Source organism: Cucurbita maxima, unplaced genomic scaffold, assembly GCF_002738345.1.
Source record: "Cucurbita maxima cultivar Rimu unplaced genomic scaffold, Cmax_1.0 Cma_Scf00001, whole genome shotgun sequence".
Lineage (NCBI taxonomy): Eukaryota > Viridiplantae > Streptophyta > Magnoliopsida > Cucurbitales > Cucurbitaceae > Cucurbita > Cucurbita maxima.
Window position 1 is genome coordinate 4067675 of NW_019272017.1, and position 66686 is coordinate 4134360.

The 66686-nt window shown below is 35.4% G+C and overlaps 12 protein-coding genes across 18 annotated transcripts; 5 read left to right on the forward strand and 7 right to left on the reverse strand.

The window, feature by feature from the left end:
- Nucleotides 1-269: 269 nt before the first annotated feature.
- On the reverse strand, nt 270-6038 carry LOC111479026 (apoptotic chromatin condensation inducer in the nucleus-like). Of its 2 annotated transcripts, none has more exons than XM_023123482.1 (5): nt 5552-6038; nt 3930-5365; nt 1497-1697; nt 1269-1420; nt 270-1135 (listed from the first exon to the last, which is right to left on the reverse strand). In XM_023123482.1, exons 2-5 carry the CDS (start codon nt 5290-5292, stop codon nt 671-673), a joined length of 2181 nt encoding a protein of 726 aa, XP_022979250.1. In that variant the 5' UTR covers nt 5293-5365; nt 5552-6038; the 3' UTR covers nt 270-670. The 2 variants fall into 2 exon arrangements, with proteins under 2 accessions (XP_022979250.1, XP_022979241.1); XM_023123473.1 differs by having other exon boundaries at nt 3930-5322; nt 5552-6037.
- Nucleotides 6039-6727: 689 nt separating this feature from the next.
- Nucleotides 6728-8864, forward strand: LOC111481850 (DNA-directed RNA polymerases II, IV and V subunit 8B-like). Of its 5 annotated transcripts, none has more exons than XM_023127428.1 (5): nt 6728-6866; nt 6965-7070; nt 7240-7397; nt 8390-8484; nt 8622-8864. In XM_023127428.1, the coding sequence occupies exons 2-5, from the start codon at nt 6998-7000 to the stop codon at nt 8734-8736; spliced, it is 441 nt and encodes a 146-aa protein (XP_022983196.1). In that variant the 5' UTR covers nt 6728-6866; nt 6965-6997; the 3' UTR covers nt 8737-8864. The 5 variants fall into 5 exon arrangements, with proteins under 5 accessions (XP_022983196.1, XP_022983203.1, XP_022983212.1 ...); XM_023127435.1 differs by having other exon boundaries at nt 6746-6866; nt 6938-7070; XM_023127444.1 differs by having other exon boundaries at nt 6746-6866; nt 6945-7070.
- A 260-nt stretch (nt 8865-9124) lies between these two features.
- On the forward strand, nt 9125-9892 carry LOC111481777 (heavy metal-associated isoprenylated plant protein 23-like). The gene has a single exon (XM_023127372.1). The coding sequence runs from the start codon at nt 9280-9282 to the stop codon at nt 9745-9747; it is 468 nt and encodes a 155-aa protein (XP_022983140.1). The 5' UTR covers nt 9125-9279; the 3' UTR covers nt 9748-9892.
- A 1924-nt stretch (nt 9893-11816) lies between these two features.
- Nucleotides 11817-15141, forward strand: LOC111480013 (bifunctional aspartate aminotransferase and glutamate/aspartate-prephenate aminotransferase). 2 transcript variants are annotated; one of them, XM_023124976.1, is made up of 11 exons: nt 11823-11999; nt 12136-12222; nt 12443-12662; nt 12778-12871; nt 12971-13074; nt 13314-13562; nt 13636-13749; nt 13864-13947; nt 14275-14445; nt 14560-14673; nt 14793-15141. In XM_023124976.1, exons 3-11 carry the CDS (start codon nt 12477-12479, stop codon nt 14931-14933), a joined length of 1257 nt encoding a protein of 418 aa, XP_022980744.1. In that variant the 5' UTR covers nt 11823-11999; nt 12136-12222; nt 12443-12476; the 3' UTR covers nt 14934-15141. The 2 variants fall into 2 exon arrangements, with proteins under 2 accessions (XP_022980735.1, XP_022980744.1); XM_023124967.1 differs by having other exon boundaries at nt 11817-12222.
- A 2477-nt stretch (nt 15142-17618) lies between these two features.
- LOC111479750 (inositol-3-phosphate synthase) lies at nt 17619-20463 on the forward strand. Its single transcript, XM_023124595.1, has 10 exons — nt 17619-18153; nt 18234-18302; nt 18389-18524; nt 18613-18860; nt 18951-19177; nt 19279-19394; nt 19490-19666; nt 19784-19972; nt 20052-20114; nt 20199-20463. The coding sequence occupies exons 1-10, from the start codon at nt 17966-17968 to the stop codon at nt 20316-20318; spliced, it is 1533 nt and encodes a 510-aa protein (XP_022980363.1). The 5' UTR covers nt 17619-17965; the 3' UTR covers nt 20319-20463.
- Nucleotides 20464-21015: 552 nt separating this feature from the next.
- On the reverse strand, nt 21016-21700 carry LOC111481996 (protein MARD1-like). The gene is made up of 2 exons (XM_023127625.1): nt 21342-21700; nt 21016-21261 (listed from the first exon to the last, which is right to left on the reverse strand). Exons 1-2 carry the CDS (start codon nt 21620-21622, stop codon nt 21159-21161), a joined length of 384 nt encoding a protein of 127 aa, XP_022983393.1. The 5' UTR covers nt 21623-21700; the 3' UTR covers nt 21016-21158.
- A 466-nt stretch (nt 21701-22166) lies between these two features.
- LOC111481409 (3-hydroxyacyl-[acyl-carrier-protein] dehydratase FabZ-like) lies at nt 22167-25174 on the reverse strand. The gene is made up of 4 exons (XM_023126805.1): nt 24826-25174; nt 24692-24752; nt 24453-24597; nt 22167-22613 (listed from the first exon to the last, which is right to left on the reverse strand). Exons 1-4 carry the CDS (start codon nt 25037-25039, stop codon nt 22359-22361), a joined length of 675 nt encoding a protein of 224 aa, XP_022982573.1. The 5' UTR covers nt 25040-25174; the 3' UTR covers nt 22167-22358.
- A 5511-nt stretch (nt 25175-30685) lies between these two features.
- On the reverse strand, nt 30686-31885 carry LOC111486631 (rho GTPase-activating protein gacO-like). The gene has a single exon (XM_023133815.1). The coding sequence runs from the start codon at nt 31883-31885 to the stop codon at nt 30686-30688; it is 1200 nt and encodes a 399-aa protein (XP_022989583.1).
- Nucleotides 31886-37615: 5730 nt separating this feature from the next.
- On the forward strand, nt 37616-38785 carry LOC111481099 (succinate dehydrogenase [ubiquinone] iron-sulfur subunit 3, mitochondrial). Its single transcript, XM_023126436.1, has 3 exons — nt 37616-37939; nt 38009-38247; nt 38326-38785. The coding sequence occupies exons 1-3, from the start codon at nt 37694-37696 to the stop codon at nt 38705-38707; spliced, it is 867 nt and encodes a 288-aa protein (XP_022982204.1). The 5' UTR covers nt 37616-37693; the 3' UTR covers nt 38708-38785.
- LOC111479449 (inactive TPR repeat-containing thioredoxin TTL3-like) lies at nt 38758-41708 on the reverse strand. The gene is made up of 6 exons (XM_023124129.1): nt 40857-41708; nt 40265-40706; nt 39987-40182; nt 39706-39878; nt 39227-39560; nt 38758-39156 (listed from the first exon to the last, which is right to left on the reverse strand). Exons 1-6 carry the CDS (start codon nt 41371-41373, stop codon nt 39034-39036), a joined length of 1785 nt encoding a protein of 594 aa, XP_022979897.1. The 5' UTR covers nt 41374-41708; the 3' UTR covers nt 38758-39033.
- A 9457-nt stretch (nt 41709-51165) lies between these two features.
- Nucleotides 51166-53698, reverse strand: LOC111480555 (probable trehalose-phosphate phosphatase J). Its single transcript, XM_023125669.1, has 11 exons — nt 53188-53698; nt 52957-53097; nt 52782-52853; nt 52582-52677; nt 52412-52468; nt 52212-52313; nt 52026-52103; nt 51859-51928; nt 51705-51775; nt 51535-51627; nt 51166-51455 (listed from the first exon to the last, which is right to left on the reverse strand). The coding sequence occupies exons 1-11, from the start codon at nt 53470-53472 to the stop codon at nt 51384-51386; spliced, it is 1137 nt and encodes a 378-aa protein (XP_022981437.1). The 5' UTR covers nt 53473-53698; the 3' UTR covers nt 51166-51383.
- Nucleotides 53699-66103: 12405 nt separating this feature from the next.
- LOC111486643 lies at nt 66104-66511 on the reverse strand. Its single transcript, XM_023133841.1, has one exon. The coding sequence runs from the start codon at nt 66509-66511 to the stop codon at nt 66104-66106; it is 408 nt and encodes a 135-aa protein (XP_022989609.1).
- Nucleotides 66512-66686: the final 175 nt, after the last annotated feature.

Consider the following 66686-nt stretch of genomic DNA (forward strand, 5'->3'; position numbering starts at 1 on the left):
AAGAAGAATGATGACGAGACAAGGAGTTGGCATTTTAGATCATAACTTGAGCGTGGCTATAGGGACGTTCCCAATAAGATAAACAAGGACAAGGACAAGGGTTCGTGTCTATGGCACAAAACTAGCGTAAGCTACACATTTATGTATTTCTTTCTTCCTTTACTTAGTAAATAGACACTAAGGAAGAATATCCAAGAACAAACAACATACTATTTGATCAGATCCAAAGGCAATTAATCTGTCGATTTATAACACAGTCAAAAGCAAAGTAGCCGATCAGATCCAAAGAGGTTAGCTTCAGAAATTTGAGGGAGGCATCATATGGATTCTACAAATCTATCTCATCCTTGGGTCCTTTGTTCCGATAGGACAACATGACTACATAACAAAATACAAAGTAATCCAAATTTTGAAGTCAATCTTAATATCCTACAAATTAATATTCAAGAAAAAAAAAACTAGCCACCACTCGACAGATTCGATTGCAGACCCCCCCCCCCACCTAAATTTTCAGCTCAACAGAAAGAAATTCCCACTGCAAGCATTCAAGACATTCGAACATGCCAGTCTATGCCTTTTACCTTTGCAAAATCTAACTCGCTAACGAATCAACAGGGCAGCTGCAACAGTCAGCCAGAATACAACACCTAAACTCCGGCATTGTCTCAGCTTACTGTTTAATGTCCTTTCCCCTTCCTGCTGCAAGTTTTCCCTGCACCTGTTCATCGGATAAAGGTAAATAGTAGATGCGAGGAGTTGCTTTGGTTTTCCTGAAGAGGTCATCCAAGGTGACAATAGGAGTGTCAACTTTATCAGGAAGAGCAGGCGGGGGTGGGAGTGGAAGCTGCTCCCTTACTTGAGGAAGGTTGTTTGTGGGTGGGGGTGGTGGAAGAGAAGGTGGTGGAGCATGTTGCTGCCTTGGTAGACGAGGAGAAGGCTCAGGTTGCTTGGGTGGAGGCATGGTAGAGACCGGTGGAGCAACTGTTGCAGGTGTAGGGGTCTGTGGAGCTCCCACTCGAATTTTTACTTCTTGAGGATCAACAAACTCAGCTATAAGAAGGCGCCCACCATTTGGTGGCCATTGCAGATTGTAAACAGCATCTCTGGTCTTCATGGCTTCTTCCACCGATGAGTACTGCATCATGTCAGTCATTTACAAGCAATAAGTAAAAGACTCGATATTGGGTCCGATAATAAAATTTCAAAACTATGCAGCTCTAATAAGCACGAAGAATTAGATCCTGATAACTAGGAGCAAATAGTCTTACAGTTACATAGCAATGCGTCTTAATGTGATCCATCCAGAAACTGGTGATACTACCAGTCTTACTCAGAAGTTCTTGCACAGCTTTGAGGGTAAATGGACGCAGAAAACGATCGATTCTTAGTGAATTTGTGGGAGGTTTTGGTGATGGTAGAACTACAAAAGGCATAAACGAGACAAGTGAACCAGATGTTGCCCAGAACCAAGTTAAATCTAAAAAATTTTAACTCACCAACACGTTCCTTCGATGGATCTTCACTAGCTGTGGAGTCAGATCTGGAAAAGTTGCGTTTTGGAGCAGGTGATTGAAGAATGTCCTTTGAATTACTAGTCGATGTATGAACAGCATTTTGGGGCTCTGGAATTTTGAGGTTTTCAGCATTCCACCTACGATGTCTCTTTACGGACTCAGTATTTCCAGCCCCAACTTGATCTGCCAAACAATCTTATCAGACATAACAAAACAAAGTCATCTGATATACATTTGAAGAAAATTCAATGCATTATAGTGTTCTTCAATTGAATCAATAATAAATAAGAATTTCATGTCCCCCAATCAAACAGCACATCAAGTACTTAAGCCCCAACCCAATTTACGAACCCCTTAAAGAAAAAAACAAAATTACTGTTGAGCCAGACACAAATATTTGCGCAAAAGGGAGAAGGATCATTTTTTCTGTTAAACAGGGAAAACCTAGGAGGCACTGTGTGTCATACAACACAGACTTGGGAACTAAAAAATGTACGTTTAACTTTCAACTGATCTTAAACAGTCTATCACATCAGATGAAATACAAATTCAAAATGTTGTAACTTGATGAATAGTGGATAACTTCATGAAATTTTATCGTGGCTAACTTCCTTGTCTCCTTGCTAACCTGCCTAGGGTTACCCTTTTACCCTCCTACAATCATATCCTCAAGGTGCAAATGAAAATGGCTCCGTTGTAACCTATCTCTTTTTCAAGGAAAAAAAAAAACCCATTGGAATAAAAGAGAACACTACATACTAAAAGGGCATGTAAATGAATTATTAACACGAATAATTTAACACCCCCTCCATAAATCCATCTCTCTTTCTATAAACAGCCTCCTATCAGAGCTTACCTGCCAAGTAATTTGTCAAGACACCTTTCCCTCACTACAACTCATTGATTACAAGAATGACCAGAACTTATTTTCCTTTGTTCCTTGCATTAGACATATATCAAAGAACATTGGATTAGGCAAGTTAAATCATGATTTTGATGAATGAATTTACAGACAGAAGTTGGCTTGGAAGATTAAGGAGATTAGAATACCCAAAAAAAATCTTACTATTTGAATCCCCGGAGAATGAAGTTTGCAGCAACGAGTACACAAGATGACCAAAATTCATCTTACAAGGTTAACTAGGAAAATTTATATGCAATGCTTGTCCAGAAAAAAAAAGGAGGCTAATAGTAGGTCTATTCTTTGTCTCAATCGTTACAATAATGAGCAACTTTTTTGGATATATAAAACTGAGATACAGATATCCATTCTGGGCAGAACTTGGAGTTTGCTGAAGAGACTAAAATTAAACATAAAGGAGCATTTTAACATGGATAGAGAGAATTATTTGGATGACTATGGAGAATCGATCACCAAAACTCATATTGACTGATGCTTCATGAGATGTTCAGCAAAAGGTGCTGAGGAAGAGATATCTGTAGATGGACAGATATGGAGACAGAAACCAGTCCATTGAGCTGGAAATGAATGTATATCCCTGAGAGATTATTCTACTACTATAGTCAGAGAAAATACCAGTTCAAGTGAAAACAAGATTTCAGAGACATAAAACACCCCTTTACCGATTATATTTGAGAAAATACTAGGTCGTCTAAGGAATTCATACCAGAAGACCTTCATGAACAAAAGAGGTACAAATAAGAAAAAGGAAAAGAAATGATTTACACATATGTTTCCGACAATATTTTTTAAACCAGATTAACGATATACTGTACACTTTATTCATCACTACTACATTGCAGAAAAACTAACAAAAACAGCACAGTAATGACTCTTGACAACAAAAGTATTAGCGTATTATGATATTAGATACTCCCAACAAATAACCAATTTAGCTGCCTGATATTAGATACTCCAAACAAACACTGAAAGGCAGCACAAATCAAATTTTCCTCCGTCATTATCAAACAACATTTAGCTACCTAATTCTTGCAGAAAAACCAATGCAGAGACTGCAGCAAACTAAATATCAACTGAGAAAATCCAAAAACTAAAGAACCAGAAATATATAAATTCCATTGTTAGAAAGCTAGCAGTGTTCTTGACCAGAATTATTTCTTGAACAAATAATAAATGTCAATGGTTATAATAATAATTCATTATACCCAACTAAAGCAACATCCACTAAATTGGCATATGAATAAGTAGAAAACATTATAAACAAGCAAAGATTTAATTCAAAGCTCCTAAACATAAATTTATCTTAATGATGAAAAGTTCATGTACGACAGAGAATCTATAATGAAAATCACAATTCACAAAATGAGCTTATGTTATATGCCTAAATATTTAATTAGGCTGAGAAAACTTCATAATTTTATTTATTTCCTTTCAGTTCGGAGGATTGGGTCAGGCTTAGGGGAAAGGAGAGAGAGTGTGATAGTAATCATTACCAAGCATCTTTCTTTTTTCAGCAGGCAAAGATGAAACGTCACTCTCTATATCAAGATTCTTCTTGTCTGCAGTTGAGCCTCGCACTGCAATGTCTGCAAACTTTTCCTCTTTTGATATAGGGCCCTCAATTTTTACATTCTTCTCTCCCATTTCTTCAGGATTATTCCCTGAATCGGTTTTAATCTCCATAGCATCTTCTATTGAATCATCCCCAGAACTTCTATCTAAATTTAGCTTTTCAGATAACCCCACATCTACATCATCATGTTTTTCATGAAGATCAGTAATCATGTCCTTAATATCATGTTTCTCCTCAACATCTTCTTTCACAAAGGGCTGTACAACATCTTTCACAAAAGAATCTACAACATCTTTGTTCACAGGTGCCTCCAGAACATCTCTGTTTGCAGGTGACTCTTCAACATTCTTGTTCACAGGTGGCTCTTCAACATCCATTGGATGTGATTCGCCAGCATCTGGGACAACAATGCTGGATGATGGTTCCACCATCTCCTGCTTAACATCTAGTTCTAATTTTACATGGTCAGCAGATATATTTTCCTTTAGTTCAATCATTTCATTAATTGTCACAGAATCAGTAGAAATAGAATCAGTTCTTACTTGAGACCCTATAACAGGGCTGACCTCAGATACCTGGTTGTCTGGATCAGAAGAGTCGTGCCCGAGATTTGCATCTTGAGACTTCAAATTCTTATTCTTCACCTGGGCCTCCATATTCACATCAACAAGCTGGGGCTGTGTATCTTCAATTTCCATCTGAAGCTTTGAATCCTTACTATCCAGCTGGGACTTGGATTCCTCAACCTCCGACTGGGGCTTTGAATCCTCGTTATCCTTGGTTTCCATGTTTTGCAAGCCTTCAACACTTAACGCTCCTTCAGTTGCCACAGTTTCAGCTACGGTAACATTAGTTTCCAGAGTAGTAACATGGACAGCCGACCCCTCTTCCACCCTAGGTGAACCATTGAGGCTAACCCCATCTTGAAGTATCCCTTCGTCCACAGCTGCAGTACTGCCATTCTTCTCAACCTGAACTTCATCACCATCCACCTTCTCAATCATGGTAGCATCTTCACTTGTTTCTTTCGTTGTTTCAGAAACAATAGATGCATGCTCTTGGTTATTGTCACTATCTGTAACTGGAGGGGCATCATCAACACCATTGGTTTCCTCGGCATTTTCCCTTTCAATTCGAAGTGATTCATCCAACCGTTTGATCAAATCTTCCTTCAGACCTCTGATGGGCAATTTCCGTCTCTTAAGCTCGTCTTTCAACTCCGTTACCCTCCACTGATCAATCGGTCGATTTTCGAGAATTGGATATTTCGATTTGGAAGACATCTCGCTAAATCCAAAACCCCAATTTTAGACCTGAAATAATGGCAAAAGTCAGGAAGCAACTCCAATTTCAAACCTGAAAGAACGGCAAATGTCAGGAAGCAAAGTCAGCATCGAGAAAGAGTTCATAAAAAAAAACATGCAAGAGCTAAATAAACACACCCCTGAGGGATAAGAATCGGCGAAAAATACCCAATGACGCGAAAAAATGATTGAAGACTTGAACAAAAAAAAATGGAAAACAAACTTGAAAATGACTCACGGAAATAGCTTCACGCTGCGGATGGGAAAAGGAACAGGCCAGCAATTACTTTAGAGGAGGAAATGAAAGGAAAATTGTAACCCTAATTCCATAAAAGAAACCCCACCATTAGAGAATAAAAGGGAAAAAGCACAGCAACCATTCAAGGAAACCCAAAAAACTGCAATATATCAATCACAACTCCCAAAAAAAAAAAAATACAATAGTACAGAAGCAAACAGGTCCACGAAACCACAGCCTCAACTCGTCTCTGCAACCTGAAAACAAACGAAGACGAGAGAAGAAACAGAAGAAGAAAATGAAATTTGAAAAAGAAAAATGGAAATGTGTTGTTTTTAACACAAGTTCATCAGTAGAATCTTGGCGTAGAAGTGAAAACAGAGAGACGAGGAAGGGGTTGGTTGGGGTTGGGGACTTCTAGGGTTTTTTGCTTCTTCGATGTGAAATTGATATCCAAAGCATGGGAGAGACCTGTCCGATTGAAATCCAATATTTCGCTACCGAAATGTCGAAAATACCCCTCACCTCTGTGCCCAGTGAAAGAAACTAAGCGCCATTATTCCTTCCTGCTTCCTTTTCTGGTTCTTTTGGCCAAATTACTAAAAATGAAAATGTAACTTTTTTTATATTTTTTAAAAATATATTTATTTATTACGCACTCTTTTGCATACATTTCAAAACTTAAAAAAGAAAAAAGAAAAAACGTTAAATTTCGATAAAAATATCAATTTTTTTTTTTATATTTACTCTTTAATGGCTATTACATTATTTCATATCACCACCAATTTTTTTTATCCGTGCTAACCAATATGAAAATATCTATTAGTAGAGTACAATATGAGTATCAAAAGTATATGTGCATTATTCTATCATGTGTATCTCATATGATTGTACGATTATAATACTATTTAAGGATATCGTTTAAGTTTTTAATTATTCCTTAATTGTAATCTTATTGAAATATTACAATGGAACACATAGAATATGCAAACACAATGGTCGCATCCTCTGATATCACATTCCCATGAGACTATTAACACTGAGCAAACATATTTATTAGAGATATAATTCTAAAGTTCAAAATGTTCCTAGTCAAATTTTAGAGACAGAGTAACTTTTGTAAGATAATTAAATTAAAATATACGTTAAACCCTAAACCCTTTCATCTTACTAAACATTCTCACTCTCTCGAACTCCCCTTCTTCGTCTTTTCACACCGGCTCAGTGCCGCCGCCGTCGTCTTTGTTCTGCCCGTTCCGGAGCTGTTTGCCTCCTTGCGGTATCGCAGTGATTTTCTACTCTCTTGTTGTTATTGGTATTCTCCAAATCTCCATCTAATGTAATGTTGTGTCTCTGTTGAGTGAGTTTTTTCATTCCCAATTTTAGTTGGCAGCTTCTTTCCCTAGCTTTCAGATTTGCATTTGTAGGAGTAAATTCTCCATAAACATGGCGGAGGTTCTATTTGATGATATTTTCAAGGTCAAGTGCGTCAACCCAGATGGTAAAAAGTATGATAAAGGTACTTTCATGAAGCTCGTAACTGCTCTCTCATTCTTTTAATTCTCATTTTATGATCTTTTAACTGTCTATGAGTCCTTTTGTAGACAGTAACTTCTGCACCATCTTGACTTTGCTGTGAATGATGATTTGATATGATGTTTATTGGGTGCATAAAATTGTTCTTATAGTCTCTAGAATTGAAGCACGGAGTGAGAAGCTTTCCATGTATATGCTGCTGGATGTAAATACAGAGATATATCCAATTGATGAAGGTGACAAGATTCTGATGGTCCTGTCTCCTACGCTGAATTATGATGGAGCTCCTGTTACCAGCTATAGTGGTCAAGTAATATTTCTCCCCTCAATGTTTAATTGAATTTCATACAATGCTGGAGCTATCTGGTAGTCGTTTCATGTCTCTTCATTGTTTAAAAGAACACTCAGAAACACCTTGCTGCCAGATATCTGCATCCATATGTATCTTATAGATTCTAAAAGAAACGACCAATGATTTCACAATCTTTCTCTGATGCTGAAATTTTGGAGAAGGATTTTACAAGCGATTTGAAATAGCCCAAGCTCATCGCTAGCAGATTTGTCTTCTTTGGATTTTCCCTTTCGAGCTTCCCCTCAAGGTTTTTAAAACCTGTCTCCTAGGGAGAGGTCTCCACACCCTTATATGGAATGTTTTGTTCCCCTCTCCAACTGATGTGGGGTCTCACAATCCATCCCCCTTCGAGGCCCGACGTTCTTGCTGGCACTCGTTCAACTCTCCAATCTATGTAGGATTTCACAATCCACCTCCTTTCGAGGTCTAACGTCCTCGCTACCACACTGTCTGATGTCCACCCCCTTCGGGGCTCAGTGTCCTCACTAGCACACCGTCCGGTGTCCATCTCCCTTGGGGCTCAGTGTTCTCGCTGGCACGCCGCTCGGTATCTGACTTTGATACCATTTGTAATGGCCCAGACCCACCAATAGCAGAAATTTTACTCTTTGGGCTTCCCCTTTTGGGCTTCTCTTCAAGTTTTTAAAACGCGTCTGTTGGGGAGAAGTTTTAACGCTCTTACAAGGAATGCTCCGTTCTCCTCTACAACCGACGTGGGATCTCACCGTTTCTAGAAACTTTTCATAAAGTACAAAACAGAACCGTGATTATAAGCAAACAGCTTTATGTTCTAAAAACAAAATTATGCAAATGTTTCTTAGTATGAGAAGTGCCGAATAGGTACTAATATCAAGCACAAACCCGTAACTTCAGCTGTGAAGATTGTGAACATAATTGAAATCTGTAGGAGCAGGAGTAATATTTTTGAACTAAGCTTAAAGTTGTTGCAGGAAGGGAAGAAATCACTAGCAGATAAGTTCGAGTATATCATGCATGGGAAGCTGTACAAACTCGCAGATGAAGGCTCAGGATCAGACTTGAAAGTGTAAGTGAATTGCCATGATTTTGCTCACCCATTTCTGCTGCTGATTTTCCTAAAAGTTTAAGTGGAAGTACTTTATGCATGATTCTAACTCGATTCATAAAACATATTTTGATGTCGGAATTGGGTGTATTTTACAGAGAGGTTTATGCATCTTTTGGAGGACTTCAAATGATGTTGAAGGGAGATCCCCTCCACTGTGCCAAATTCAGGGTAGATCAGAACATGTTCTTGCTCCTCCGAAAGCTCACATGAACCTCAACAATCTCTCCTAATTATCAATTATAATTCTAGATAACTTATGAATTGATTGAAGGCTTTCTTTAATTTGTAAGCTTGTGTGAAGCAGTATTATTGATACGAAATGTTGTGAGCATTTATTACAATTCTTACTAAATATCAATGGCAAAATCAAATTGAGAAGCTACAAAAACAATGAAAGTTGAAGAATAGATAGTGGGGGACATGAAGAATTAGATTCCAAATAAATATAAAATGAGAGGTTTTTAGCACAAGAGCTTTGACGTACTCGTTGCAAATCATCTATGTTCATATTTTCAATGCGCTCCATCACTAAAAGAAAGAAAAAATGTTCCACTTCTACTTGTTGGACGAAAGTTGAACAATTTCCAAGTTAGTATCTGAAGGCAAAGAAGGCGACGAGAAAAGGCTTTTAAAATCTCACTTTAGCGAAAGCAGATTGTATGCTAAAGCTCTCCAATCACGAAGCTTCCTCTTCTTTTCCTGTTGTTATATAAATTGGATGAATGATAGTGTGTGGTGGCAGAGAGATTGAAAATGGGGGTTGGGGGTTCGTTGGAGTACGTATCCGAGCATTACTTGATGTGCATTAGCCATAAACGCAACAATAAGCACCACCAGTTGCAGACCGTTGAGCTTAAGGTGGCCATGGATTGCGATGGGTGCGAGCTTAAAGTGAAAAAAGCTCTGTCTTCCTTACGAGGAGTGAAATCGGTGAAGATAAACAGAAAGCAGCTGAAGGTGACAGTGACAGGGTATGTGGAAGCAAGCAAAGTGTTGAAGAAGGCAAAGTCGACAGGGAAAAAGGCAGAGATATGGCCATATGTACCCTACAATTTAGTGGCGCATCCCTACGCTGCTCCAGCTTATGATAAGAAGGCCCCTCCTGGGTACGTCAGAAATGTAGAGGACAATGCTGTGGCCTCCTCTGTTCTCAAGTTTGAAGACCCTTCCTTTGTCACCATGTTCAGTGATGATAACCCTAATGCTTGCTTCATCATGTAGCCAAAAAAAAAAAAACCAATCTTTTTCTGTTTTTATTTAGAGTTTAATAAAAATTTGAAGCAAAAAAAAGCAAAGCTTTCTTGTCTGTTACACTGGCTGGGTGAGAGGATACCGGCAGAATAAACTTTTGGCTTCTTTTGGTCTTTTTGAACTTTTTATATGTGTGTTTGTGTGTGTGTGTGTGTGTGTGTGTTTTCATCTTGCATTTTCTGACATTTTCTCAAAATCTAAGGCAGCGTAAAGTGTGTTCTTATGATGAAAATTTATATTATTTTAGGCTATGAAATTGATTGGTTGAATTATATTCTTTACTTGTCAAACCTCATATTTATGTGACACTTGGATTATGTTAAATTAATACTATGCTCTGAATACTATATATATGTCAATTAATAATATCCTTCACCCCCTTTACAATATTATTTATTTCAACGAAGAAATAAATTCCATCTTTCTTTTTTTAATATTTGAATTATTTTGTTATTTTTGAAACTTACCGTGGTGTTTGATAGACAATGTTCTTGGATTTATCGAGTTTAGTGAATGTAGGTTAACAAATATATATTTGAAATCTTATTTCAGATTCTCGGATCCAAATTGGAGAAATACTAAAGACATCAACTTTATGTATACTGGTCTGGAATAATGTGTGGTTTATAGACAAGAGTTTATAGCATATGGCAGATAAGATTGAATGTCTTATCTTCGTAACATTATTGATATACCCTAATTTGTTTATAGTTTTAAATGATTTGATTCAAATCATTATTGTGGAGATATATGAGTATAGTAAAGTATTATATACATTGAGTTTGTATAAGTATAAAATATTTAATCTCTATTTATAAATCCATTAACTAAGAAGATTAATATTTTATAAGATAATCACGTGCATTCAATTTTAATCTAGTGAGTTATAGACTCGTGTCTATGAAAATTTGTTATCTACGAGTGAATAAACTTGCTAATTTATGAATTTAACAAAATAAAAAGTCTGGAACATAAACTTCACCCCATGAAATTAGTTTATTCCCCTATAATTATGACAAGTAGATGACACTAGAAGAAATTTCGGATCTCTGGAAGCCTAAAAATGCATTGCTTAATCTTTCTTATCCTAATACCATTAAAATGTCAAGCTTATTTATACTTGCATCGTGATAAGTTATTATAGCTCGAAGTATGTTTCTAATGCCTCAAGATCGTGCTTATTTATTTTGATAGCATCCATGTGTTCAAAAAGGTATTATAGCTCGAAGTATGTTTTTAATGTCTCGAGATCATGCTTATTTATTTTGATAGCAACCCTGCGTTCAAAAAAGTAGGTTAAAGCGTTAAAAAATAAAAAAAATCAAGAATTTGAATTGAGATTAATGTAGAAAAAAATAATGATAAAATAAAATAACGATGTTGGTTAGAACATTTAAATAGTAATAGTTCTTACTTACCCACTCAAGAATATATATGTATACTTTTTGTTATGTCCCAAGCTTTAAACTATCTTTCTATTTTTTTTTAGTAATGAGTTTAACTCCAATGGAATTTAGAAAAATTAAAATTTAACCTAGATTAAAATACAATTATAATAATTTGACTTTTAATATAGTGGAGATTAAAAAAATACCAAATTGAGAAATCTAATGGAATCAGGTTAAATTTGATTATTTTAATTTAGTATTTGAGAAAACCGTCATGTTTTGTTTGTTGTCTATTTTTATATTTAAACAATTTTACAAATTGGACTAAATTATTTATAATTAACGTTAAAGTACACAAATGTCCCTTGAATTTTGAAGTAGATCTCAATTATGGAGGTAGATTTCGAAAATTTTAATTTTTACTATTTTTAAAAATATATTTTTACTCTTTGAAATTGTTTTTCATTAAAATAAAAGATAAAAATTGACCTGGTAGTATTATCTACTATCACAAAAAAAAAAAAAAAAAAAAAAAAAAAAAAAAAAAAAAAAAAAGAAATTGTTTATTTTATCCCATTATGTCCATTTTCATCGTATTTTAACCCTTAAAAAAAAAAAATATATATATATATATATATAAAAAAATGGATTTGAGAAATTGGGTTCGTTTTGACGTCTGAATTCAACTACGGCAACTAACCCAGCGCTACCTAACTCCGCCTTTGGATCGAAATTTCCGACAGCCGCCATTTCCACCAACTCCCCTTCTCCTCTACCAACTCATTTTTCTCCTCCTCCTCCTCCTCCTCCTTCATCTCTCATCGCGGCTTTTCGGTACTTAAATCTCTCTCTCCCCCCCTTCCTCTTTCCAGTCTTTCTTTTACTTGGTCCTTACAGAATCGGGACACCTCCGTCTTGGTATGGCTAATTCCTTGCACACTTTACCTAATCCTTCTCGTCTCGGATTCAGATACCAATTTCCCGGAGCTGATTCTGCTTCAGACACTGCTTTTGGATCCATTTCTTTCCCCTCCCGCCTTCCTGCTCCGTCCCTCAAGTATGCTCTACCCGCTTATGTCTTCTTCTTTTTTATCCCTTTCCATTGATGGTTTATCAAGTTGCTTCTTTGAACCAAGTGTTTGTGTGATTTTGTAGTTTGTAATTTGAATTCTTCTGCTGCGTCGTGTTGGGTCATTTTTATCTTCCATTATAACTGCTGGGAATGTGTTGTTATCTCTCTTTTTCGTTGTCCCTTAAAGCTTTCCGTTTGATAATAGGTCTGTGCAATATACTAAGAAAGTGAAGCCAGTAATGGCTGGACATGTTTCTGGCAATGTCAGCGTGGACATATCTTTGAGCCCAAGAGTGAATTCTGTAAAGCCTTCCAAAACAGTGGCTATAACCGATCAGGCTACAGCTCTTGTGCAAGCTGGTGTACCTGTGATTCGGTTAGCTGCCGGTGAACCTGATTTTGATACTCCTGCCCCAATTGTTGAGGTATTATCTTAAGCTACAACTCCCTTGTTTGTTGTTCTAACTTTCTTTTGATGCTTGTATGTTTTCACATTTCTACATGTGGTAGTTGATTTTGTTACCGCCAATTGAATGTTAGGCTGGAATCAATGCAATTAGGGATGGATACACTCGATACACGCCCAATGCAGGAACGTTGGAAGTCCGCCAAGCAATTTGCCATAAGCTGAAAGGTTAGTTGTGTTTAGAGGACGAGTTTTTATAGATGTGGTTGAGTTGTATACTAGCTTCATATCTATGATGCAAGCTCTTGGTTCTCTTCATGTCTCTAGAGGAGAATGGGATTTCATATACACCAGATCAAATATTGGTCAGTAATGGAGCCAAACAGAGTATTCTGCAAGCCGTCGTTGCTGTTTGTTCTCCAGGGGATGAGGTACAGGTTTTCTTGATCTTGTGATGAATGTAATAGCTCCATACCAATCTGACAGTAGGTTATAGTTCAATCTAGATTCAACGTGCTTATTCTTGGGGAAATATTGAGGCAATAAGCCATGTTTTACCAATACCAATACCAATATAGTGTAATGGGGCTCGATCCATTTGTAGAATTGTTCATTTGGCTTTTGTTGTGGCCATGTCTGTGATGTACTTCCTCTATCCTTTTCCCCTCAGGTTATAATTCCAGCTCCATTTTGGGTAAGTTACCCAGAAATGGCAAGGCTGGCTGATGCAACTCCTGTGATTCTTCCAACGAGTATTGAGGCTAACTTTCTCTTGGATCCAAAGCTTCTTGAAGCAAAGATCACGGAGAAGTCGAGGCTGCTGATTCTTTGTTCTCCCTCCAACCCAACAGGATCAGTTTACCCAAAGGAATTGCTGGAAAAGATTGCTGAAATTGTCGCTAAACATCCTAGACTTCTGGTGAGGTTTCTTTAGCTGTGTTGAATTTCACTTATTGGACTGTTTGTCTTAAATCATCTTTACTTTCTTGCAGGTGTTGTCTGATGAAATCTATGAACACATAATTTATGCTCCAGCAACTCATACAAGCTTTGCATCTCTACCAGGCATGTGGGAACGGACTTTGACAGTTAATGGGTTCTCTAAGGTAACTGAAATTTTGTTTTCTGATCTTTATTACTACCAGCTATGTCAAAGTTCGTTTTTGATTTCCATATTTTTGCAACACGATTGCTTAACATTTGAAGATGTAATGTTTTAGGCCTTTGCAATGACTGGTTGGCGACTTGGATATATTGCTGGTCCTAAGCACTTTGTTTCTGCATGTGGAAAAATCCAGAGTCAGGTATGTTAAAACTTTAGTATTTCTAATCTCTTACAATTTTTAGCTTGGTAAGGCAATCTTCAATTGTCCTTCAACTCTTGCGCATTGTGTTGAAGCCTCTAGGCAACATAAAGTGTAAAGGGGATGGATGCCTAGTGGAAATCTTTTAGCTTTTACTTGAGACATTGAATTATGCCCCTCAGCCACAAGAACCAACATGTTTATGCAATAATTTCACGTCCTCTTTTTAGAAAATTTGCTGCAATCTGCCGATGGACTTGTTAAATTTCAGAACGTTTTTTTTTTTTTTTTCCATCTTCAGCTTACTCTGTATATTTGTTATGATAGTCTACTTCAGGAGCCAGTAGCATATCCCAAAAAGCAGCCGTTGCAGCTCTAGGAATGGGTTATGCTGGGGGTGAAGCTGTTGCTACAATGGTGAAAGCATTCCGAGAACGTCGTGATTATTTGGTCAAAAGCTTTGGTGAACTTGCAGGTGTCAAGATTTCAGAACCTCAGGTGCCAACTTCAAGATTTTCTTGTTTCGCGCATTCCTTGTCGACCCTTCTCGGTCTTTTCTTTTATAATTTGTGTTGTTATTGTAATGTCTGAAGATTCTATAACTCGTTGTAGGGAGCTTTCTACCTCTTCCTAGATTTCAGCTCTTACTACGGAGCTGAAGCTGTAGGATTTGGTGTAATCAACAATTCAGAGTCACTTTGCAGATATCTGCTTGAGAAGGGCCAGGTAAAGTTCTTGATGAAATTTGTGTGTATGTCAGCCATTTTGCTTCTACCATTTGTTTCTAAAAGCAAAAATCTTGTAGAATTTCAGTGTAATATCATTATCTGCTGCTGTTTTTTCAGGTTGCTCTAGTTCCGGGGGATGCATTCGGTGACGACACCTGCATTCGAATCTCGTACGCCGAATCCCTCAGTATACTTCAGGATGCTGTGGAGAGAATCAAGAAAGCACTTGAAGCAGTGAGGCCTGCTGTTCCTGTTTAACAATTACTAATGTACGGAAAATAAAGCAAGCCCTTCAATGGTTAGTTTCTATTCAGTTTGATAATTCTATCTGCTGACATTTGTATTCTAGTGTTTGTGTTGAAATAAGTAATGCAAATCAATAACATTTGTTCGAAAAAATGGGAAGCATTAGTTTTATTCATCTTTATTGAACTTTTTGAGGACTGAGATAATCGAGTGTTTAATATATTTAGAAGCCCAACAATCCAGAATCTCATCTATTCACCCAATCCAACCCAATCCAACTCAATCCATTCAAGCCAGTAGCTCACCAGCCCAGGATGGTATGCTAGGGTGTCGAGGTAGGGACTCGAGAGTGACGTGGAATAAGTGGGGGAGGGTGGATTAGAAGAAAATGAAATGAAACATTTGGTGGCCACTCAAAGGGCATGGCGGAGAGTTTGCCAAGAGGCAATTGGTACCCATTCTTTATTATTCTGCTCAGTCCTCTTCACTCTCTCTGTCTCTCCCCAACTATCATTTACACTTCCATTTATTATTTATTATTTATTTTTATAAAATTTATTATAGTCGTGGAGTTGGGTATTATGGTGGAGCCATGGATGAAGCAAGGAGAAGGTTTGAGACATGTGAGAGAAAGTGAGAGACAAACAGAAGAGGGAATTCTTTGTTAAAAAAATTAATCTTTTTATGTTTTGATGTCGGGTTGATTTATCATTTCAACCAACACAATGACATTGCATTGGTCAATGGTTCAAGAACATCAAAACCCAAAAATACCCTTGATTCAAACATTCTATCTTCTTACTGTTAGTCAATATTAAAAATGGAAGAGAAGATTAAGAAGAATGCAAGAGGGGGGATGCTATTCAAAATTGATTTGTATACCATCTTCAAGAATTAAACAGCACCATAAGTTGAAGATGAATGGGACGTCCCCATGCATGGCCAATCAACAAGTAGTAGTAGTAGAAGGGCTTCACCATTAAGCAATTAGGCTTTATTGAAACTCCACTTGATGCAATTTATGATCGAAAAGACAACTCAGGACAGGAGGGTGTGACCACATGAGGTTGAAAGGCAGTGGCATATACCAGATGATAACTTCCTTCTTCGGGGGCATTTATGGATATTCACTACTTTCTGTTTTTTTTCTTTTCTTTTTTAAAGTAAAAATAAATTGAAATTTTGTTTTTTTTTTTTAATATATGTGGACATGGAAATTTGGACGAATTTTTTTTTGAATTTTCAAAATAACCGTTTGCCTTTAAACTTGTAAATGATAATCATTCTACTCTTAGGTGTAAATGAGAGTGATATGGATATCCATTACTCATGGGAATAAGGTAGTTTGCTTAAAACAATTTTATGTTAGTGAAGACAAACATGCTAAAACAACCCGTTGTGGGAATATTCTTCACTATTAAGAGTAATTCAAGACAAGCAAGTAATATGATTGTATTGAATATACGTTTCAAATCCTGACTCACGTGTTGAGTTTGGGTTCTTATTCGTAGTTCAAATTCTGAGCATAAGGCATTAAAATTTGAATATAGATAAAAAGTAAAAGTAGAGTTTCAAAATTTTCTTGAGATGTAGCTTGTAAGATGTAAAAGAAAATTTATGTAGGAACTTTTTAAAAATGAGTTGAAATTTCTATTAAAAATAAAACAAAAAAACGTTTCCAATTTCAATTTTGGGAAAGGGACATCAAATTATTTGTTTTTATTTTTATTTTTTTACAAAATTATATGATAATATGATGTGACATTCAATGTTTTATTTCTTATGGTTACATGAAAAGTTTGAAGTTTTTTTTTTTTTTTCCTTTGGTCATAGTAAAAGTTTTTTTTTTTAAAAAGTGTGATTTTGGAAAAGAAAATAATATGTTAAAAAGTGGTAATAGAAAAATAATTATGTAATTTTTAATTGGATAGAATCTAAGTTTTATAAGAGATGTTCATTGACGGCCGTGGGGGCTAACCGACACAATCGCATTTTTGAAGGCAGCGGACTAGCGATTGTATGACACTCACTTTCCAACGACAAGTGAGCTAAGCCAAATTGTTCTTGCGTCGCCTACGGGCAAGCAACGTATGATCGAGTCTCTAGCCTCGGTTTTAAAAGAATGTTTTAGAAAATGAGGGTAGAGAGAGATTTTTGAAAGAGACGTTATATAAGCAAGCAAGTGAGAGATAACAACGACTTAGCATATATAACCTTGGGTGGGGAAAAGTTGACAACTATTCATATCCACTATAGTATATTCTGAGACATTTCATGTCTGTCAAGCCTAGGCATGATATTTTTGAGGCGTCATAACCTAGAACTAAAAACACTAAAATGAAAAGACATGACAATGATTTGGCTTGCAATGGACATGGGCCCTGGGCAACAAGCCTGGACGAGCATGACCGTGACACTAACCACCTATCACATGAAAGGGGATGGGTTGTTCCATTCCGGCAGGCTTTGAGGTCCACAACCTCCACCTGTAGTCCATTCCTAAACGGCATCTTCCACACCTTTTTCTTCTTCTTCTTCATCGACGTGTAACCCATACGGGACCCCTCACCCAAGAAAAAGAAAATTAAAAAAAAAAAAAAAAAAAAAAAAAAAAAAAAAAAAAGACCTTTTTACAGTTATCTCCTTCCTTCGCATATTCCGCCATTTTCACGCTCTGTTCCGTTCTCATGGAGCGCGACGACCCACAACATCATCACCATTCACTACTGGGGTCTCTCTTTCTCTCTTCCTCCCGCCACCACATCTTTCGACGCGTGTCCATTCCGCCCTTCCTAATTCCTCTATAAATCCGGAGCTCCCGCTTCAAGCGGGGAGCACCGCACCAACATTCTCGAGGCTTCGTTGAGCGATTGAGAAAAAAGAAAGAAAGAAAGACAGAAAGAAGGAAAGAAAGTAACAGGAGGTGTTAACAGCCGAGAAAAAGGGAACACACCTTCTTCTTTCTTCTTCTTCTTCTTCTTCTTCTTCTTCTTCTTCTCTTTCTGTTCTTCTTTCCCTAACTGAGTTTTGTTCGGTCGGCTACAATGTTTATCGACAGCTTTAAGGTTGAATCCCCCAATGTTAAGTACACCCATGACGAGATTCATTCCGTGTACAATTACGAAACTACTGAGCTCCTTCATGAGAACAGAAGCGGGACTTATCAGTGGATCGTTAAGCCCAAATCTGTTCAATATGAATTCAAAACCGATATCCGTGTCCCCAAATTAGGGTTTGCCTTTCTTTAACCTCTCTCTCTGTTTTTTCTTGTGTTCTTCCTTTTCTTTGTGTTCTTACTTATGAATTTGATAGGATGATGCTCGTTGGATGGGGTGGAAATAATGGCTCTACTCTTACTGCAGGAATAATAGCCAACCGGGAGTAAGCTTTCCTTTTCGATTTTGGTCTTCAATTTTATATAAAATAGTTTTAATATAATACTGTGGATGATGGGTCCTATTTTTCAGAGGAATCTCTTGGGCAACCAAGGATAAAGTTCAGCAAGCCAATTATTTTGGCTCTTTAACGCAAGCATCTTCCATCAGAGTTGGCTCTATTGATGGCGAGGAGATTTATGCTCCATTTAAGAGCCTCCTGCCCATGGTAATTACATCACAACATTCAATATCTGCTTTTAAAACAAAAACATTGGAGATTATAGTAATTGTTTTATGATTTAAATATGTGGCAGGTTAATCCTGATGATATTGTGTTTGGTGGGTGGGACATAAGTGACATGAACTTGGCTGACGCCATGGCCAGATCTAAGGTCCTTGATATTGATCTGCAAAAGCAATTGAGACCCTACATGGAATCCATGGTCCCTCTACCTGGAATCTTTGATCCTGATTTTGTTGCTGCGAATCAGACCTCACGAGCCAATAACGTTATAAAAGGCACCAAGAAAGAACAAGTCCAGCAAATCATCAAGGATATTAGGTAATATATACCTTTTCAGTATATGTCAGTTCAAAATCTTAAATTTGAAGTTTTTCATAATAATAAGCAGACTGTGTTCTAATTTATTAGGGAATTCAAGGAGAAGAGTAAAGTGGACAGAGTTGTAGTGCTGTGGACTGCCAACACAGAGAGGTACAGTAATGTGATTGTGGGGCTAAATGACACAATAGAAAATCTTATGGCTTCTGTGGACAAAAACGAGTCGGAGATATCTCCTTCCACCCTCTATGCAATTGCTTGTGTCCTTGAAAATGTCCCTTTCATCAATGGTAGCCCACAGAACACTTTTGTCCCAGGTACCCCTTTTTCTTAATCTTCCATAAAATTTGCTACTTTTTACCTTTTTCTATTCCTTTTCGAGCTGAATTCACTGAAATTCATGGGATCTTGTTAACAGGGTTGATTGACTTAGCCATTCATAGAAATAGTTTGATTGGAGGGGATGATTTTAAGAGTGGTCAGACCAAGATGAAATCTGTGCTTGTAGATTTTCTTGTTGGTGCTGGTATTAAGGTACCTGGATTCTGTTAATTAAACTTTGTGATCTGATCATGTGATAAAAAATTTGGGTGTTCTTGAAAATACGTTGTGGACTTTGTTGTCGTCAGCCAACATCTATAGTGAGCTACAACCATCTGGGAAACAACGATGGAATGAACCTATCAGCCCCTCAAACATTCAGATCCAAGGAGATCTCAAAGAGTAATGTTGTGGATGACATGGTCTCCAGTAATGGCATTCTCTTTGAGCCTGGCGAGCACCCTGATCATGTGGTGGTCATCAAGGTATAATCCTTAAGATTTCCGAAGATTTGTGAATACAGACATGAACATATCCTATGAACTGTTGAAAGTTATGAAATTTTGTTAAATCCTCTCTGGTTTTGGGATGGAAATTTTCAGTATGTTCCTTACGTGGGGGACAGTAAGAGGGCGATGGATGAGTACACCTCGGAGATATTCATGGGTGGGAAAAGCACCATAGTGTTGCACAACACTTGCGAGGATTCTCTCTTAGCCGCTCCTATCATACTCGATTTGGTTCTTCTTGCTGAACTCAGCACTCGTATTCAATTCAAGGCTGAAGGAGAGGTCAGTTTTGATTCTCTAAGCCATTTTTGTTAGTCATTTTGAAATGACTCTAAAACGCAAGTGAATTGGGTTTGTGTAGGGAAAGTTTCACTCTTTCCACCCTGTGGCCACCATCCTCAGTTACCTTACAAAGGCTCCTCTTGTAAGTTTTTACACAATCCCTGCCTTCTGAAATCTCGAACTTTCATCGTTGAACGTATTTCTGACTTGAAAATGGCAAAACCAGGTTCCACCAGGCACACCCGTGGTGAACGCTCTGTCGAAGCAGCGTGCGATGCTGGAGAATATAATGAGAGCTTGTGTTGGGTTGGCACCTGAGAACAATATGATTTTGGAGTACAAGTGAAGTGCGAGGAAGTTTGAGTTCGATAGGATGATTGGTTTTGTGGAGTATAAGTTTGTGAAAAGTATGCAATTAGTTTGGGCTTTTGGGGAAGCCATGTCTGTAATGGAATTACTGATATTTATAAATAAATAGGTTTTTGTGTTAATATGTTCTTGTGTTCTTCATAAGGAACCTATACTTCCAAGGAATCCAAATGGGCTTTACATCTGACACCACAAAATGTGACCAATAATTTGAGTGAAGAAGACAACAAAAGTGGTCCATGGCCGAATGCTACCCTTTGATGCCCAAACACAATGGTAAAAGGATTCCTTACCAGTACCACTTGCTTGATACCGACTTTAAAATTTCTTCCAAAATGTTTGGAATTTTGTAATGATTGTATCCGTGATGCATGTTGTGGGAGGAAAATTCTATCCCATTTTTATTCAGGCTAAATGGACATTACTCACTTTAGCCCGACGTTAATTAATGGGTAAATGTTTTTTTTCAATGCAACTCTTTATTTATTTATTAGGGTAGCATAAATATTACATGGGCTCAAATCAGTTCTTCTTTAAAGGATTTTAAAAATATTTTCACCCCTTACCAAAAAAAAAAAAAAGACGGCTCGTGCTTGAGCTGTTACACACTCAAAAGTATTTTAACTCGAACATAAAAGATGAAATTAAAAAGAATCAAACAAAAACGTTAGGCAGCTTTTAAGTTTATGTATATGAAATTCAAAGCAAGATTCATCATCATTCATAGTAAGTTCCTTGTTTTTGTGATGGCACAAACTTCCACGTTTTCTTTTTTACATTCAAACCAATACAATACTTTTAAAGCGCCGCCACAGTCTCATCTTTCTTTAGCTCGGCCGGCACCGCCGCCGGCAGTAGTGCACTTCTCTTGTCCCATACTCTGCTGTCTGCACTCCATGCTGCAAAAGGCAGTATCTCCCCTGCATATCAACAACTAAAAATCAAGTTTATGGAGGTTTACATAAGAAAAATGGATAATAATTGATTCGTACATACATACATGTACATGTAAATGTCATGGGCGGGTGAGAGACGGCGTTGACAGAAGGAGCAAGTACGTAGAAAGTGAAGAGAAGAATTTTGGGAGAGACTTCTCCGGCCTCTCGGTGACGCGAAGGCAAAGGTGTAATTCATCACATCATGCTCAAGACGAGAAATTTCTTTGGTGTCCGGATTTTGATCATCGTACGGCTCTTCAGCCTTTTCCTGCCTGACATCCACCGTGATTCTCGATACACTCGCCGTTCTCTTAAGCTGCGCCCGTGGCTTCCCTAGTAGCATCTTCACACACAGACAGAGACAGAGACAGAGACAGAGGATGGGAATAAGAAGATGAAGGGGAATGGGTACATTACAACTTTGTGTTTTTTTTTTTTTTTTTTTTTAAACTGATATGATAATTTGAAGGGTTAATGGAAGAAAGGGAGAGAACAAATGTGGGCCGTTGGATGGGTGATGAGATGGAAGAAGACAAGTCCACATCTAAATCTTATGCTACATGATTATATTGTATTTGGCATATAACAAAACAATTTTATATTATTTTCCTAGTGTGGATAGGATATTTATATTTATTTATTAAATGATTGAAGCAATTTATTATTTAGAGTTTAAAATGAATTGAATTATTGAAGGAAGATACAAGTAATGTTTGAAATTTAATAAATTTGAATAAATTAATTCCAATTATAAAGACTTGAATAAATTGATTTGATAATCATTCCAATGTTTCACTTTAGATAATTACATTTGATAGGCCTAACTACTCTCGACTTTTGATATCTTGATATTAATTTGTGTATTATTCATCTTTCTTTTGTAGTAATTTTAGGATAAAGTTTTAAACAATAGATTTGAAGAAGTCCATAATGTTTTAGCTTTTCAATGGGATCTCACACAGTTATATTCCTTCAAGGGAACAATCCTAACTCTCAAATTCTTATCTCAAACAAACGAAGAACCAAATCGAAACTACAAGCATTGGTACATACCGAACCGAGGTAGTCGGGAAAAATGGTCATTCTTCCTTGCCCATGGCCATCAAGAACTCTCCTTCACACACGACTTCGCCTCCGACGTATGCCTTCCCTTCCATTTTCGCAATTCCAAACTTCTTCTGCAACTTAACAAGAGTCATTCGCATGACCAATGTGTCCCCTGCGATCACGGGTTTGCGGAACCTTACTTTGTCAATTCCAGCAAAGAAGAAATTGTCGCGAGAGCCTCCTACTTCTGGTTGCAGCATAACCAGACCGCCTACTTGAGCCATTGCCTGCAAACCGAGCATTAAGAGAGCTTTATGTACCATAACAATAAGGAGACCATATCAACACAGCCCTGATTAGGATCACTCAACTCACACACTCGATCTATATGAAGAGCATGAAAAACAAAATTGAGAAGATGCAAGGAGAAATATACATGGAGACACCGAAATGCAAAACTCTACAGCAGATAGAGTTTATTTACAGATGACTTAAGTAGTTACCGATAAGATAACCCATTTTAAAAACTAAATATGAGAACAAATAAGATTCTATCTTAGAAGCTAAGATATCAAGATATCAAGCTCCAAAGCCTGGGGATAGAACTAGAAACCCAATCATAGGCTCATAGCAACCTTCAAATTCTAAGTGACAGTTTCAACTTCATGATTTTGGTGAAAACTATCCTTTTTAACTTGTTTGGTCAAGGCTAGAGCAAAGTTCCCTTCTTGGCAACAAACTTGCAGGACTAGCCTTTAAGGTCAAAAAAGCTAGCATCCGTTCAAGATGACTTAGGTGAGGGTCACTTTACCATTGCCTTAATGTCGGAAGGGTCTGCGGATACCAAATCATATGTCCTAAGCTACTCAATTTGGTAGAGAACAAAAGAACGTTTCATTCAGTTGGCAATAAGATGGTGCTCACAACCACCTCTAAAACATTTACGAACTGATGCGCACGTACCTGAACAGCGGGGCTATAAAATTTGAAATGACCGAAATAACTGATCTACCCTATTCTCTAAATGCCTCATCAGAGTACTAACACTGATATCCCAACTATATACTAATAAGCTGCAAATCCTCTACACAGACACCAATTTATCAAAAAAGAAAAAAAACCTCTCTTCACAGTCAACCAATCCACCCTAATTTTCATATGTGGGCAAAACTGCAACCAAGTGCAAAGATAACTCTTCTCAAAACAGTTCACAGAATATTCATCAAAAGAAACAGTATATGAAACATTTCGCAGATGAGCAAAAAGATTCTCAAGCAAAATAGGATTTCATCCTCTTCATCAACGCCAAAGGAATTCATCCTTCATGTTCTTAGGTCCTATATGATCATCAACTAAACCAAGAAAGAATCCTTCCAATTTCCAACCTAGTGCGAGAAGTTTCCTCCTGTGAATAGGCCATCAAACCAGCAAAAAATCCTTGCATAGTTAAACCACGTTTGAGAAGTTCTGACTCCAAAAATTCCCGATTGCTACAATCTATTACAAGTCAGTTTCCGAAAAGTTCTTCAACTAGGAAACATTTTTGGTTTTCGTAGTTGGGTTGTTATTCGGGTAGCTTCCTTTATCAATGAAGGGTTAGTTTCTTTATCATTAAAAAATTAACAACTAACAGATCATGTTTCAAGAAACACATGCAAAACCCCATTAATTTTCGATCAAAGATTTATTGGTCAACGAGAAACCCAACTACGAAAGCTAATTAAAAACTGCACCCAACTACAAATTAACAACTAACGAACTCAAATAAAGACCACAAGATTAGTCCCCATCCCACTAAATCCCACAAATTTTCCTTACAGCTTCAATAATTCAATTTACATACTTACAACTGCATTCAAAGCCTTTACTTTTCTCCAATCAGGGTAGGGAAAAAAGAAAAAAAAAATAGGACTTCCCTTTTACTCCATGAAGGCGGGGTGCATACTTCACGGACATCCAAACCCCAGTCTTATATCACTCACCACTCCATTTCTATCCAAATATTAAAAGTTTTAGCTGTTTGTAATTATAATTCATAAATTAAAAAAAGAGTTCATTTCACAGAGAGTAAACAGATCAATAATTCCACTTAATCCCAAATTTCAGTTTAAAGCTTTAGAAATGACCTCAACCATGAGAACACCGGGCATGATGGGTCTTTCGGGGAAGTGCCCAGGGAAAAAGTTATCATTAATGGTAACATTCTTTATAGCAACAGCCGAAACCCCAGGATTGTATTCAATCACTCTATCCACTAAAAGAAACGGGAACCTACAGCAGAATAAAACACAATGCATAAGAAAGAAATACAAGAATCTGCAAAACCTCATACACTCACAAACACACAAGGAATTTTAACGAATACCTGTGGGGCAAGATATTGCGAATCTCATTGATATCCATGACAGTAGGAAAAGCAGGAAACCCTGAGGAGAGAATGAAATCAGATAAGAAGAAAACAAGAAAAACCCTCAATTTCAAATTAGAAAGAGAGCTCACTCTTTTCAATGGGAACATCTAGTTTCCCTTCAATGGGATCGGCGTGGACGTCGGCATTGAGAGAGCAGCGGACAGTGGGTAGCTTATTGGAAGGAAAAGAGAGAGAAGGAGATCTGAATAAGGAAACAGAGGCTGGTGGAGGAAGGAGGCATCTGGGTTTGTTCAGGGATGGAGAATTGGTGAAGGAGATGAGCGAATTGGAGGTGGCAGCCATTGATGGGGATGAGAGGAAACTGTGAGCGGAGAGTTCAAAGCAAGATGAGTTAATGATGTTGGAGAGTTGGGGTGAGGAGGTTGGGGCAAATTTGAAAAAGCGCTCAAATCCAACCTACACGCTTCGGTCATGTGGACAAGTGAACGCTAACGTGTTCTTGGTTGGACTAATAACTGATAACTGATAAGGTCCAATTCACATTGAAATTTTGGAAGATAGGAGGCCACACAAACGTGTTCTTGGTTGGACTACAAACTTGAAAACATTTAGATCCATGAATTCGTATAAAAAGGAGGCCCAAAATTAGGTTAAATTGGACTAGGCTTTCAAAGTCAACAACAAAATAGGCCCATTAACCGCCTTTGCTTTTGCTCCATGAATGAGGGCTTATGGATAACCTCGACATTCCTCTTCCTCTCTGACATTATACTCTTCGCTTCTTAAAAGTAAATACTATCTCTACAGACCAACACGGGTTCTTCCTCACTTATATGCATCTTAAGAAAATTTCTAGAAAGTCACCCAACATACAATTACTCCAAATAGAAAACACTTAAGCATGAAATTTCTATGATCGAGTCGACGAGAAAGAAAGTGCTCAATTTATACCATTTATGATGACTCAAAGTAAAACTCAAGTTGCATGAAAGAAATAGGAAGGTTGATTTGAGGCATTAATAAAGAAAGTCAGAATTTTAGTCCAAAGCCGACACAAAACATTTGATGTTTTAAGTGCATTTTCCAATAAATCTGGCAAACGCACTAAGATGAGGCATGAGAGAAATGAAAGCTCCTTGTCTGAGGCATGGTTTATTTCTTGGGGACTATAATTTCATGCGATCATTCTCTGCTACGTACATTCAAACCAAACTTCCCCTTCACAATTGGCAGGTTGCTGGTCGATGTTTCCAATGGCGGAATCTTCCGTTTCTTCTTTATTTGACCCCAAACTGGTGGATCCACTCATCATTCCTTTTCAAATTCTACGTTAACAGGAACAAACTTCAAGAACAAAAGGACGAGGTCTGATGATGATGATGTACTTACGGTCCAACTTGGCGGTTGCAGCTGAAAGCATGAGGTGCAGAAGAAAAATGGATAAAGGCCATCAAAACATTGCCACTCGCTTCCTTCATAATACCCTAAAATCTGGTGTTTTAAGGACCACTGGGAGCTTGGACGGACTTCCCTGTCCTTACTTCTGTGTCATCTTCTGTTTTAATTTTGACCAAATTTTTAATTTAAATCCCAAACCTCCACGTTGCTTGCAAATGTCACATACAATGCTACTTTTCTGTCATACCTGCTCTTTATCCCCATCTCATCATCTTCCTAACGATGCCATTCCAGTTTTTGTCAACCAAAATATCATTTCGATTTCAACTGGACCCACCTACTCGTTTTGCCAAAACCGATCAAATAAGAAATATTTCATTTCCTTCTCCACCAACTCAGACATCAGACGTTGCGAGGCACTAGTCGGAATAGAGCTAGACCCTCTCCATAGTCAACGCGTTTTAAAACCGTGAAGCTAATGACGATACTAGCAGTGGGCTTGTGCGATTACATGTCGAACCCCATTTCTTTTCTTTAACTCTTCTTGTCATGTCCATGTAATAAAAAATAGACAATACAAGCTCCACACTACTTTAATTTAAGTATTGGTTTGTTATTTAGTCGACAATAAATTGATAGCACGCAAAGTAGTTTGTTATTCGAGATTCTTTTATCCCTTATCCATCGAGATCACTTGCTCAAACTAGTTAAACATTCCGTCCCACTTTTCTTTTAGATAAAGGACGTTGTGTCGCCCACAGCTTGATGCAAAGTTGGATTTAGATCTCGAGATTGGTTTGTACTTTTCCCAACTCAACGACGTTACTATTTATAAAAGTACTATATATATTTGATATTCGGTTCTATCTTGACATTATAGTCGAAAGCATATATCTAGCTCAATTGAGATATGATTGTATATTATTCCCAAAACTATTTGATGCTTTCTTTTACAATACGCATCTCAAAATAATGATATACAGCCAATGTATATAATTTGAAATTTAAGTTCGTACAAAAATTTTAGCTTGTTTGGATGCTAAATTATTGGAATATAGAATATAATAATAATAAAAAAAAAACATTTTAACAAAAGAGAGGAGAAGAAAAATAATATATTCTTCTGAGTGGTGCTTCGAGAAATCCTGATTTGGAATATATTTATAAATATATTATATGAATAATAAAATAAATTCTTGGCCCTCTTTTATTCTTGGTAGTAAATTCCTGTATATATATATATATATTTTAAAATTGTATTCATAATTTGAGTATTATACAACCGGTGATACTCAATAAGTGACCCATTATTGAGGCAAGTAGATGCATATACAAATAATCATAGAAGAGACCTATCCTTTCATAAAAATCATTTCATTACTTGAACTTTGTTTTCTAGCTTCAACTAAAAATTGGATGGATAGTACTTATCATCTACACACGACCTAAATACTTATGCCGAAGTCATTAATCTACCTTGTCTACCTAACATTCATAATTATAGTTTGGTTTAGACTATAGGTTGTCAAATTGGTTCGAGGGATACTAGGTTTAGACGACGGGTTGCGTACATGTTTGGGCCAGCTAGGCGGGTTTGTTGTTACATCATTTTTACTAACTTTTGGTGGGCTATTTTTGAGTATGATAATATTAGTTTATATTTGAGTTATTTTGCATATGGGTGAATAAAAAAGGTTAACCTAAAGCCGTGGACAAACCACCTACATCAAATCACTCATGCTAGCTCACCCTAACTCTAAAAAGGCTTCAATAATTAAGATTCTTAAACATAATTTTGTGTTTGACTATTTTGTTTTATAAAGTTTTGTCGTTTACTTGCCCTTTTTTTCCTTTTTTTTTTTCCCTTCAATTATACTTTTGTAATTTTCATCAAGATTGGAAAATAAATTCTAAAACTTTAGTGGTTCATAAGCTAAACATATAAAGTTATGGTTATGGAGATAGATCTTTGAGCATTCTTTTCTTTCTTTACTTTGATAAATTTTCTAATTTAATTAAAAATCCTCACGATATTTTCATTTGATTTTCCATTTCCTCAAAAAAGTTTTTTTTTTTTTTTTTTTTTTTTTTTTTTTTTTTAAAATTTTAATNAAAAAAAAAAAAAAAAAAAAAAAAAAAAAAAAAAAAAAAAAAAAAAAAAAAAAAAAAAAAAAAAAAAAAAAAAAAAAAAAAAAAAAAAAAAAAAACATGTTTAGTCTTTTTATAAAACAGAATCTTAAAAAAAATAAAATTTAAAGATAAATTTTCAATTAAAAGTGAATATTCTATGCTTCCTAATACAATTAAAATACTATATTATATGAATTTATTGTTTAAAAAATATATATAAAGCAAATGTGGCGGGGACAAGGAATATTCCTTGTCCTTACCCATATTTTGGTTATAGACATAAATTTTGCACTCATATCCCTCTGCCTTGTTAATTTGGGATTCTGAACAACTCTAATTTCCAATGTCATTAATTTCTTGTGAATTTATGATATTAATACATCTCTCCAACTATAATTTTTGGGACGAATTTTGCATTCATATTGGAGACAAACCAATAATTCTGTATGGTATCATACAAATATGAATAAAATATTAAATATATTAAATATTCCATCCTTAAAGCGATTCAATTATAATCTCAACGTCTTGAATTATATTTAAAACAAGCTGTTAATCATGATGGTGATCATGAATGGACTTGAAAAGTACTTTTTTAATTAAAAATTATAAATTTTCTCTGATTTTTTATTTGTAAAAGGAACAGTGTGGGAAAGGGAAGGGAAGGGAAGATTATTTTAGAACAAAATTGGGTGATTGCAGACAAGAAAATCTGAGAATATTAGATATATATATATATATATATATATATATACGTGGAGGGGAATATAAGGCCATAATTGACTTTCTCTCTCTGTCTTTTATTATTATTATTATTATATTTTGAATAATTTATTTATAGGGATAAGTGTTATTTCCGTAGTTAATCTCAAAACTTTGTCAGCTTGTTTGTTTGGTTTGGGATTAAGAGGGGCATGCATTGGAGTGGGGCAAACAAAAGTTGTGCATCTTTTGAAACTTAGGCTCAAAATTGGAGAGTTTCTTTTGAGATGCCCTTTGGCCTTGGCCTTTGCCTTTTCACTGTTTCACCCTTTGACATTATCGTCTTCATCTCTCTCTCTTTCTCTCTTTAATTATGTTGTGGGTTTATACAAACAGAAGAAGACACCATCATTGCTATCACCATTATTACACCCTCTCTCTCTCTCTACCCATTTCCTATGTCTAACACTTCCCATTAGTTTTCAACACCACAAAAGGTGGCTTCCCATTTCTTAACCAAAGTGGGTGATCAAAAGGTCGCATCCTTTTCTACCACTCCACAAAATCACATCCCCATTTCAACCGTCTCATGCCACTGCTAGTAAATATTGTTCGTTATAGCCCCGTCTATTAAGGAGATGTTTCCACACCCTTATGAGATATGTTTCGTTTCTCTCTCCAACCGATGTGGGATCTCACATGTTTTGAGTATGATTGAAAACAGGATCATATGTGTTTTTACTTAACTCGGGAACCGGGAATGAACGAAAAAGGATGGAAGTTTGTTGGGTAAAAGGAAAAGGGACTTGTGGGTAATTTAAAATGAAGGTTGTGAGGATGGGTATGATTGAAGTGAAAAAGATAATGATATATCAATCAATGTGTTTGTGTTTTTGATATTGATATGGAAAGGGGAGAGATTAAAGGGCTTTGTTGGGTATCCCTCCATTTCATGCAAACAAATAAAGGTTTGAAACAGCAACAGTTCTCAAAAGAGAGAAAGAGTACTGCCTGCACAAACCCCTTTTTACTTTTATCTCACCTTCCATTCGTTTAACATTTGAATTTCAGATGGAGGGACATATGGGGTCCTCTCCATTCCCAATGCTCTAAATCCCAACCAAGCATAATAATAATAATAATAATAAAAGAAAAAACCCATTAAATGTCTCAAAGAAATATCGCACGATGAAAGAAAGACATGATACGTGACACAATCATGAACTTGGGTTGATACCAAAGAAATTAAGAATACTACTACCGAGAGAGGCATGTAAAAAATTTGACATATTTTTATGCAAAATAACAAGAAGAAAAGACAAGAAAAAAGGTGTCCGATTGTTTGTATATCTTTTAAGAAAAGAGAATAAGAAATGATGAATTTAGCATAAAAGGAAAAATTGGGATCATACAAACATGAAAATTAATAGAATATGATAATCAAACTGTGAATGGATTGTGGCGGCTGAGGCATCCCCAAAAATCTCGCCTTTAATTACTCTTTCTTAAGAAGAGGAGAGAGAATAGGAGATGGAGGGTTAATTTAATTTCCAACTAATTTGGTGTATAATAAGAATTATGAGGGAATAATTGAAAATAGATATGTTTTATTTACACAATAATAATAGTTAACCAAGAAAATGAGGTGTTTCGATTATGTTTGATAATGGCGATGGTTAATTAAGGACGATCATTCGCTCTCTACTGTAATTCTCTCTCATAATTTTCCCATTTTCTTTTTTTTTTTTTTTTTTGCATCTAATCAGAAGAACAAATCCATGGTTCCACCATACCTTCATTTCTAGCTCTTAAATTCTCCGCCGCTTTATCGCCGAGAAATCCAGTTGAATATGCAGCGCCGGCGGCGTACCGGATCAGTTTTCCGTTGATATTTCCATTGCCAGATCTTAAATTAACACCTTGTTGATTTGATTCTCCACCGCCGCCGCCGCCGACCCATGTCGCCGGAGGTGGGTTGTGGGCGTTGTTGTTCGATTGTAAGGTTTGGGCAGCGGGTGGGAGGCCATGGCTGTGGTTGCTGAGACCGAACTCGTCGAAAAGACCCATTTTGAGATTCTGATCATTGGAGGAAGGGATGAATTTGGGGTTGGATTGAAACATGTTGTGGATGTCAAAAATTGGGTTTTGCAAATTGGTACCGGCGAGGAAGGTGGACTGTGACGGAGACAGAAACGGCGGTTTTTGTGGAAGTGGCCGCAAAAGGTAAGTCTGCGTGGATGGTACAGCGTCCAAATGTGCGGCTGATCTGGCGGCGCCTCCCCCGCCGCCAAAAAGATCGAACCTGGCAGCGTTTCTTGTAAAAGGGGAGGAGGAAGCGGCTGTGAATGGCGGTGCCGGTATCCCAGTGAATTCCTGGACCATGGCGCGGAAATTGGTAGTATCTGTTGTTAACACCGTCGTGGGAGCTCGTCGAGAGGCCCTCGGCCTTTTCTTCGAGCTCCGAGCCACGTTGGCGCCACCGCCACAATTGTTGGGAATATTCTGCAATTCAGACTGGTGGGTGGGTTGGAAGGAATTAGTAGCGTCAGATGGTTGAGAAAAAGTCTGAACACCGGAGAAATTAGAGATAGAGGATAAATTGTGATCGGCGGCGGCGGTGGCAGAGGAATCAGGAGGTGGGCCAGGGAGATCCGGCGAAATCTGATCAGATCTCATAGTCCGGGACCAAAGCATATCGAGATTGAGAAGTGGGTTTTGGTTAGAAAGGGAAGATCTTGGATCAAATAAAGTGGACAAATGATCAAACATGGCGGCAGAGGAGGAGGACGTGGTGGAGGAGGATTGAGGAGGCGGAGGAGGATGGAAGTTTGCAGGGAAAGAAGCCGCGTGGGTTGGTGGGTTGGAGAAAAACGCAGGCGGGATGGAGTCGGCGCGTGACTCGTACTCCTCATCGCCGCCACTAGAGGACTGCATACTCCCACTATTGCCGGAATCCATGGAAGGAGGAGGAGGAGGTGAGTTTGTGGTTTGGTTGAAAACAGAGGAAAAGAGAGAAGAAAGGGGAAGTGGGAATTCAACAAAAACTGTGGCATAACCTTCAACAACAACCTTACTTCCAACTTCCTTCAACTCTTCTGCTTTTTATGCCCACCAAAGTTTAGGATTTAGGGTTTCCTCTGTGACAGAGAGACACAGAATATGGAATAAATAAATAAATAAATAAATAAAGGAGACAGTGTTGTGTTGTAGGCTTTTCATCACTCGATTTAAGACAAAAAAACAAAAAAAAGAATTTAAAATATTTTTTATTTTATATATATATATATAAAAAAAGATAATTAAGGATGGTCGTGGGGTAGCCATGGAAGAGAGAGAATAATCAATTGGTGAATCTAAGGAGGAGTTTAGGGATTATGATTTCCTGTGTGAACGCAACAAAATAGTACAATACAATTTTATTTTGATATTTTATTATTAAAAATTAAAAATTCAGTATTCATCTTATAAATACTATATTAATATTAATATGAATGAAGTAATTAAATGCGAAACAATTATATCCCCTCCTCCCCTCTTGCTTTCCAAGATTAGACTAATGATAGCCCACATATACTAACTTTGTCTTTATTGCAATTTAATTCATATTATTAAATATCAACTTAAATCTCCTACTAAATTAAAAGACATTTAAAAAAAAAAAAAAAAGATTTTCATATTCTGTCAACTTTATTGAAATAGATGAGATGATGTTTGAGGTTGTTGCAACAATGAGAACCATAAAGAAGCTAATAACATCTGTTTCTATTTAGCTCTATCTACCAAACCAAACCCTAACCCTAAGCGTTACAAGTTTCACTTTTCTTCCCTACACGTTAACTTATTATAATCTTGGCTCCATACATTCCCTCCTAAACTTTAAACCCTTTTATCACCAATAAGTCGATCGCGGTTGGGAATGGAAAAAAAAGTAGTGACAGAGAAAGCTCTTACCACAGCTTCAATCGCGAAGGAGCACGCTCAAAATACCCCTACTAAAACGACCAAGAAGAATGCAAAATCGGATTTGAAGGCAACAATTAGATTCTTCGATATTTTAGTGGGAGGGTATCTCGGTTGAAATAGATTCTTCCTTTTTATCGATCAAAACACATTCCCTACCTCTACAAGCAGAGTGACTTTATTTAGGTTTGAGAATTGACTTGTGAGTTGTATATTTAAAAAAGGGAGGGAGTTGTTGGTGTGTTGGGAGAGGGTTGAAAATTGTTACACAAATTATGGTTTATGGTATAGTTGGTGGGGTGGAGAAGAAGTTTAAGATTTCTTGTTTCAAAGAAGGTGATGTGGCACTGGTGGGTTTTGTGATTATTATGAAACTTTGGCCTTTACTATATATAAGAATAATAATAATAATAGTGGACCATAACCTAGTTTCGCTTTTAGTTTGTTTATGGAATAGTTTAAGTTGTCATGGGACATCTACGTTAATCATACCCCACATCTTGACTTTACCGTTCTTGTAGCTTCTAAATTTGTTTTCCACACAAAATTAAACCATATTATTCGTCAACTTCTAGTCCTTAATTCAAAATTTGATACAAAATTCAATCTTATTAACCATGCGTGAACACATAATTAAAGTTGTTCACATGATATATTCAAAACAACATTAATCTCAAATTTCATCTTACGGGTATTTTTAGTAGTTTTTCACGTGATACATAACATTCTAATTCAAATTGTGCCTCTAGAGTTCTAATCATACATATTCTAACCACCTTCAACTCCTACGTAAGTAAAGCACCTAAGTTAATGAACCAACACCCACAAATACTATATAAAAAAAATGAAGTTATGCATCCAAACTCCAATGCATAGATTATTATTTTTTTTGGATGAGTTGATAAGAAGCTTTTTAGGTAATTGTGTCTTGTGTTGGAACCAAATTGTAGGTGATAGGCATGGTCCAGAAAGCTTTGTTGGAAACAAAACAAACACAAAGCAATGTTTGAAAAAAACGACATAGAAGATGGCATCAATCCATTCCCCAACTCCATATTTTCAAACCAATTAAAGTGTTAAAGAAGAAGGGAATATATCAAACTTTCAAACAACAACTTCATTTTGATTAAACCACTTGAATTAGATCTTTAAGATTTTCGATTCTTCAATGTTCCAATTGATGGCAGATTCTTCGTTCTAGAGCGAAATGATTGTTGATGGTGAAGGATATTAGTAGTAGCATTCACAAATGTCCAAAAAGCTCAAAGTTTAAATGGATAAAGTCCTCCGTTGATATCATTTCTTACTCACCACGACCACCTTAGTTTTGTCAAACTAGGTAGCAAGGTAGGTGGTGTTTGAAAAACATGTGGCATCGCCATCACGTTACATTTTATACATTATCATTTGAGTTGGGAAACCAGGAGATTAGTTTCTTTGGAGTAGGGGCAATGAACGAACTTTTCAAGAGGGATGGGGAAATTATTTTATGCTATTATATTATTCTTTCTTGGACTTTACATGTTTTTCAACGCATAGTTTTCACTTTAATCATGTCGATGATAAGTCACTTCCTTCGGACACAATATAACACAACAACATGCATATGCTATGCATTAATTGTTTATTTTTTTTCTTTCTTACGAGGCACCCTCCTTGGCTCTATCAATGAGCTTTATATTGGGTCATACATGTCGTTTTCAGTAGACTTTTTTTTCCTTTTTCCGTTCTCGACTCCTTCTTCAAAAGTTTCAACTCTTTCAATCATTACCCTTGTGTTAAGTCAAAACACCTTAAGATCTAAAGCTAACCCTTTCAAAGCATTTTCAAATTAATTAAATGAAAGGGGTTTAGATTCAATTAAGCTGATTTGGTCCATTTTCTATTTGTCTCTCCAAATTATTTTTTAATCCTTGCTTCAAAATCATATCAACCAAATTTAGAGCCAAAACCGTAAGATCTCACAATCCCACATCGATTATAGAGAAGTACGAAGAATTCTTTATAAGGGTGTGAAACCTCTCCTTGGCAAACATGATATAAAAATTTTGAGAAGAAACCTAGAAGGAAAAGCCTAGAATAATATCTGATAGTTGTGGACTTTAATTGTTATAAAAACGACCTAAATCAACTGGGTATGTTATGAGATTGATATCTTTGGAGGAGTAAGTTTTTAATCTTTTCCCTATTCAAGTAGAAGGTTTTGAATCTCTATCCCTTGGTTTGTTTTGGTGGTCTAAAATTTAAATATTATTTTTTTTATAATTCGGAACGGAAAGTGGTGGTTTCAATGGCGGACGAGTGGGAAATGCATAAGAATCTACCCTTGGAAGGGGAACAACAGCTGAAAACGACTACTAATACTCGGTACGCTGAGGAGTAAAAGGAGAAATCCGTCTAAGGAGGAGCTTGCTTCTAGTTAGCTAGTTGGTGAGGGAATAGCTTACCAAAGCAATGATCAATAGCTGAAATGAGAGAATGATCAACTCGGACTCAGACTCCCATGAGAAGCAGGCATGTAAAATTTTAGAGGGGTGAAATTTTATACTTTTATGGTCTATTTTTTTTTGAATGGTTAAGTTAAAAATAATTGTATTTTCATTTTCAATATAATATTTTTTATTTACAATTTTTTGTTTTTGTTTATTATTTTAAAAAATATTAAGAGATAAAGGAGTTATATTATAGAAAAGTAAAGGTTTAGAAATAGAAATAGACATCTTTCAAAGACAAAAAATTATATTTATAAAGATATGTTAGAAATAAGTTGTTTAAAAAAAAAAAATATTATTTGACCAGAATGTTTAATTGTTTGGGTTACTTGAAAATTTTGAATTTATTTGGGTTAAAATTAAGATATTAAATATATATAATATATTTTAATAAAATTGGATCGATTAATTAAATAAAAAAAAATAAAAAAAGTGAAAACACGTTGCCGTCCCATAATAATAATAAAAAAATAATAAAGGAGGAAAAAAAAGGAGAGTATAATTAGATGAGATCCGCGCCTCACCCTAGGTCCCCCCCTCCCTCAAGAACCGGTCATTGCCGATTTAAAAAATAAAAAATAAAAAATAAAGCTCTCCTTTTCAAAAACCAAATCTTTTTTTATTTTCAAATTTACTTCTTACTTATTTTTCTTTTGAGAAAAATAAAATATATATATATAAAAGAAAAAATAATATATTTTTTTTGTGTGTGGGTGTAATTTGATGCATTTTCGCCATGAGGCGTTGAATTTGGCAAAGCATTATTGTCATGGGGAAGTGTGAGGTTAAAAAAAAAAAAAAAAAAAAAGCAAGGAAATAGGCCAAAATACTTTGCCCAAAAAACAATCAAATAAGACAAAGTGGTGAGCCATATGTTGTTGGGTATTTTGTTTCCCTAATTGCGTTTGTGATTGAAACAATTCAATGTTTTGGTCATATACACACTACCTCTATTATTCAATTCTAGATATTTCGTAGCTGTTGTACTAAGTTCACCAACTTTTTTTTGTTCACGATGTGTGTGATATTGTTCATTTTGTATATTATTTAAAGAATATTTAATTGTCGTAGAAATTGAATTAAATGAGTTTATTGTGATTGTTGTGAGAGTATGTTCCATTATTGGTGTAGATCTCTCTATCACATTGCTTCATAATTTTAGTAATCTAAAAGTACATATTCGTTTATGTAAAAAGAAAATAAAGAAAAAGAAAACTTGAAAGCATGTAAAAGCTGTTGTACGGAAAATAAAGGAAAATTTAAATGCTTTTTTTTTTTTTTTTTTTTTTTTTTTTAAATAGCTGCCTACACATTTTTGATATATGATAACCTAGTATGAATATAATTTAATTAATTAAAATTAAATTTTTAATTCAATCTGGATTCCGCCCCTTATTACTCTTACATTTCCTCGCAATGTGGTCACATTATTTCTTTATTGCTTTTTAAGTAGAAAAATTATCACACATACCAACACGAATCCTTCTAATATGTTTTGTCATCACTCACACGCAACTTTGAAAAAATTCCTAAAAAGTCATCAAACATAGAATTGTTTTAAGCAAAACACGCTTAACTATTAAATTCCAATGGATGAACCACTGAAAAGGAAGGTGCATCTTATTGATAAAAGTAACAACTTTTTATTTCCTTTAAGCATTTCTGGGTCATTTTATCCTCAAGGTTGTTTTCATTTAGATGTGGTCTCAATTCATTTATATATCTCTATAGGTGTCACATTCCCACCTACTTCCACCTTAATTCATTCCTGAACCACAAATTACTAAGAGAGCCTGAGAGGTACCACTTTGATACCATTAGTAATGACTCATGCCCAGTATTTGAATCAGATGTCGAATTCAAATTCTAAATCCTCGACATATGCCATTACACTTTAAAATCTTCGGAAAAAGTTCACTTATTTCGCTCTATTATTTACTCAACATAATTAAAAAATAGGAGGCATCACCTTCTTCAATATGATAATGGTAATGAAGATCTATAAAATTTGACCAAATTTGAAAAAGTATTTAGATTGAATTGAGCCCTCCTTTGAAGATCCAATATTGTAGCTTATAATGCTCCATTTCAGTACTATTAATACAGTACTATTATTCCAGTAGTGTTATAGTCCATGGTAGCATTACACCAGGCCCAACTCCATTTATAGCACCATATTGTGTTCAAATTTCAAACAGACACATCATATTCACAAAGCTACCACGTGTAATTCAACCAATAAACACACCGTCAATGCATAACCACAACCCTCTTCAACTCCAACCTCTCCAACCAAATTCACAAAGGAGAGAATATGTTGAGAACCTGGTTCCGCAATGCCTACAACAAGGCCGTCCCTAAGCCGGCGCCAAACCAGAAGTTTGGAGTACTGGACGGCCATCCTGCGGCTCAGCAACATGCACAAGAAGCCATAGAAGCTCATACCAACTTTAAATCCAATCAAAAGGAGTTCAGAGTGTATCGGTGGAGTCCTGAGCATCCCAACCACAAGCCTTTCCTTCAGTCTTTCTTCATTGATCTCTCTAAATGTGGCTCAATGGTATTGCATCATTTGATCTTCGTAATAACTAAGCTTGGCTGGTTAATTTATTGGGTAACTTTATTGTAGGTATTAGATGCCTTACAGAAGATAAAAGCAGAGGAAGACTCAAGCTTGAGCTACAGAAGGTCTTGCAGGGAAGGTATATGCGGATCATGTGCTATGAACATCGATGGAGCCAACACTGTGGCTTGCCTCAAACCTATTGATACTGACACTTCCAAACCCACCATTATAACGCCCCTTCCCCATATGTTTGTCATCAAAGATCTTGCTGTTGATCTCACCAATTTCTATCAGCAATACAAGTAATGTCATCCAATTTTTTGTTCTATATGGAACACAAATACAAGTGATCTAATACAAGCGTTACCCTTTATGTATAGGTCGATCGAGCCATGGTTGAAGACCAAAAGGTTGCCGAAGGATGGGCGAGAGTTCAGGCAATCTCCAGCGGAGAGGAGGAAGCTGGATGGGTTGTATGAGTGTATTCTGTGCGCTTGTTGCAGTGCTTCATGCCCTCCATATTGGTGGAATCCAGAGGAGTTTCTTGGCCCTGCTGCCTTGCTCCATGCCTGTCGATGGATCTCTGATAGTCGAGATGAGTTCGAGAAGGAACGATTGCAAGCAATAGCTGAAGACAAGACGAAACTGTATAGATGTAGAACTGTACAGAATTGCACAGCCAACTGCCCCAAAAGCCTCGATCCTTCCGGCGCCATTCACCACATGAAGGCTATGCATTTGCTCTCAAAGGACAACAATTAGCTCTGTTTTTCTCTGTTTTTCATGTTATCTTTCAATCTTAATCTTAAAAGGAAATCAATAAATATCTGTGGTTTCAAATTGAAAAAATGTAAGTAGAGTTCTATACAGAATGAGTTGGTCAAAGCCAGATCCTTAGGCACCAACTTCTGCTGAGAAATTACAGGTCATATACAACATTACACTGGTCTTTCATTTCTCTTTAAAAAACCAGGATTTTACACACAAAATTTTCAGCTCCTGGTGGTTCTTGGCCACAATGGTGGCCTTTTTCAGTTGCGCTCATTGATGCATGATTATGGCGATATATCAATTTGATCCCCTGTAGTTCACGATTGCTGCTGCTTTAACTGCATCCGAGCATTGGCGAGAGCTTCACTGACTTCCCCGTTGTGGGGAGTTTCTCTGAGTAAGAACTCGTAGTCTTGTATTGAAGCTTCCCATTTTCCCAACTGCATGATGTCACATTAGAGGAACTTAATACACATCATGAAACAAATGCTGGAAGATTATATAAGGTACCTTGGCGTTGCAATCTGCTCGTCTCAGTCTAGCCTTGCTGTACGACGGGCGAACGTTAAGGGCTGTTGTGCAATCTTCAACTGCCTTTTCGAACTGTCCGAGTTTGGACCGACATGTTGCTCGATTGCACAGCAGCACAGAATTGTATGGATCATGCTCAAGTCCCTCCCCATATGCAAGAACGGCCTCTGAGAACCTTGATGTTTTGAATAGCTCATTGCCATTCCATCGAGAAGCTGTAACTGCTCGAGCACGCCTCATTACTATGTTAATCTCTCGGTTGTTTGTGTCGAGCCGAGAAGCTCGTTGTACTGCCTCCAGTGCATCATCGAATCTACAGACATACACCATTGTGAGTTCCATTAAGTGAGATTCAAACTTTTGACTTTTCAACCTTCTTTCGTATTAATTTTAGTCGTAAGTTATTTCGTTCTGACATTTAATGCAGATAGTTGCAGTTGAATGTCTAAAACACGAACCTGCCTGCAACCAAGTCGACCTGAGATCGAATCAGCAGTAAATTGGCATTACCAACAGGACCAAGGAACTTAGTGCAGGCATCCACCTCAAAGCTTGGACCTCTTGATATGGCTTCATCAGCATCTTGGTGCTTGTGAAGCTTCAAAAAGGCTTCGGCTTGCAAAGCAAATATCTTTTTGCAAATAATTCACAACAATCCATTAGTAAACGAACAATAGAAACGAAAACATTATTCAACGAGGCTATGGTATCGTAAACAACTCATAACTAAGCCAAGCACCTGTGGTGCAGAATCAGCCCCGGATGTTATTGCAAAGCCAGTCTCCTTAACCAGGGTGTTCCAATCTCGTAATCGTCGTGCTTCGGTGCATTTGTTCAAATGAGCTTGAACAGCTTTGGCTTTTGCTAAGTGCTCGTGATCGGCCTCGGGCCCCGATTGTTTGTAATGATACATTGCATTCTCTACCTCTCCTAATCTGTAGTACTCTAAATTTAAAAAAATGTACAAGACTCTAGGTGTTCTTACAGCTAAATGGTGTTTTAAGGTGATACCAATACCTAAGATACAATGTCGCAAGTCGATGATGAGCTCGGTGGTAATGCGGTTCGATCCGAATGGCTTCTCTGCACTCAAAAACTGCATCAAGAAGCATGCCAAGAGCTGTTAAAGCTGCACTTTTATTGCTTCGGTACGACGCTTTGTTCGGGTCGATCGCAATTGCAGCTTCATACAAAGTCAAGGCTTCTGCAAATCTTCCATTCTTGTAATCTTCATTCCCCATGATCTTCAGTTGCTCGGGATCCATTCGAGTTGACAACGCTCGACAAAGAGAACTCGATTGTTCAGCACTTAGTTTCGGTTGAGGCTCGGGTATATTCCCCATCCCACCATTTGGGTATTTATCATTTGTTACTTGAGTCTCTTCTCTACCTATATTGGGCGCATAATCAACCACATTGTATGCATTTCCTCCTCCACCCCCTCCTTGTCTCAAGTTACCTGTGATCATAGTCACATTCATCCTTAAAAAAGAATCAATCTTTTTCCAACAAAAAAACCATTAAGCATGCTAAATTCATATCATACACCGTTGTTCTTGTTGTATAAATCTCAAACTGAGAAACAAAAAGATGGTAGTGATGAGATTACCCAAATTTCCAAAGAGCATGAAATTGCTGGAGGAGGCTCGAAGAAGCGACCCATTAATCCCCTTCGATTTTTGGTGATCGTTGATCATGAGCTCGAGCTCGCCGGAGATGCCAATGGCCTCCTTCGGCACCTTTCTTCCTTGTTCCACATACCCATTTCCCGCCGCCGCCGCCACTTTGTTCGGCGGCAGCGCTACATTACAACCCTCATTCTGTTTGCTCATTGGAACTCCCCTCTGCTGATTTGAATGCATTGTCTTCTGTTGACTGTGCTGGTTCGGACCCACCTTGCTCGCTGGTTTGGAATCCGGCTCCGGAACATGGATGAACAACGGCTGATCGGAGCCGCCTCGCCGGCGCCTCGAACTGCAGCTGCTCACGACTTTAGCAAGGTCGTTAATTGGATCAATTGTTGGCAATGAAGCACTTGAGGCAGTTCGTCTCATCCAAAATGCACGGCGGCCAAACACAGCGTTCAAAAGACCACAACTTGATTTCCTGTCCATGTCGCCTTCCATTTTCGACACCGCCTCCAAGTTCTTCCGAAAGAAGATCAAAAAATCACAGAGTCTTCCATTTCCAATGGAGTTTTAATTTGAGACCCACCATTTGAAAGTTGGAAAAAGAAACATCTGCTTGTAATGGAAAAAGTTAGATAAACAATATAGAGAGTGGGCGTAACCCCAGGAGGTGATTTGCATAGCTCCTTCGAACAGAGTCCCTCTCTGTTTTGTGAAAAAGGGAGGTTGAGTTAATGGGAAGGGGGAAAAAAACGAAAAGCTTAAGGGAAAGGGGGTTTTGTTATGAATTGAAAGCTGTATAATTTGAGGTTTGAAAAGAAGTTGTTGAAGAAGGAGCAGAAAAAGGGGGAGGGCGGGAGACTCGTTCTCCGGGGGCATCAGGATCTCAAAAATACTTTCAAACAAACGGTCAGCTTTGCCTCATGACTGTGAGAACAGCACGTTCAGGATGCTCCTTCACCGTCGCCTTCACAAAATTAAAATAATTAAACTTGATGTTCTTAGGAACATTCATGCTATTTAAAATAATTTTAAATATAACTTGATAAATTTAGATTCGAATCCGGAGAGGCATGGAATGTTTTAAGATATGCGTTACATGATTACATCTATTACATAATCTGAAGAGTAAAGTAGGGTTGAATTGGTTGTACTTTAAGTAACCATGAACCATTAATAAATTACAAGGACAAGATTTCCATAATGGTTAATCTCGTGGATCTCATAAAAAGAAAAAAAAAAAAAATTAGATCACTCTATTTTTTCGTTCATTTTTCTTCATTTAGGGTTGTTTGGATGAACATTTTGTTTATGATATCTAGAAATGTGATTATGATATCTAGAAATGTGATTATGATACCTAGAAATGCGAGGTTTAAGAATAAGATATTAGACAATGGGATAAAGTAAGCATTTAAAAATGTTAGGCAAATAAATAATATTTTTATTATTTCTAACCATTTTATTACATTAGTTATAGTTAATTTAGTTTTATTTAAAAATTTATTAAATATATTTAATCAATTTAATTTTAATTTGTTAAAATACCCTATCCTTTATATTTTAGGTTTTTGGGTTTGTGGTTTTTTTTTTTTAGTAATAAAACTTAATAATTAATCTCAAATGAGTGAATTTAATAAAATTATATAAACTTCCAACTCAATAGAAGAATTAATATACCTGTCATATTTCAAAAAACAAAAATAATCAATTTATCTCCCTCCGAAATAAAATATTTCTATTTTAATTTATTGTCATTTCTGCTTTCTTGACCTTTTATAAACTATTTGAAAATGATTAATAAATAACGAAAAAAAACCCCAAAATCACGTATAAAATACAAATAATTGAAAAAAGAAAAAGAATATAAAACACAAATAATAGGNNTAAATATTAAAAGAAATAGAAAAATAAGGAAGTGGAGGGAGAAATAATTAAAAAAAAAAAAAAAAAAAAAACTGAGCTTTTAAAAACCCCATCCACTTAGATGAGTTAAAAAAAGAGTTTTCTTAAAAATAATAACAATAAAAAAGAAATCTATCCCACCAAACATGGGCTTTATAGGCCCATATCAACTCCTTCCACAAGCCCACAAGACCCATGAGCTAAATGGGCCCTTAGAGTGTAAAATGAAAACTGTCGGCTCTACACATTCATTTAATTTAAGTATTGTTGAAACCTATGGTATAGGAGTCCCTAAAAACACGAATGTGAACTGACCCAACTCCACATGTTTTGGACCAAAATCAAACCATGTCCGGTTGAGTTATAGGTTAGATCACGTCTTTTTTCAAAGAAACCGAACTAATTTGGATTTGATTGGTTTTTTTAAGAAATATGCTTCGATTTGATCGACTTAGATCCATACTATAAACATTATTATAATTAAAAAAGAATAACAAACTTTCTTCATAAAACAAGTATGAATTTCACGCAATTGAATCATTGGAAGAAGTTGCATTTGATGACGATCATCAAAATTATATATATATATAAAAAAAAAGATTCAATAGTTATTTATACAAAAAATAATAAGAATAATAATAATAATTGGAAGCCATGGAAAATAGAGAATGAAAAAAAAAATGAAATGGTACTTTGATTCATATTGTGAAAGTACTAATTTAGCATATTTTGAAGAAACAAACTCAAAATGCTTTGCTTTATTGAGACGTGCTATTGCCTACTCTCGACTCTTCATTTCTTTTATTCTATCAATATTTATTCCTCCACTTTTTTTTTTTTTTTTTAAATTGAGTGAGTAGATGTATCTTAATATATAAAAGAGATTTTAATTTCATTTAAAATATGGGAGGTCAAAAATGCTTACAAAAACTAAGTATTATTCAAACTCGATATAACAACTTGAACACAAATTTCAAATTATTTTCAAAAATTATTTCATTCATAGAAGTTTCAAGAGAGATGTTATTTCCTATTTGTTCTCTTTAATGATTTTTTATGGTAAAATTATTATTATTTTTTTTTTAAATCTGCCTATAATTTCCTTACTTTATTATTATTTTAACATGTATGAATATTAATATTTATGAAATATTAGAGAGAAAGATGTTTTTTTTTTAATGTTAAATGTTCTAATAAATTTGACCGTTATTTATTATTTTTTTTTTTTTATGGTTGAATGGATCTTTGGATCGATGTTATTTAAAAAAAAAAAAAAAAAAAGTCATACAATTGATATGGTCTTTTACAATATCACTTTTTTTCTTATTGTTATTCGAGATGGCCTTCTAACACGAATAAACTTCACTCATAAACTTCACTCACAAGTTTTTAGTCATTTTACTAAATTTTCCATGTTTGGCAAATAGTTATAGAGATTTTCTTTTACTATTATTTTGTCAAATTTAGGAGATTTGACTATGAAAGAAATGCTCAATATTATCTTTCTAAATTCCCCTGCACCCTATTCTTTTAGGTATATAAAATGTAATAAAAACTCTAACTATATATGTGTGTATGTATATATATATATTAGAGAGATGCTTTTTTATGAACAATAAACACTTCTTATCTCGTTAAACGTCATATCAAACATATTGTACTAATACATAGAAAAAGAAATGAATAGAACATTACATCATATCAAAATCATAACACCAACAAAAGAAAAGAGAGGAGAATTTTTGTATTAAAATCGACTAATAATTTTGTACCATTGAATGTGAGTTTTGTTGGAAGAAGAAAAAAAACTGCATAATTGGTACGAACATTCTTCCAACCAGAAAAGAGAAATGAATTAAAAAGAAAAAGGGTGATTAAGAAACAGGAGGAGGAGGAAGAAGAAGAAAGAACCCAAGTTTTGTAATAATAATATGCCCTCACTGATTGTGACCGAAGCTTTTGCAACCAATGAGCAATGAGCACATAGGCACCGTCACGATTGGCTCCCCATAGCAATGGCATCTGGGTCACGTGGGAGTCCATGTGATTTGTGGTGGGGCTTTGTCCTGATCGGACCCATCACGCACCCACCTCTCGATCACTCATCCACAATGGCTCCACTCCCTCCCTCCCTCCCATTTTTTTTTTTTTTTTTCCATCTTAAAAGACAAAAACTTTCACACCCTTTCATGGCGTGGCTCCACCCTCTACTGCGGGGACCAACCAAACGTGTCACAAATATCCACTGCCCTTCATCGCCCTCCCTCTCCCTTTTAACTCCGATCCCGATGAACAGTTGATTATGGTGTTAATCATGGTGGTTGTAACGGATGATGATAACGGCGATGGATAAGGATAATGATGGCGCCTAAAATGTCGTATTTTGGGTATCTCTCTAAATGGATAGTGTGTTGTAGCTTTCCCTTAAATGAGCAAAGATCACATAAATGTTCATAAATGATCATCCATAATCCACACCCTAATTATCTTCAACGGACTTTGTTTTGGATTCTTGGCTATTTTAAGCCTGCCTTTAAAATGATCCCATCTTACACTCAAGTGAATGAATAGAGGTGACTGATCTGTTGAAATTATCCACAAAACTTATCCAAAACACTATTTGTTAGGTCCTAAACAAGTATGTTTACACTTGATCCTCTGCTTCTAGCTATACCCTAATTGACAAACTTCATAACGCTCACTCTATGTATTCATATCTAATTTTAGACTACAAGAGATAGGAACTACCAATTTTGACAAGCCTTTGTCTATCCATTTGCTCTAGATTCTCGATCATAAGCATGCTCATCCAATGCACCAAACACATTCTTCATTGGTCAACTTCAAACATTTTAAGTTTATGGTCTATTACTTACTAATATTTTGTTGTAAACAAATATATCAGGTCGATTACTTAACACATCACCAAAATTAGTGGATAAAGACTAGTTTTGTAACACGGAAGATAACCAACCTACTTTTTTTTTTTTTTCTATTGAAAATGGGAATGTTACTATATGCATGTGGTGATTGATTTCTATGAAAAACTATTTAAAAATATCTTATCTTAATGATGCCATGTATTTAATACTAATAAACTTAAAATCATGATTGAAGTAAAGGTTTAATAATCAAAACATAACTATAACGTGGAATAAAATATCAATGGCTTTATTTCATGTCTTCCTCAACCGATGTCGTCATTCATGAGATGAACATTGGTTAGAGAGGAGAACGAAATATTATTTATAAGGGTGCAGAAACTTCTTACTATCAGGCGCATTTTAAAAACTTTGAGGGAAAGTCCATTATTGGAGTCGAAAAATGTAATCACATGCAATATGTTTTATGGTTGGTGGGACATAATTTTCATGGGTGTTTTTTTGGGTTCTACTTTATTTTTTTTCGAGTAAATTGGAGGCATACTTTTCCTTTATACAAGGTTCATTCAAAGGTGTAGGAACTCACAAAATGGGCTTGTTAACATTCGTACTTAACATGTTAGAAAAGTAATCAATGATCATATAACATACAACATGCATGAGTTCCCATATTAAAATCAGGGTTCAATTAGTTAAGGTACATAAAACTTTCATACTTACCATAATGTAAATTTCTTACAAAGCGTACAAACATATTCATGGTATTCATTCATGCACGTATATCATGATGTTGGCATGATATTAACATGACAATCATAATCAAAAAAAAAAAAAAAAAAAACAGAAAATATGTATCACAAAGTTGATTCCAAAATCATACACCAACAATAACACGAAAATAGAGGCATAAGGGCTTCAAACAATTCCATACTTGTAAGCTTATCCTATTCAACTTGGGTGTGAGATAAGGATATGATTGATTTTTTTTCTAAAGGAAAGATGTTAATAGAATTAGAAATTTAAGTGGGGGCCTTCAATGTGTACGATATTCACATCTAAGACATAGGTTTATAATACTTTGCTTGGTGGCCTAAATAGAGTGCGCCAAAGAATTGGGTGATGAGAAATGAGAGTTGGGTTAGCCATTGACCATAGAGATAAAGAGAGAGAGAGAAAGAAAGAACAAAAAAAGCATCACAATTGTCTCTCCCATGTTCACAAACTCCAATAATTGACCAATTTAGAGAGTGATTTTAGGGTTAAATTTGTGGATCAATGATGGGTTTGAATCAAGTGGACTCCATCTTTCCACAAGGACGATGTTTTTTTAAATATGCTTTGGATCCATGTTTGTGTCTCCATTTCAATGTCCATGTCTTCTTTTTCCTTCCCCTTCCCCTTCCCATTATTATTATTATTTGTGTATAACTTAATGCTTTAATTAAAAGAAGACAACAACAAAAAAAACTCCCTCCTTTTAAGTGGATTCCAACTCCTCATTCAACCATAGATTCCCTTCTTCCATGGTGCCTTTCCCTTTCACCAAACCATACAAAATATTCAAAACCTCATTATTTTCCCCTCAACTCTCCTTACCAACTCACAAACAAACCCCATAATATTCAATTCCCTTCCCTTCCTCTCTTAATCTTAATCTTCATATCCCGCGTATCAAATGGAACATTTTTATCGATATTATCTTAAATCTAATGACCCGTTAATGTTGATGTTGAAACGTCACCTTAAATTATTGGTACATTCATATAAAAAAATAATACATTAAAAGTAGCATTGTTGCATTCCATTGCATGTGGGGATCATATTAGATGAGGTGTTTTAGTATCTCTTTTCTCCTCCCATGGTGTTGTGAACATGTTTGTTGTTTCTACAACAAATGAAACAACAGCTTTTGTTGGGAGAATAAAAGAAATATCTAGTCAAAAGTTGTCTTATAAAAACATTTAAATAATTTCTTTTTCTTTTTCTTTCTTTTTAATTTATTATTATTGTTGTTGTTCTTGAAAGCTGGATGGATGGATGGCCTACTGATTTCGGATTTTTCAAGAACTTGAATTTGGGTATCTCCAAAACAAAAGCTTTAAAACAAGTATTGATTGATTATTATGTTATTCCCCATCTTCTGTTTCTGTTTGTCTGCGCAAAAGGGTGTCTGCACATCTTTAGTTTCAAACAAAGGTAGCAATGCATATGCTTTCCCCCAACCATACCATAATTTATATTTTTTTTAGGCTTAGATTTCGTTTAACTTCATAACCTTTTGTTGGTTTATGATCTCATATATATATATATATTTTATCGGTTAGTCCTATAGTTTTAAATAAACTCTTGCAAATAGTCTTATTATAGAAATAGAGAGTGCTTATGAATTTGAGACCATATTCAAATGAGAATAATCCTGACAATAAAAGACTAAATCATACGAACTTTATAGTTAAGCGTGTTTTGTGGATAATTTGTTATCATAGACACAGGTTGGAACCTCAATTTGGAATCTCGAATTTGAATTTTAAAATTCTTGTTTATTCAACTTAGTAAGGCATCAAGCAGATCAAGCAGAGTTAGGGTAATAATTAATGGACTAAAATTCATATTATATTTTTATAAAAAAGGTGATATTACAGAAATAAAAACCTATATTTAAACCAACTGCCAAACTAGTTCGAAGGCATAGTTAATTAAACAAAAGAATTATTATATTAATATTGATGTACTTGGAGTAGATTTGCAGATCCTGCTGAATTAGTTTATTCCATACGTACAAATAATTTGAAATAAAATAAAAGCAAATGGGAATATTAAATTTAAAAGCCTTTAATTAAGAAATAAACACTGTCCACAAAAGTGTTAATTAAATAGCCTCAGGGGTTCCTCCTCCACAGCTGTCCACAAAACAGGACGCTGCTGCTCCATATCCATCCAATTACTCTGGAATTTTTTTAAAAAGAAAATATTTATTTCTTTCCGCTAACATTTATGTATACAATATATCTGTCTTAGTACTCTCAAAATATTAATTAATCCCTTTGTTGGGTGAACATGTATTCAAATCTCATTGGTTGATGACACTCCGATTAGGGTTTCAAATACCTTACCTTCCAGTATTGCTGGTAACAACTTAAGTCCATTATCAACGAATATATTATCTGATTTTTCACATCTTTACGATGGATATGTGAGTGTGCATGAGATGGGAGGGGCCAGAGAAAGAAAAAGGGGTCTCTCTTTGAGTTGCAAAGCAATGGGTATGGGTTTGAGAGAGAGAGGGAGAGAGAGGAGTATGACATGTAGGGGTTGCATTGATGTGGAAAAGAATGGTTTTTTATGAATTAAAGCTCAGCTAAAGGCTTAGCCTTCACTTTGTTGGCACCAATAATTGGTCCATTGGAGTGCGTGAAAATTGAAAAGCACCACTGCCTTTCAACTGCTGCCTCCCTCCCTCTCTCTCTCTCTCTAACCCATTCACTAATAATCAATGCCCTTTGACCACTCACGACGCCCTTCACCCTCCATTATTTCTCTTACCAAAACCCATGCATCCCCCTCTTATTCTCTGTATTTTACCAATGCCACAAACAATAGTACAAACTCTCTGTATCTCCTTCATCAACATCTTACGTGTCGATTTTCGTCAATTAAAACGTTTCTTAATTCATTAAAAATATATATCATTTCGACAACATGACACAAGTTCGAATCTTTTAAAATTATGTTTACATCCCCAAATAACATTTCTTCCCATATGATAATGATATTTAGATGATAAAAAAAATCTTTAATACCGTGTGCTAGTGCCCACCATGAAATTTAATATAGCTTTTCTTGAAGTTCGATCACTTTTTTTGTCAATTATTCTAATGCAAACTAGGTCAATGCTAGTGAGTAATTATGTCGCTTTTCACTATAGTATGAGTACAAGTTTTTCGGTTGAGAGGATGATGGCCCCAATTATTTGGTACATAGCATATAAGTTATTTCCTATACTTCCTAGCATCTTTTTATGGTGTCACTCTCTTTTTATCTTTAACCCCTTAGGGTTACAAATACTTGTAGAGTACAATCGAAATGATAGCTAGTGAAACATGACATATGCAAGTTGTCATGTATAAACAAAAAGGAATACTCGTTCTTAACATTTAAGATTTGTTGCCTTCAATATTATATGAAGTATGAATTTGTTTAGTCAATACAAACTCAAATAAAAATATAATTTTTTAGATTTCTTATCTAAGATGATGGTAATTAAGTATATTATCGTGTCTTTGTTCGTATGTAATGAAACGTAGTAGATGTTTTGGCAATATAATATCACCCACCAAAACCAAAACAAAAAAGCAATTAATTAAGAATAATCCTTTGGTACAAGATTCTCGAAAATGAACTACTTGTAAAGTGTGTATTACCAATCACTAAAATCAAGGTTGTATCATTCAAGAATTTCTCCATAAATCATGGAATTTCATATTGATTCTATTGGTTCTAGTGCCTGGTTATGCCTCCATAATTAGGCCACCCCTTAATGAGGTTGACGATTATTAAAGTTTATTCCTACCCATCAACTTTTTAATTTACAAACTCTAATCTAAACCATTATTAAAGCCATAGTGGCAATGAACATAACTAAAAGGTGGTGATCCAAAATCTAAACCATTATTAAAGCCATAGTTACAATGAACATAACTAAAGGTGGTGATCCAAAATTATACCCAACGCAAAACTCTAGTAGTTCCTCATGATATCAACATTCTAAAAGAAACCACATGAGAATTGTACCAAAAAAGTAAAGTGTATTTTGGTTTGGTACACAAAAAGGGGAAGAACCATATAATGGTCTCTGCAAAAGTGCTTCTTCTTTTCTCCGGGGCAGCCTGAGAATGGAAAAGTAAGTATTGAAGGCCATCACTTACCATCACACCGTCGTCTCCTTTTTTTTTTTTTTTTTTTTTTACACGTCCATCGCCTTCCATTAATGAATTCTATGTTAACTTGCACAACATTCTCGCCATTAAACAGAAGGAGAGAGTTTCATCAACAAAAAGCTGATATTGTATTCTTCTCAAAGTATTGAGTTGGTACTTCCGTCTCGACCCTTGGGTTAAATTTGTGTAGTTCAAGATTAAGATGTCAGAGTTTATCTAGTCTATATATGTTTGTTATACAAGTTTGTTTGTTTGAACTAGTTTGGAACGGTTAATGTTAAATGTGTTTTAACCAAATAAGGATATTATTAAAGATCTCATGGCATTTGGCTCCTATATCAAAAAAACTATAAAAAGTTAAAAACAAAAAACTTTAAAACACCTTAAACCAAGTTAAAACGTTTAATCCAATAATATTTAAACACATTTGAACTATCCCACTATCTATAATTCATGAAAAAATGATCAAATCGTGAAGTCAGAAATTCGAATCCTTCACCCTCATATTATCGCTTTACGTTACCAATTTTTTTATATGATTATATAATGAAAGTAAGAACACAAAGTTGAGAGATAAAGATGGGTAAGTTACCATACTATTTGTGGTCTTAAAACACAGTTAGTTTACAGATATGTGTAAGTAGAAGGGAACCGAGGTGAAGGAAAAAGTTACAATTTTTGTTTTCCCATTGACCCTTCTACTTTTTTCTTTTTAACTACTAACCCCTAGAGAAAAAGGAAATTACAACATGTACTGAATTCCCACTCTTTCTCTCTCTACTTCTCAAACCCTGCAATGTCTTCTTAATAAAGATGGTCGCTTCCATTGCACCAAACGTTGCAAAAAGTGCATAACCTGTAATCAACATTTCAAAACCCATCACAAAAATGATACCAATAATAAAGGATTCACCATGTTATCTCGTGAAACTTGCCTCGGAAGGTTCTTGCAAAGAATACGAAGCGTGGGTGTCTTTAGGAATTTTCGATACAAGAATTCCGAACCCCTGCTCTCTTTCCCTTAGAACCTATAGATTATAATGAAAGAGATTAATAAAACCCAACTTTACATCCTTAACACAAACACGCGTAATAGACACAATACCTTAAATGCATCTTCGTCTGTACGGTCATCTCCAATATAAATAGGAAACACGTCAGAACAGTTTGCATACCCTGAATTCAAAATTTTACATTTCATCAACCACGAGATCGAGTATAGCAGCCGTGTTGAATAATTTCTCGAAAGAAAAACAAACCTAGCGACTCTAACAAAAACTCGAGGGCCTTCCCTTTGTCCCACTTGATGGTAGGACGGATTTCTAGAACCTGTAAATCAGAAGAAGAAAGAAGTTGTATTAAGTTTTTTGTGTGGTATTATATTTTAAAGCTTTGTAGATGGGAAGAGAGGAGGGAGAATAAGGACCTTTCTTCCTTGGGTTAGTCGGAGCTTTGGGTATTCTTTAACCACTGATTTAACTTCATGGGCCAAATTATTCCATTCCTGTAAATTTCAAAAAATTCGAGAATAATAAGAAAAAATAATTATAATAATAATGACACTAATTATTGTGATGTAATAATAACATGGACATCTTTCTGTTCTCTTTACCTTTTCATCAACACAGCGAAAATGCACTGAGATACAGAACTTGTTGTTCTCCACTTTGGCCCCTGGAGTTGATTTCATTTTCTCTACCAGCTGTTCATAAACCTAACAGAAACAAATTCATAATTTTCATTAAAATTCTGTTCCTTAAATCCTTGTCTTCTTCAACCACAACTTATTTCGGAAGAATTAAGAAAACCCACGTCGTCAATCATCGGGAGAAACTCGCTCGCAGGTTGGAACAGAAGGCCTTGATTAACCTGAAAAAGGACCACCTCGGATTCATCAATATTAATTAAATTATTCAGTTTAATCATTACGAAATTTAAAAGTTGAAAAAAATTTGATCTTTTTTGAGTTTGGGGTGGCTTACAGCTTTCTTGAGTTTGGAGGTTTTAGTTGGGCCTTTAATGTCCATGCCATGGCTGCCGGCGTAGTAAAGCTCCCCCAGTCTAATGAATCCGTACACCTACAATTCCGTCGCGGGCAGCGGAGATGAGACCAAAAAGGTGAGTTTTTTGGATGGGAAAAAGAAGGATGAGTTGGAGTAAATTGAATGTAGCGAAAAGGTACCTTGTCTCTGCATCTGCCACTGACGATGGCGGTCGGAAAGCATCTGGCAAGCTTTTTCACTGTCTTCCTCATCTGAATCCAAATTGCCCAAAAGCGAAATCGGTGAGCAAGAACAGAGAGAAACCCAATAAAAAGGGAAAACAGAAATTAATGATGAATTCGACACAGTACTTACAGCTTCCGACATGAAAGCCTTGTCGGGGTCCGCAACAATCGGAGAAAGAGTTCCATCGTAATCCAAAAACATCACAATTTGTTTCCCTTTCGAAGATTGAATAATCAGATCGAACATATCCAGGGCGGAAGGATGATGAAGCTGTTCCATTAACACCCAAAAAATTAAAATTCTGTTTCGAGAAATTACCCAGTGTAAAAAAAAACAACAGGATATAGGAAGGGCTCTCACAATCCAAGAGTTATGGTGGTCGTCGGCACCGTCTTCGGCGGCGGCCGTGGCGGGGGGAAGAGATTTAACATGGGTTGGAGAAGAAGCTCTCATTGATTCAATCCAACCGCCATTAACATCAAGGTCCTTGAGGATTTTTTTACGGGAAATGGAGATGTAGCCGCCGGGAGCTGGTGGCGGTTTCTGAGCAGTGGTGGCGAAAATGGAGGAGTTGGAGACGGCGACGGTGATGGACATGTTGATGCCGGATTTGGAATCGGAAACTACTACATTCTGGTTCGTCATCGGAATTACAAGAACAACGACTCTGTTTTTTCTTGTTTGAATTAAAATATTTGTGGTTTTTCCAAATTGGGAGCTTCAAGAACACAAAAAACGGAAATCTTTTGCGGAAAGATTGAAAGCTTGAGAGACCCAAGTCGGAGGAAATTAGGAAAGGGGGAATTTTGGGAGAAGGAAAAACAGAGGAAGAAGAACAGAGAGAGTTATGGTGGGGAGAGAGAGGGAGGTGAAGGGTAGATTTATAGTGGCAGAGGAGTGGGATGGGGGGTAGTGGAGGAGATAGCCAAGAGAACCCATAAGCCACCATAACTTAACTGATGGGGTCCACATTTTGTGGGGCCCACCACCCTAATCCGCCGTCTTAAGCCGTCACCGTAACAGCACCTCCTCCCCCTCCTCCTCCTCCTCCCCCCTCCCCCCTCCCCGTCCCACTGGCTCAAATTAACAGTTCAATCCACGTGGCCGACATTCCATGGTCACAGTCAACTCACTGTACAATTCTTGCCGCGTGGATATTCGCCGAGAAGGACTAATTCATTTTTCCTCTCTATTATTTTGAAAATTAAGAAATTAAATATTTGATTTCTCCCTTCGAAATTAAAATTAAAAAATATATATTTTAATTTATTAACCCTTTAATCTGTGGGATCAAACAATATTATTGAAGAAAGAAAAAAAAAACGTACTACAAGAATATACTTGCAATTATTTAAAAAAATTGTATAAGTTAAAGTGTGAGATCCCACGTCGACGTGGACAGAGGAATGAGTACCAACGATAACGCTCGACTCGAAGGGGGTGGACCCACATCGGTTGGAGAAAAAACGTGCAGAAGAAAAAATCCAAAAAGAACAACATTTGCTAGGGATGAGCTTAGTCTGCCACAATATTTGCTAGACCTTCTCCATAGTAGATACGTTTTAAAATCATGAGACTGACGACAATACATAACATGCCAAAATAGACAATATTTACTAGTGGTAGGCTTAAGCTGTTACACAAAGTGTCGATGTGAGTATAATTTAGTGATAAAAAATTGACATAAACTATTTCTTTCAAATCTGCAAAGGTGGTTCATAATTGAGTATCTGCAAGCAAACAAATGAGCACATCGAAAAGCATAATTTTTTGTAGCATAACACGGGTGGACACAAAGATTTGAACCTAGTAGATGTCATAATTGTTAGGGTTATACATATGTTAAGCAGGTAAGAGCGTTGGAATGTGAGTTAGGGGAAAATATGTATATTTTAAGGCTATAAATATGGTATTTGGGTTGATGGTTTTGGAGGCATGGTTTGTTGGAGGTATATTTCCTATTTAAGTTGGGGAGGGAGAGAGTTTATGGCCTTTGGTACACATTTGAAGGCATATTCAAATTCAACGCATTCCTCATTAAGCAAATTGGATTGTGTACCCAGTGCCCAACACATTACAAACACAACGCCCCTAGGAACTTCCTCTCCAAAACAAGCTGCCCATTTTGCTTAAGTTTTAAGCCCCTTTTCCCTTTCCTCTTTTCCTTTTCCTTTACCTTTTCCTCTCTCTTGTTTCCTTTACACAACCCCTCGCATTCTATGTATAATATAAAGAAAAATTCTTATATGCACTTATCTTCGTTTTTTTAATTTACTTTAATGAATAACTCCTTTTTTTTGTGTAACTTCAACTTAAAACACTTGGTTTTCTCTCATTAAACCAAACTCAAACTTACTCCTATTGTCCCCATGTAAATCTTACATGATCATAGGGTATATGTCCCCACCGAGATCACCTCAACTGATTTTAACAAAATCCAACAAAGATGCTTTACCAACCACAAATTTCAATTCCGTTCCAATAATTTAAAGCCATGAGATCACCTTGAGCTGTTACAAATGATATCCGAGCTACACATCGAGCAGTTAGATTCCACACATTAGTTGGGAGAAGGGAGAACAAAACATAGGAGAAGGCTGACAGCGATACGTCGTTTATATAAAAGCCAAAAACGAGAATTGCAAAAGTTGTTGAAGCAGCCATGTGCGAAGCGAAGTACTTTGTGTTGTGGTAGGAAGGTTGGCTTTATATGGTCTCATATTATTATGAGCATAGACCATCCTTAGAGGAAAGAAGATAAAGCAGAGGAAGCAAAGTGCATGTGGTTAAAACATGAAAAGATGAAACGACAAGTCGACCTCTTAAAAAGCTTCATTCTATTCTCTGTATCTAGCCCCCTCCAAACCACCTTCCTCGATCTTTATTTCTTTTCTTTCATTTTTTCTTCTTTCTTCAGATTCACAGAAAAGGAGAGGTTTGCAGACCGTAAGGAGAGGGACAGCCCAAAAGAGATTCTTATAACTCTTCCCTCCTATAATATAAATTTATTTTCAATCAACATTCTCGAGCTTTAAACAAACATCTATGTCGAGATCGAGAGATCGAGAGATCAAACCGTCCATTTCAAACGAATAAAACAAAAACAACCCAAGAAATTTATATGTGATAATGGCATGCATGTGCATTTAATAATTTGCATACAATTTTAGGTATTCATTGAACAAAGTATATATCTAGATTGATTGGGAGGTTGTTTGTTTGTATCGTTAAAGACACTAAGAAAGTCTAACGTATACTTAAATTAGAACACTTAAGCTAAGAGAATGAAATGGTGATTATTTAAGATCGTATGTAGAAGATCATTGTGAGATCTCACATCGATTAGAGAAGTAAACGAGTGTTAGCGAGGACGCTAGACTTCGAAAGGATAAATTAATTAGAGAGGATAACAAATATATATATATATATTTTTTTTTTTTTATTGAGAGAAGGAAATGAAAAATTAAAAGAAGACAATATTAACCGACAAATACCTAACCTACGTGAACAAACTTGACTTCGGTGCTAAGCGGAGGATTTTGTGTAATAATATGACCCATTTAAATTACATTTATACATAAAATTATGAGTGGATAGGATCCGCATGACATGACGAGGAATACAAAAAAAGGAAGAAAAGAAAAGAAAAATGTATGGCGTTAGGCCACGTTTGCATACGAATAGTGAAGACAGTTTGTTAATGCTCCACGTGTCAATCCGTGACGGCTTTCAATACACGTGTGATTCACCCATGATGAACTGGTGGCTCTCTCTTCTCCTCGTTCCTTAAATTATGACTATGCTTTCATTTGACTCATCATTCGTATCAAAATACGATTTTTTTTTTCTATTAATTAACTTTAAAAAGAATTAAATTAATGGGAAAAAAATAAGGTAAAAAACCCACTATTTCAAAGAAAATCAAAATTTATTTATACATTAATAATTTTGATACGTTTCAAATTTCTATCTTATACATTCATCCATTTAAAAAATCTACAGAAATTTCTAATAGAAAAAAAAATTAATATAGTAAATGAGAGAGGTGAAGATTTAAACCAAAAAAATTAAAATCTTTTACTATATTAAAAGATTCAATAAGAACATTTTAGAGTAAAATATGTTACAAATTTTGTATTTATATTATAGATAACTTGTATCTTCTGGGCACGATTATGTATTTCTTACTTCTTGAGAGTTAAAATTATCCTCATATCTGAAGACGTCATCCGACGTGAAATTTTTTCAAGTAAAATACATTTAACGATAAAATTTCTATGATTGAATTACCGAAGAAAAACGTAAGCCTTAAAATAAGATAAAATGTTAGTAGTATGGAAACGGAATCGAAAATCAAGTAAATGAAGGTCAAACATAGCTTAAATGAATTAGCAAAAACAATGTCGGTTCCATAATAAACGAAGAGTAGTCCACAACATAATAACACAAAATAAAATTAAAAAAGCTTTATACAAAAATAACAAAAAGGAACAGTTAAGAGTGGAAAAAAGATTATGTCTTAATCGAATTAAACCACCGATAAAGCCACAATTTCGAACAATGTTTGACCAATTCCCTCCTCCGTCTAGTCCACATCCAATTCGAAAAAATAGAACCAACTTTATTCCGATTCCGGGATACACTATGACATGCAACCAAACACTACTGGACAAAAATGATCCCTTTCAATTTAATTTCTTTTCTTTAAAAAAAAAAAAAAAAAAAAAAAAAAAAAAATTGAACCCTAAAAACTAACCGCCATCCTATGTTTGGAAGTTCGAGCGATGAAACTTGAACTTTCGGTTAACAGATGGGACCCAGTAGAGGAATAGCCACGCGTCGTAAAGTGGGACCCACACAAATTCAAGTTGGCTGGATGGATGTGTGACACGTGTGGGATCACACCAATCATGATCTTTCGTTTTCAGATGTCCACCATAAGGCTTTTGCGGACCCCACCCCAGGAGAGCCTGGCCCCACCTTTCTTTATTAAACGTTTTTGTATTTTTCTTTTTTTCAGGCCTTCCTTCGCTTTCATTCCTTTTTTTTTTTTTTTTTTTCTTTTTTTTCTTTTTAAATTCCATTTCTGGCTGCCCCACGCTGTGTCCCTCCCTTCATACTTACAAATATTTCCATTTCTCAGTCCATTGTTTCTTTTAATTACTATACATTTTTAGTCCATATACTCTAATTTTGTCCCATTATAAAATTAAATAAAAAATCCCTCCCAGAGATAATTGAGTTTTATAATTTTCATTAATATCTTTAAATCTATTTATTTATATAACTTTGTTTATTTCTTTTAATAATTATTTTAATTTTTAATTGCAGAGGGATACTACTCTCTACTGTCCTCTTGATCTAGAGATTCTTCTAAAAATTATAATTATTTTTTAAATAAAATTTGATCATAGAAGGTTGAAGGTCATATTCTCGAGAATACAAATATATACATATATATATATATGGAGAATTTGTATGATATTATTCTGAAAGTATATTGAAGTGCATGGATGAATGAAATATTAAATATTTATTTTAAAGAAAAAAGAATAAGCTATGAGATCTTGGTACAGTTCTTTATTATTATTATTTTATTGCAAAGTTTTGAAGAATTTTATATTAATTTAAATGTTAATGTTGACTTTATGTGGGTCATCTTGACCAAATGGAATCATATGCCAAATTGTATCTATTTTTTCTTCGCAATTTGTTGAGAATATTCTAATGATACACATCACAAAGATTGGGGTCGGTATTTATGGACCCCAACACCAAAAAAAGAAAACAAATTTTTTTTTTTTTCCCCTCATTATTCTTCTTTTATTTTTGGTTTTGTAAATCAAGTTTGGTTATATTTAAATTCAGTAAATAAAAGCATCAAAAATATAATATTATGATTATATATTTATTAAAATATTAAATTCATTCTTTTAGTTAAGTAACACATCAAATTAAAAATTTAAACATTTAATTTTGTTAAAACTATATTCACGTGACCAAATTGATTCATGACACACTATTACAATATGCAATTCTCCCACCGAAAGCTAACTATACTCGTGTATGTTCAAAAGAACGGAATCGAAGCATATACACTTTTTTGTACATTATCATATAGAATGTTATAAAGTATACCATATCAACTTCCACCATCTTTCCTCTCTATTCAACATTTTTTCCCCCTTTTTTGTCTCACAACTTTTGTGATCAGATTTTGATTTTTGACATATTTTAAGGAATATTATCTTGTAAATTTGATTTCCACTTTGATGTTCTTGATTCAAGATATTTAAGAACGATGAACAAGTAAAAAATTAGGTTGGGATTCCTCAAATCAAAGGTTTAAAATTACTACTAAATTTTAAATTTTGATTGAATTATGAATATCATAATAGGAAAACAAATTTAGAAAATGGGAAAATAAAATGCTTTTAAAAAAGTATTGATAATGTTAACAAGATGAGTCACACTTTGAGGCAACTTGGCAGCATATTACTGGAAATATATGACTTTTTATCATTAACCCTTAAGATCATTGTTCCCTTTTTAATCCCTAAGCTTATCTTCTTCTTTTCTATATCCCCCTTTTCTGAAAGGCTATGATGAGGGAGAGATATCCTCAACTTATAACCTATATACCTACCCATTTATAAATACTCTACATAACGTCGTGATCGGAAAAAGATCATCTATTTCTGTCTTTAATATATAGCGATGTGTTAATGTAGATGCATTATACGTAATGTTCTTATTTATTAGTTTGAAAGAGCTCAGATCGTAGCTATTATTCTCTTTGAGTTTTTTCTTACCAAATTCTCCTTACACCTTAAAAGAGAATAATGAAATCAAACGATTAGTTGGATAATTCGAATGTTTGATGTAATAAAAGTTGAAATCCTTATCTCGTGTATTGAGATTTAGTGTCACATCGAACACAGTCGGCAATTCCTATCTAAAATGTGTCCAAATTATTCAAACAATATCTTTTCTTGTCTTTGCTTATGGTGTTTCTCCTCTTTTCCAGCGGATCATTTCCCAAGCTTTCGTGTAATCGCACTCTTTTTTTTTTTTTCTTTCCCCTTTTACTTTATCCTTATTAAAAAGGAGTTTTGTTTTATTGAATTACCTTTCTTTAACTTGTAATCCAATATTAAATTGTCTTCGTATTTTGAGCAAGAAGTTAGTTTGGTACTTCAAAAAAGTTTTGAGTTGTAATGGTTGATGTGTAAATTTTGGGAAATGAGATGTGTTTGATTTTTCCGTGCTTGGTCTACAAAAAGTATGATTCTATCGATATAGGACCAACATGATGGATAAGGTCTATGACACGATGAGCCTTAGCTTCGGTCAACTCTACAATTGTAATGCAATGATAAGTGTCTGAGAAATGACACAATGAAATCAAACTTATGAGGTCTCTTCCAGAAAAATTGGAAGCAACCAATTAAGGTTGAGGCTAAGGTTAAGGCTAAGGTAGCTGATCTACTTTCTTGTAAGGAAACATCGTAGAAATCCTTATGTGGAGTTTTTTATCGTCTCACAATGTCGAAGGATTGGATCTATAGGCTCTCATTGTTCAAACAAGTAAATCCTCCCTTCATTGATGGGTTCTTATGAGTGGAAGACGGATTTAATGGAACACTTGGACACCTACAAATCATGGATAGAATTCTACAGCGTTTGTAATGCAATTCAATGTAAAGTATTCTCTAATTCATTAATACTTTCGGTCGTAAGATGATTTAAAAAGATAAAAATAAAATCAGTTGGTTCTTTCAAGATATTACCACATGCAAGAAAGATACCAATGCATACCTCAAAGGCACCTGCAAAAAATCAAGCAAGAAAGAACCAACCTCTTTTGTTGAAGTCATTACTAGAGCATAAAAATATAGGAATGGCGAAAAGTTGTTGAGATCACATGAAACATAAACTAGAAACAAAAATAAAAACAAAAACAGATGCTACAATGGAGAAAGAGTGGAGGGTTGAGGCAAGAGACATAAGAGCTATGCACGCCCTGCCTCGACAGACCGAGGCAAACCATTGGTAGACTGTTAGAAAACTTTCCACCACTTTTCCACGTACAACTTGTTAGAAAACTTCTTTTGAAAGCAAGAAGCGACAAAGATATCACTCGATGATTAAAATAAACTCAATTTTTAACGTCTTTAAAGTTGATTCTTTTACATCTAGATTCATTATGTGTCGGTCTCAAATGTGTGAACAATACATCTCATGAAAAAGCTTTTTATTATTATTATTATTATTATTTCTTTTGGCATTATCATTTCAATGGGGAAAAAGGTATGAGGGAGCTTGATTGGATAATTGATGAATACAATCAAAAATTTAAAAGAGAGAAACCCCCTAATTACTTATTTTTGGCTTTATGGCTTTTGCAAATCCCTATCCAATTGAAAAACAAAAACAAAACCAATGGCAGCTGAAAACAGTTGGTAATCTTAAGGAAAGTGCCACGTTTTCCTGCCACACTCCACGTAGATATCATGGACTTCCACGTTGTCGGCATCCCTGTCATCATAATTATCTCCAATCAAAAACAAAATAAAAATATCAATTTAAAATCTATTTTCCTGTCTACTCACTTCAAATCACCATTTTTTTATTTATTTATAAAACTTTAGCAATATTAATTAAAACTCCTATTTATAAATGTACGACAAGCTCTAAAACAAACGACAACAAGTGAACTATAAACTACCGTATAAATTCGTAGCAATTTATGATAATTTGTTACACTTTTTGAAATATATTTGAATAAAAAAGAAGAGAATTTGAAGTAGAAAAGAAAGTGGAGAGGTGTAAGTGAGTGATTGCTCAATTATTATTATCTAAGTTCCCATAGGAAAGTCCAAATACAAGGAAACCAATTGGTTGGCGAAAATAAAGTAAAAAAAAAATGAAAGGGTCAAGATTTATAATGACCCTTCAAAAAAGTTGGCGATTTCCATTGAAGAGAGGAAAAAAGAATGCAGAATTAGGGTTGAGGATTCTCTTCCAACTTGGGTATATTCCCTCGTTACTTTTTGTTCTTAAACCACTATAATTTCTGGAAACGTAGAACCCTTAGATTTTGGTGTTCATCATATATTTGGATTATAAGGTTTCATATGTTAACGTTGGAGAGCTTTTCAGCTCATGAATAGACGTTGTGTTGTATTCTTCTACTTTTATACTTTTGAACTTTAAAAGATTCTAAACATTAATTAATTCTAGAGTTTTATTAGATTATGATTCTTTTAAAAGTGAGATATCTTTCTTGCTTATACCAATGCTTATAAACGGATGATCATTGTCTATAAATTACTCACAACCATTATAAGTAGGATGTCTCCAACACCCAAAACACAATTCATGATAAACCTTAAACATATATACATAAAAGATGATGAATATAACTAAATTTGTAAGCACATTGTTGGAAGTAGGAGAGAAAATATGTAATTTAATTTGTGGTGATCTAGAAAAATATTTGGTTTGTAAGAAGAGTCGGCAGAATGATATGAGGCCAAATAATGAACAGGAAATATGAGATTTCGGCCTAAAAAGTGACATAATAAAACCAAGTTTGTGTTCACATTGTAATATGAGAGATTTCGGCCGCAGGCTCTTAACCATTTTAGTAACAACATTTGTCTCTGTCTCATAATTTAGATATCTCAAAGTAGTTGTCCTTGCAGCACGCTCAACTAAACAAATTATTACTTGCCTTTCAAAGATAACTTTTAAAATATGATATCCCAAACAATATCAAATCGATATCACATCTAAACGAGAGATCCTCAAGATAAGATAATTAAAGAACGAAGAGTAAGAACATGATCCAAGAAAATGTCTGAAATATGGAAATGTCGAATCTAAATTCCGAGTTATTATTTTTTTTTTCTACTTTCTTTTTCGTGTTGTCAATAATTTGCCTATGATATTTTGAAGTTTGAATCTAATTTGATACTAATTTTTTATAGAATATCTATTAGGTCGGTGAATTATCAATTTTGTGTGTAATCGATTTTTTAACTTTAAAAATGTATAATAAAGTCTCTAAATTTTAAAAATGTATAATGTATGTATTTATTTTTTAGTTTGGGGTGTGATTCGTGTATCGGTGGGTCAGTGGGGGATTCCGCCGTAAGAAGAAATGAGCTTTCCTCCTGTAATTAATCAATTAAGTTGGACTCAAAACTATCTAATTATTAAAAAAAAAAAAAAAAAAAAAAGAATGGAGCATTGGCGACCGCATGTTCAATATTTTTTATTCTACCTATGAAATTGTATTCGGTTAACGTGCATACCATTCTATGAATTAGATCTATTTGAATAGTCGTTAGATGTATAACTATGGAATCTAAAGATCAAACGTTCGAGGTCACCTGCTTATCTTTCGTTTCAAGCCTTCAAAACAAGCAATATATATATATATATATAGATGTTTGTTTTATATCTAGTTCAACAATTGAAAGTTTATTTGTCAGAGGTACAATAAGATATAGAGAGATCAACATGGTTACACATTCCACCGTGAGTAAATGTGAAGTGCAAATAGTGATAACCATCTTGAGGTATACACAGGATCCCTTGACAGATATTCAAGACTCACCAACGCTCATGAAAATTTGGATCAGATGGTCATCCATTCACTCGACTAGAGGTACATAACGGGGCCACCTTCACACTATCAGTCCAACTTCCAAACCTTTTTTTAGTATATATTAAGCTATAGTAAGTTGGTGGAAGGGTTTTGGAGTGATGGATCAAAATGAATTAAGCTTTCTATTATATTAGTAAAGTGCAAATGAGGGACTAAGTACAACAATTTTCTTTCTTTCTTCAGTTCGATCATGCCTATAACTTGAGAGATTATTGAAAAGCCTTCCCCCACACAATTATGATCTTCTCAACTATTAAAAAGTTAGAAATTTGGTCGAGAAAAAGAAAAAGAAGTCAAAAGAAAAATACCCTTCCCTCATCTCCCATCATATTCGTTACTAGGAAAGCATGTCGTATACTCAAAAACTCAATCATTCAATCAACTTCAACTAATGAGTCGTTCAAAGGTTGAGTCTTCGACTTTCTCCTTCATTCAAACATGTAGGCACCCATTTTTGTTAATTTTTTTCTTTCAAATATAAACATCTTACAAACTATTGGCTAGAAGTGCTTCCCTTTTAAAATTTGTATTTATTATCATTTTTATAGTCTAATCTTTTTAACCATTAAAGAATTCATTTGAATGGTTGGATGTATATTCAAACCCAATATGATATTATTTTATTTGACCTAAATTTTTTTTCTTCTTGTTTTTTTTCTCTTTAGGTATGTCTTGTCTACATTCACATCCCCATCTTAGTGAACTTCAATTCCATAAATTGAATCATTGACTATCAAATGCATCTTCTTAGTGGAGTGTGTGACAAGAAAGGTAGGTTTGAGAATTTGTAAAGACCAACTCGGAGAAACCTAAATGTTTGGTCTTTTTTTTATAAAATTAAAAAAAAAAAAACCACATGGTTAAGTAAATGATTAGATGAAACATGTTTAAGGTTTAGGTAAAGATTAAGATGTAATTAGATTTATGCTTCACATTGATGCATAGGTACCCAACTCATCTTAATATATATATTTTATTAAATTTCGAGTTGGGGCCAACAAGAGAGAGGAACAGGAGAATATTGTCCACTCTTGGTTGAAATGGAAAAGGATAGGTTTGGTTTATTTTCTATTTTTTAAAATTTAATAAAAAAAATTCACAATCGTATGATATTATTTTATCGAACATATATGACGTGATTGTCTCTAAAAGATATGAAGCATAATAACAAAAGAATTACCTCTAATTTTGTCTTAAATTCAAAAATCTTGTTGGAAAAGAAAGTTTTCTTCTTAACCCAATATAGGATTACTCCAAGTCAATATGCATAACTTTAAAGTTCTTATTATTGAGCCGCTGAAAAAATAGGTGCATCTTATTAGTATGAGTAGGGTCACGATCATATTTGTCCAAGGTGTGTTGTTTATAGCCACATGTCGATTGTCTCAGTCATGCTTATCTAGAACGTGTTGTTCATGGTCACATGCCCATTCTAAACTCCTTTTATATGTTTTCATCTTAGATAGACCTTAACCATGTTGTGTAAATACGAGAGTGTATGACTGTTCACCAAAATCACGTCTATATGTGCTAGAACTAAAATGCCCCAAATGTACTATAGGGGGATATGACTAGTCATCACTTCTTCTTACCCGGGTTATATGTTATCAAAGTTGTTGTCGTCTAATCGCTTTTAGCTTATAACATTATTTTTTTTTTTCAAATTGTTTTCAACGTATTTCCTCGATCATGTTTTCCAAAACATTTCTCTCAAACGTGACTCAAGGTTTGAGCATACGTCGACGTTGTCCGTGAAGTCCAAATTTGTCACGACTGATTTGTTCACTGGGTTAGAACAAGTGTTGCACAATCATTGTCCGACTGTTGCAAGAGTGTGATTATATGACAAATAGCAACTATCAATTTTATTAATTCTTTTGTAAGTATATTTGTATATCACGATGAGAATCCATAGTCTCGATTCGTCCACGCATCCTTCGTTGACTAGGCGTGTCGTAAGATATTTTGGTATGTGAAAAGGATATAGAATTATGTGAGCATGTGGAAGGGAGGGAAAAAGATAGAATTGAAGGAAGGAGGAAGGAGGAAGGGAAGGGAAGGGCAGGGCAGGGCAGGGCATGTTGAATGGTGGTGAATGGGAGTGGGTTGGGTTGTGTTGTACCCATCAAAGGATGGGTTTATATTAGAGAGTCAAAATCAAATGCCATTCTCATTCTTCCCTCAATAATTCTCCAAATATAATATACTATTATTATTTTTTTAAATATTTTTTAATTTTTCAGAACGAAAAGTGACTTGGCCCATTAAAAGTGGGCTCATATGCCCAACCAAATATTGGGCCTCTCCTTTTTTCGAATGGGCTGAATATTACATAAAATATATCAAATTCAAGCTAAACTTAATACATTTGTAAAATAATTAGAAATAAATGTCACAGACCATATATTTAAAAATTGCATAAATTTAGACAAATTACCCAATTACAATTTTTCAACTTTATTTTCTTTCTTTCAATTTCTTTCTCTACCCCAAAAATTAGAAACAAATTCTGTAAATGCAATGAAATTATGAAAAGAAGATCTACTCATTCATATACTTCATAACTAAAACTTTTACAATCATTTCACAAAAACAGTGAATCTAACCTATAATTTCCCTACAAGAAACTTTGGGTTGGGAATGGAAATGAAACGCCTTCCGCCCACCCATCAATCTCGACCAAAACCCACCTTTCTTTTTTCCTCCCTCGCCGCTCATCTTCAGCTTATCGCCGAACAAATCCGCCGCCCTCGACCTCATGACCATCTCCGAGGCGTTCCTCTTGTGATGGTGGCGTGTCCGCCTTGGAGAGTCGCCGGAGAAGAAAAATTCGGAGGAGTGAGGAAAGGAAGAGGAGGAAGAAGAGAAAGTGGAAGCAGAATCGGAATAGATTGAAGATTGATTATTGAAGCGTTGAAGACTTTCTCGGAGACAAGAAGGGCAAATTCCGGGCAGGAGTCTGTGATTTGGGTGCCTCTTGCATTCTTTCGCCGACTCCGATTTCCCCATCGATCTTCGCTCTCACTCTCTCTCTCTCTCTCTCTCTATCTATCTCTACGATTTTTGTTTTTGTCTCTGTTTGTTGGGTCGAGAAGTTTTTTGGGATATAAAAGGAGAGAAACACAGACTCTGTCGTGGGAATTGGTTAAAATGACTTTAAATATATGCTTTATTATTTTTAATG

Coding starts and splice junctions, on each gene's coding strand:
- LOC111486631 (XM_023133815.1), bottom strand. CDS start 31,885: ATGGATTCCGGCAATAGTGGGAGTATGCAGTCCTCTAGTGGCGGCGAT.
- LOC111479449 (XM_023124129.1), bottom strand. CDS start 41,373: ATGGAAGGCGACATGGACAGGAAATCAAGTTGTGGTCTTTTGAACGCT. Junction 40,183..40,264: donor CTTGCGACATTGTATCTTAG/GTATTGGTATCA, acceptor AGAGTACTACAG/ATTAGGAGAGGTAGAGAATG. Junction 39,157..39,226: donor GAGCAGATTGCAACGCCAAG/GTACCTTATATA, acceptor GACATCATGCAG/TTGGGAAAATGGGAAGCTTC.
- LOC111480555 (XM_023125669.1), bottom strand. CDS start 53,472: ATGACGAACCAGAATGTAGTAGTTTCCGATTCCAAATCCGGCATCAAC. Junction 52,104..52,211: donor TTCGCTGTGTTGATGAAAAG/GTAAAGAGAACA, acceptor TGAAATTTACAG/GAATGGAATAATTTGGCCCA. Junction 51,929..52,025: donor GACTAACCCAAGGAAGAAAG/GTCCTTATTCTC, acceptor TCTGATTTACAG/GTTCTAGAAATCCGTCCTAC.
- LOC111481777 (XM_023127372.1), top strand. CDS start 9,280: ATGGGGGTTGGGGGTTCGTTGGAGTACGTATCCGAGCATTACTTGATG.
- LOC111481996 (XM_023127625.1), bottom strand. CDS start 21,622: ATGCTACTAGGGAAGCCACGGGCGCAGCTTAAGAGAACGGCGAGTGTA. Junction 21,262..21,341: donor CATGACATTTACATGTACAT/GTATGTATGTAC, acceptor GTTGATATGCAG/GGGAGATACTGCCTTTTGCA.
- LOC111481850 (XM_023127428.1), top strand. CDS start 6,998: ATGGCGGAGGTTCTATTTGATGATATTTTCAAGGTCAAGTGCGTCAAC. Junction 7,398..8,389: donor TTACCAGCTATAGTGGTCAA/GTAATATTTCTC, acceptor AAGTTGTTGCAG/GAAGGGAAGAAATCACTAGC. Junction 8,485..8,621: donor TCAGGATCAGACTTGAAAGT/GTAAGTGAATTG, acceptor TGTATTTTACAG/AGAGGTTTATGCATCTTTTG.
- LOC111486643 (XM_023133841.1), bottom strand. CDS start 66,511: ATGGGGAAATCGGAGTCGGCGAAAGAATGCAAGAGGCACCCAAATCAC.
- LOC111480013 (XM_023124967.1), top strand. CDS start 12,086: ATGGCTAATTCCTTGCACACTTTACCTAATCCTTCTCGTCTCGGATTC. Junction 12,872..12,970: donor AATTTGCCATAAGCTGAAAG/GTTAGTTGTGTT, acceptor TCATGTCTCTAG/AGGAGAATGGGATTTCATAT. Junction 13,563..13,635: donor CTAAACATCCTAGACTTCTG/GTGAGGTTTCTT, acceptor ACTTTCTTGCAG/GTGTTGTCTGATGAAATCTA.
- LOC111481099 (XM_023126436.1), top strand. CDS start 37,694: ATGTTGAGAACCTGGTTCCGCAATGCCTACAACAAGGCCGTCCCTAAG. Junction 37,940..38,008: donor TCTCTAAATGTGGCTCAATG/GTATTGCATCAT, acceptor ACTTTATTGTAG/GTATTAGATGCCTTACAGAA. Junction 38,248..38,325: donor AATTTCTATCAGCAATACAA/GTAATGTCATCC, acceptor CTTTATGTATAG/GTCGATCGAGCCATGGTTGA.
- LOC111481409 (XM_023126805.1), bottom strand. CDS start 25,039: ATGGCTGCCACCTCCAATTCGCTCATCTCCTTCACCAATTCTCCATCC. Junction 24,753..24,825: donor AGATGTTCCCATTGAAAAGA/GTGAGCTCTCTT, acceptor TTCTCTCCTCAG/GGTTTCCTGCTTTTCCTACT. Junction 22,614..24,452: donor CCGGTGTTCTCATGGTTGAG/GTCATTTCTAAA, acceptor CTCGGTTTGCAG/GCAATGGCTCAAGTAGGCGG.
- LOC111479026 (XM_023123482.1), bottom strand. CDS start 5,292: ATGTCTTCCAAATCGAAATATCCAATTCTCGAAAATCGACCGATTGAT. Junction 1,421..1,496: donor TCCATCGAAGGAACGTGTTG/GTGAGTTAAAAT, acceptor TGCCTTTTGTAG/TTCTACCATCACCAAAACCT. Junction 1,136..1,268: donor AGACGCATTGCTATGTAACT/GTAAGACTATTT, acceptor GACATGATGCAG/TACTCATCGGTGGAAGAAGC.
- LOC111479750 (XM_023124595.1), top strand. CDS start 17,966: ATGTTTATCGACAGCTTTAAGGTTGAATCCCCCAATGTTAAGTACACC. Junction 19,667..19,783: donor ATCATGTGGTGGTCATCAAG/GTATAATCCTTA, acceptor GGAAATTTTCAG/TATGTTCCTTACGTGGGGGA. Junction 19,973..20,051: donor AATTCAAGGCTGAAGGAGAG/GTCAGTTTTGAT, acceptor GGGTTTGTGTAG/GGAAAGTTTCACTCTTTCCA.